Source organism: Rosa rugosa, chromosome 6, assembly GCF_958449725.1.
Source record: "Rosa rugosa chromosome 6, drRosRugo1.1, whole genome shotgun sequence".
In the NCBI taxonomy this organism is placed as follows: Eukaryota; Viridiplantae; Streptophyta; class Magnoliopsida; order Rosales; family Rosaceae; genus Rosa; species Rosa rugosa.
The window spans coordinates 15,765,597-15,825,067 of record NC_084825.1 but is presented as its reverse complement, the minus strand read 5'-3'; the positions used below and the strand labels follow the sequence as shown (position 1 = coordinate 15,825,067).

General features: G+C 39.2%; 5 protein-coding genes and 2 long non-coding RNA genes across 11 annotated transcripts; 4 read left to right on the top strand and 3 right to left on the bottom strand.

Moving 5' to 3' along the window:
* The first annotated feature begins 617 nt into the window (after nt 1-617).
* LOC133718316 (chlorophyll(ide) b reductase NOL, chloroplastic) lies at nt 618-7,789 on the top strand. Its single transcript, XM_062145128.1, has 13 exons — nt 618-918; nt 1,317-1,385; nt 2,518-2,579; nt 2,765-2,851; nt 3,594-3,661; nt 3,769-3,817; nt 3,901-3,986; nt 5,516-5,573; nt 6,223-6,273; nt 6,974-7,024; nt 7,106-7,147; nt 7,375-7,485; nt 7,613-7,789. The coding sequence occupies exons 1-13, from the start codon at nt 669-671 to the stop codon at nt 7,658-7,660; spliced, it is 1,032 nt and encodes a 343-aa protein (XP_062001112.1). The 5' UTR covers nt 618-668; the 3' UTR covers nt 7,661-7,789.
* A 1,326-nt stretch (nt 7,790-9,115) lies between these two features.
* Nucleotides 9,116-13,998, top strand: LOC133717563 (probable inactive leucine-rich repeat receptor-like protein kinase At3g03770). Its single transcript, XM_062144286.1, has 7 exons — nt 9,116-10,720; nt 10,917-11,047; nt 11,907-12,147; nt 12,499-12,704; nt 12,791-12,840; nt 13,333-13,444; nt 13,557-13,998. Exons 1-7 carry the CDS (start codon nt 9,367-9,369, stop codon nt 13,803-13,805), a joined length of 2,343 nt encoding a protein of 780 aa, XP_062000270.1. The 5' UTR covers nt 9,116-9,366; the 3' UTR covers nt 13,806-13,998.
* An 842-nt stretch (nt 13,999-14,840) lies between these two features.
* LOC133716286 (uncharacterized) lies at nt 14,841-20,420 on the bottom strand. The gene is made up of 3 exons (XM_062142992.1): nt 18,700-20,420; nt 17,605-18,543; nt 14,841-15,030 (listed from the first exon to the last, which is right to left on the bottom strand). The coding sequence occupies exons 1-3, from the start codon at nt 20,418-20,420 to the stop codon at nt 14,841-14,843; spliced, it is 2,850 nt and encodes a 949-aa protein (XP_061998976.1).
* A 6,465-nt stretch (nt 20,421-26,885) lies between these two features.
* Nucleotides 26,886-35,666, top strand: LOC133718880 (UDP-glycosyltransferase 87A1-like). Its single transcript, XM_062145760.1, has 2 exons — nt 26,886-27,440; nt 34,375-35,666. Exons 1-2 carry the CDS (start codon nt 26,948-26,950, stop codon nt 35,256-35,258), a joined length of 1,377 nt encoding a protein of 458 aa, XP_062001744.1. The 5' UTR covers nt 26,886-26,947; the 3' UTR covers nt 35,259-35,666.
* On the bottom strand, nt 28,190-31,908 carry LOC133718881 (uncharacterized). Of its 5 annotated transcripts, none has more exons than XR_009850637.1 (7): nt 31,232-31,908; nt 31,040-31,146; nt 30,669-30,761; nt 30,244-30,339; nt 29,791-29,895; nt 29,265-29,328; nt 28,190-29,089 (listed from the first exon to the last, which is right to left on the bottom strand). It is a non-coding gene; the product is annotated as an uncharacterized LOC133718881 (long non-coding RNA). The 5 variants fall into 5 exon arrangements; XR_009850638.1 differs by having other exon boundaries at nt 31,040-31,137; XR_009850640.1 differs by having other exon boundaries at nt 31,040-31,105.
* Nucleotides 35,667-43,610: 7,944 nt separating the features above from the next.
* LOC133713381 (uncharacterized) lies at nt 43,611-45,461 on the bottom strand. The gene is made up of 4 exons (XR_009847981.1): nt 45,448-45,461; nt 45,178-45,297; nt 44,858-45,096; nt 43,611-44,768 (listed from the first exon to the last, which is right to left on the bottom strand). It is a non-coding gene; the product is annotated as an uncharacterized LOC133713381 (long non-coding RNA).
* A 6,604-nt stretch (nt 45,462-52,065) lies between these two features.
* Nucleotides 52,066-53,001, top strand: LOC133714374 (uncharacterized). Its single transcript, XM_062140473.1, has 2 exons — nt 52,066-52,299; nt 52,389-53,001. Exons 1-2 carry the CDS (start codon nt 52,071-52,073, stop codon nt 52,604-52,606), a joined length of 447 nt encoding a protein of 148 aa, XP_061996457.1. The 5' UTR covers nt 52,066-52,070; the 3' UTR covers nt 52,607-53,001.
* Nucleotides 53,002-59,471: the final 6,470 nt, after the last annotated feature.

Genomic DNA, 59,471 nt, shown 5'->3' with positions numbered 1-59,471 from the left:
GTGGCTTGCGACGTCGCGGCTCGTGGCGGTGTGGGTCTCAGGCGGTAGGATCGCTACGGCGCGGATCGAGGCGGTGCCGGTCATGGCGGCGTGCGACGGAGGGCGCTTCGCTTGACTGTTGTGAACGGTGGGAGAGCAGATGGTTTGGGTGGACTGGACCGGACCAACTGAATGGGCCTTGGGTGAACTTTCTGTGGTGGCTGCCCTAGTTGGGCTTTGAGTTTTGGCCTTAGTGCATTAATTATGTATTAGCTTAGTCTTTTACAATAAATTTCCTGTTTAGGAAACTAATGCACGTTATGTGCACTCTATGTATGTCTAGCGCCTCTGGAGTAGTACCAAAGGAGGATCTCCGCTATGTCTACGTCCATGACATGTCTAATGAGTGGGTCTATTCTATGTATCACTGTGGGTACTACCACTATCTTCTTGTCTGTCTGTACATGACAGCAGAAGGGTATGTAACGGCTTATTCTGGCTTTAGATGAATATATCTATCAGTAGTTCAGCACCTGGATTTGGGTTTGGTTCAAAAAAAAAAAAAAAAGAATTCAAATAAAAAGAAAAAAAGAATAGATTATTTGATAAAAATAAACTAATAATACTATTGGCTTGGAGTTGAAGGGCAGCTGGTTAGTTTTATCCGGACTTTGGTGTTGGTGTCAGCAATGGCCGTCAACGTTTCCACCTCTTCCCCAGCTCTCTTCTCATCCAAATCCGACCATTCCTTGTGTTTTCGTCGGTCCGACCCACACCCCAATTTCCCAAAATTCGACCGTTGCAGTTTTCCTCGACATAACCCTCCAAGACTGAGCAGCTATGCTACGAATGCTTCATTACTAAGAGCCAAAGCCTCTCAGAATACAAGAGAGCCCATGCTTCCTCCTTACAATGTGCTCATCACCGGTTCAACCAAAGGTCTCTTCCTTCATTTTTTTACTGACACAATATTCTTGCTTTCAATATTTCTGGAAACTTGGGTTGCACTGGATGAGTATGGTTGCAATGTGTTCTTCCACCAAATTTCCTGTTTTGAGTTCTGCCCTTTTATTCTTTTGCTTGTCTTGCCAAGCTGCCCACGTTCAAATATATGGAACGAGGTCCAAGGAAATTCTACTGTATGGTTGTAAACAGCAACCAACATTTCATTTGGTGAACTAGCTGTCTTGCACCCAGCACCCCTTGATAAATGATTTTATATATTAAAGACTTGTATAGTACTAATCAATTCAGGTCAATCTACATATATATTATTTGTTTTGAAATATATTTTCTACTTCTAATATGCCTTCAGTTTCCCCGTTATCCTTAATCAGGTATTGGTTTTGCTCTAGCCAAAGAGTTCCTCAGAGCAGGAGATAACGTTGTGATTTGCTCTAGATCAGGTTCGTTCTGATTTAATGTAACTATTCTGAAATCCCCTTCACATATGTGGTTTCATTGATTCAGTGTTAAAGTTCTTGCGGTTAGCTGTGACATAACATATCTTATTGATTTTGCTAGTTTTACTCACTTTTGCCTGTCCCTGTATTTTCATATTTAAGTCTTTTGCGCTTTTAATAAAAATGTCGTGTGAGAGTTTAGAGTGCTGACACTTTTCCTTGAAGACAAAATGTATCACATATCATGATGATCTGATTGTATTATGATAACTTCTTTAGAGAGGGATCCATAATCAAAATAGGTAGCACGATCTGCATTAATCATTTTCAGGTCATATGGTCAATTGTAAGCAATTTAAAGTCTTTAATTCATTGAAATATCTTTACTGATTCCTGCCAATAATCCAAGCCGAGAATAACTTGAAATATGCAGAGTACACAAACCATTTCAGCAATATCCTCATTAGATCGAACCTGTCAGTCAAAGGGATCATAGTCATTTGATGCTCCAGGTTTATTCTTTGGACTGTGCATGTGCAACAAGAGACACTTGTTTTCCCTATATAAGTGGTTCACACTAGGAGCAGAATTTTGTACGTTGAATCTCTGATGACCCTTTGAAACCACATCAAATTTTAAGTGAACGTGCACAAGTAATATTGCAAAACAAAAAAAAAAGTCAATAGAGGCCAGGGGTTTGGGTCAGTTCTGGAGTTGCTACATTTATAATTGGGAATATTTTAATGATTATTAACTTAATTAGGAAATTTTGCTATACTTATATCAAGCAATTCAAGAAAGATTTATTTTATTTGTTTTCACTTCTTCTTTTCATTTTTTTTCTTCAACTTATTGAAGTTTCTTCTAGTATTTATTTTCCTTGATAGAAATTGTAAATTCACTAGCTAGTTGACTAATTGACTTTGTTTATGAGTATCATTGATAAAATAATGATCTTCATCATCTTATATGTTAAAATTCATTCTGAAGTTTAAAACCGATTGGAAAGGAGACGTGATTTGAGAATTTATTTCAAGCTTACTATTGAAGTACCAAGTGGTTGGTTCTTTTAATTGCTTAGTTGCTTACCTTTTGATGTCTTTTTTTATTTTATTTTATTTTTTTGTCTCCATAGCTGAACGAGTTGAATCTGCTGTTCAGAGCCTTAGAGAAGATTTTGGCGAGCAGCGTGTGTGGGTGTGTCCTTTGAGACTTTTATGTTTTATGTTTTGATTTTTTTCTTTATTATTATTGTTTGCAGGTGCACTTGTGTGTGTGTGTGTTTTTGGCAGTTTTTGCTTGTAATTTCAGGCATGGGGTTTATATTTTTGCTACTACTTCACGGCACTGGTTCTAACTAATTTTCAATTCTTTCTTTACAGGGTACTAAATGTGATGTTAGGGAAGGGAAAGATGTGAAGGACTTAGTGGCCTTTGCACAAAAGAACCTGAAATACATTGATATATGGGTACTGATGTTTGATCCTTGTTTTTTATTTTTATTTTTTATTATTATTATTATTCCTTTTATGTCACCCCTCTATGCATTGTTTTGTATTAGTTATATACTTATGCTTAAGAATTGTCACTACATTCAAGACTGGTTAAGTGCTCTTGCTGATTATCTGAACTCATTATTCTAAGTGAATGTTAGCTTGATAGGTTTTTTTGTTTGAAGTTTTTTTCTCATATACAAATTCTTTAAAGATATGTTTCTGATTATGCAATCCTTGTAACAAAATATGTCTTACTGAGTAATGTCCAGTTAGCCCAAGTACTATGTTTGACTACTATGAGTTCTTTTGAAGAATTGAATACAATTGTATTAATAGTACCTCTGGTATTAATAATACATTTGCTTCCAAAAATTCCAACCTTATATTAAGAACTACCCTCAATGTATTCCTCTGCATTCTAAAAGTTGCATCACAACTAGATAGTGAGAAAGTGTAGGATACTTTGGGATGTTATTTTGTGGAATAATTTGATGCTAGGCTTTTCATTTTTCTGCCATAGTCATTAAAACTTCTCCAACAAATACGTGTACTTTCTTTATGCATAAATTTTCTTTCTCATTCATTCACTTTCAATTCATGTAGCAGTTAATGTTGTCAACTTCTTGATGGTTTCTTTCATTTTGCTTCATTAAAAAAGATTATTTTATTTGAAGAAGATTTAATTCTATCTTGTCCTATGGTGAGATTGATGCAGATTAATAATGCAGGATCAAATGCTTATAGTTATAAACCCCTGGCAGAGGCTTCAGATGAAGATCTTATGTGAGTTTTCTGGTCCTCCTTATTGTTGTCTTTCAAGTTCATTACCGTTTTTCTATCTACCATATTTGTAATACATTGGGTTCATGATTTTGAAACAATATGTGCAGTGAAGTTGTCACCACAAATACACTTGGTTTGATGATATGTTGCCGTGAGGTAGAAAGTTCTCTTCCTTTGTAAGTGGCCTGTACTAAGCTGATTCTCATGCAGAATTGTTGTCTTGCACTCTTGGTCTTTAGGCAATAAAGATGATGTTGGACCAGCCTCGAGGTGGTCATGTTTTCAACATCGATGGAGCTGGTTCTGATGGAAGACCAACCCCAAGGTGCTACATCAGTTTCCCTTAGCTTTTTATATCTACTGTTGGATAGAATTCTTAGGTCTATATGATCATCAACAACCATATTCTTGTTTGAGTGGGAACAGTTATTGATTTTGGAGGTTTTCCTGGTAAATGGCTGAATACAAGTGGGCAACACTGAATTTACGTTAATGGAATCCTTAAAGATCTTGCAACCCTGGATCTTGTCACTAGAATATCTAATAAAGTGGTATCTGTCACCATATATGTAAAACTGATAGAGGAAGGCACAAAACTACAATTTGGTTTACCTTAGTTTTTAATTATCACTATGGAGAAACTAAATACTCCTGTGTATTCATTTGCCTCCAAAATTACTCACATAGTGCCCCTGGCTTTTGTGTCAAGTTTCAGTTTTTATCCTCATAATCACCTTGTTGACAGCATTGTCAGCTGCATACTGGTACCATCACACAGAACATGTTGCCTTCCTTTACTTGGATTTGGTCTTTTTTGGCACTGCGATACCAACCAGCCATGTGCACTGCCACATCTGATGATACCGCTAGAATAAGTCTCCTTTAATACTTCTATGCATCATGTTCAAAGTTCACTGGTAGTGTGGTTCAAGTAGGATGCTGATATTATTACATGATATTGTAAGCTGTCATAGGTTCAACCAGTGGCAGACCCAGAATTTTATTTATACGGGGGCGTAATGAAAAATAGATCGAAAAATTTAAACAAGAAAATTAGAGACAATTCGTTGTTTAGCACAACTTGTAAACATTGAATGTCATACAATAATAATCAAACTAAAAATTGAGAGAAAATCTATTGCCAATTTACAAGTTAGGAGGTTAAAGAAAGAAACAATTGTAAAAAACTAAAAATAGAGAGAAAATCTAATCTGTGTCGGTGACTCGTTGTGCAGCAACACGCCAACAGAAGTAAGCCAAGTAGAAACAAAGTTATTTCGTAGAAGAGTTTTTTGCTTTCACAAGTTTTTTATCTTCTAGTGCTTCCTCTCAACTCTCAACCAAACCAATTTTGTTAAACTTTTTCTTCTGTTTGCAATTTTCTTCTATTTTTTCTTTATATTTTGGACTCTTGGTGCCCGCCCTCTTCTACTGTTGCTTACCCTTGTTTAAATTTTTAATCAAACATTGATTAAACATGGAGATCAGTGGTGACTGTCTTCTATTGTTAGTTACATGGAGTTCATCATTTTCTATTATTAATAAAAGCACTTAGTCCAAAACAATAGAGTTTTACACTTTGGTTTGGCTGCCTTTTGACCGACACATTAGACTTAGTGGGGGCTTATATATTAATTATAGACTAAACGTTTATCAGCTGAATCAATTAACTAATACTAGAAGAACAAGTGAGTGGGCGCATCAGCCCCCACTTGTCCCAAGCTGGGTCCGCCAGTGGGTTCAACTACATTCTCTTAATTCTTAGGTACATGCGTGTGATATGAATCTGTTAAGATGCACTTTCTGGGTCATTGTTTTGTGATAGCTCATTCTGTGTTTTGTATAATTCCATAGGTTTGCTGCATATGGAGCAACAAAGCGTAGTGTGGTGCATTTGACAAAATCATTACAGGTACACCTTGTTGATTATTACTCGTTGTTAACTTGAGGGCACATGTTCTATTTAAGGTTTAATGATGTTCACTTTTCTTTCGTAAGTATATCAATACAATTTCCAAAAGGATCATACCAGAACTCACACCACCTTAATCACAAAATTGCAGCAACTATGTTCCCTTAATTTTTTCACTTCATGTTTTCCAATTTTATCAACTGTACGTGCGCGTCACTCAGAATCCCCAAAAGAGCATAAGATTGTAAGATGAGAAGGAGGTATAATGGGATTTCCCAAATTAATTTATGCCCAAAAGAACAAGTCTATACTCAGTAGCCTTAAGTCCTGGATTAATCATTTCTTGTTATGAGCTAAACACCTATAGAGAAAGGTTTTACAACAGAATTTTAAAGGGTAAAAATGAATGAAAATTTATGAATACTGTAACAATGTGCATTTCAAGTTGTGAGATATAGTGAAGAGAGGATGGGGTTTGAGCAAAATACTCTCTGTTTAAGATGCTCCGATTTCTCCCTCTATTTGTTTCTCTTGTTCCTTTTCTGATTTATGTGGAAGCAGAATGAACCCTCCTTTTTACAGTTTCTCTCCCCAGATAGGAATTGTGGTTTCTTTCAAATAATAATATGCAACTCAAAGTCTTTTGCAGGCAGAATTACAGATGCAAGATGTCAAGCAAGTCATAGTGCATAACTTGTCGGTACGCAATTACATGCTCAATGGAATTTTTTCTGTCCTTTTATTTCTCTTCTCTGAAAAAAGAAATAGAAAAAAGAGAAGCAATTTTCCGCACACTTATATGACAAATTGTGAGATATAATGTTTGCCATGTTGGTATTAGCTATCACGTTGATGCTTTGCTACTACTACCCTGCAAATATATGGTCCACCCCATTTTTTTGGCAAGTTTCTCTGTATGTATAAATGTGTGCATATACTTTTGAGGTATCAGATTGTTGGGCACTGCCCAATGTCTTCCAATGATCTGAACCTTAATTTAGTAGGATAGCATTAACTGAATCAGAAGCTATGTAGATAGCTATGGCCATATAAATTGTTTGAACACAGCGTTCCTTATAAACACTGATATAATAATGTCTGGTAAAATGGTAAAACTATTTACAATTTGGTTAATTCTTGGACGATGATCATTGAAAAAGACCTGACATATAACATTTGGAAATATTAGACAATTTCGTAGAATCGTCTGACTTGAGAAGGATATACTTGCTAAGAATGGTGCCTGTAGATATATAAATATATCCATGTACAGTATCACCTCATCTTGCCTCTATGATAGTTCAGTAGTTCTTCTAGAGAAATGTCATGCTACTTTGTTTGGTTATGAATTATGAGTAGTATTTCATTCTTTCACTTAAGTCAGTGTTGTTGCATTGCAGCCAGGGATGGTTACAACTGATCTTCTCATGTCTGGTGCAACTACGAAGCAGGTTATATACTCCTCATAGAATATTTTCCTTAAATATCTTCTGCACAGTTTGTGATTAAATAATATAACTTGTGGTTTGCAGGCAAAGTTTTTCATCAATGTTCTGGCAGAACCAGCTGAAGTGGTAAGAATTTGTTCATCATCCAAGAGTATAATTATGTATGAGTCTCTCTATTGCTTCTGTTTTCCCTCAAGATGGTTTGTGATCATTCACAAACTATTTGGTCTTTTCTGGTCATAAAATTATGAAGGCTACCATCTTGTCGTGTCTTAAATTCAAAATCTCCCTATTTTGTGGATTGAGTCTCATGTTTATTTGGTCTTACTTGTGGTTGGCCATGGATGTCATAGGTTGCCGAGTATCTTGTTCCAAATATAAGATCCATCCCTACCAAGGGATCAATGAAGCCCACTTACATCCGTTTCCTAACAGGGATGAAAGCCTACTCCCAGATATTCTCAGTTAAGTAAACCAAAGAAATAGCCAAATTTATAATAAATATGATCATGGACATAAGATCTCATGGTTCTAGTAATTTTCTTTAACAATACCTCGTCACCATCCTAATTTGTTTCAATTGATCCACAGAGATTTGCTTTTGGTGCAAGAAGGAACAGATATTTGCTCGAAGATTAAATATTACAGTGTAATTTTTTATCTGATCCTTTCCATCTGATTTTGTAGTGTAAATTACAGAGTTTTGTGTAATATAATTTCAAACTTGTGAGGAATATATCTAGTTTGGTGTATATTGCTTTACTGGTACGATTGTGGAGCCGTATGTCGCCCTTTTTTTTTTTTTTTTTTTTTTTTTCTAGGAGCTCAGAGAAAGTGGATGGAGATCCACATCCTTAAACGCCCAATAATGGTTCAATTATTAAAACACCTTTACATATGTTACCCTTCCACTAAGAAATTTTCTTTATGTATTTGTTACTTTGAAGGAATTGCTAGCGGGACTCAATTTGCAAATCCTATTCCGGGGTTCCGTTTAGAGTTTAGGTCTCCATTAATAATGGTTCCCTCTTGCCGTCCCTGAACGGAACCCGATCGGAATACAGTGTCTTCAGGTGAGCAGTAGACGAATTGACACGGTTGTCATCCAGGCTGGTCTGGTGCAAATCCAATAGCAGAAGCCATCCACAGAATAATGAATGTAGTGCAGGCTCACAAGTGACCCGTGACCAACAAATATTTGTTTGCTAGCTTTCTAGAGGAATGGAATGGCCATGCATGTTTAGTTTTCCTCTAAGAAAATGATTGATTTGGAGCTATGTTATTACCTGGGGCATCTTTTCTCTCCACTACTGTAGGCACTAGGCAAGTGATCTTGTTAAGCTTCACGTTATATTATAACAAACAAGTACGTAGTGTTATTTTTATAACATCTATGCTCCCGTGAACCTCTTAGAGCGCATCAGGTATTACAAGTTGTCTCTTTTTTATTTTATTTTTTGGTCTGAAAATCCCTGAATATGACAATATACAATGACCCTATGTTTTTTTCCTGTGGAAGTTCATTGAGAATATACATGGCCCAAATATTGTACAAGTTTTCCTTTGGGACCATGTGTTCAGTTTTTTAGTTTGAAAATCCCTGAAGATGACGATATAAAATTACCCTATGTTTTTTTTTTTTTTTCTGTGGAACTTCATTGAGAATATACACGCTCAAATATTGTACAAATTTTCCTTTGGGAGTGTGTTACAGTTTCTTATATAAAAGACAAATGCATGTCTCTGACACTAGTGTATATTTCTTTTATGTGTGCACTTTATTCTTTGTCACTTACAAAATTGGCATTAATATTTGCTGCATAATCTACTTGTCCTTGCCCCTTGAAAACTTCAATGTGCCGTTAATTTCTGAAAGTACTTGTGAGGTCATTATCAACCGACTGGATGAGATGGAGTGGAAACCTTACTTTGCAGCCACCTATGAGTTATGACTGTGAGTTGTAACTGCATGGGATAAAGAGAGAGTAACAAATCAAATTAAAGAGATAGCTAGCTAGGTTGGTGGTAATCAGCGTAATTAGCACATTTTTAAGTAGTTGAGTTCAGAACTTTAATTATTGAAGAGAGAAGAGAGAAGAGAGAAGAGAGATGACCAAGAAAAAGACAATAAAACAAAACAAATTATTGAGGGAAATATTACAAAGGAATCAAGTGATGCAGTTAAAGATGACATCTTAGGAATTATCAGTCATTCATTCAGTTCCCAAAAATTATGCTGCTGGGTTTAAGGCAAGAAGAACAGGGAATAGTACCATAGCAGCAATAGAGCCCTCAACTTCTTGTTGGCTGAAGCTTCAACTCTGGTTGGAGGTTTTGGGTCATTAATGGCAAAACCTGTTTACCCTTCACATCTTCTCTTCTTCCTGTTGGTGGTTTTACTTTGTTTCCATCACTCACAGCAATCCCAGTCCCAGTCCCAACAATGGCAGAGCCTTGTGGAAATCCAGAAGCTTCTTAACTACCCCTCAGCTTTACGTAGCTTCAAGTACACCAGAAGAGGCAGAGGCCTGTGCAGCATTGAACCAACCCCATCTTTGACTCTAGCCTGTTATCAAGGCAACATAACCCAGCTTCACATCACTGGCAACAATGAGTTTCCTCCTCTGCCTAGTGATTTCTCATCTCACTCTTTCTTTGCAAGTATTGCTCAGTTACCAAGCTTGAAAGTTGTTTCTTTGACTTGTCTTGGTTTATGGGGTCCTATCCCTCCAAGTATTGCTCAGTTATCTTCTCTTGAGATACTCAATGTCAGCACAAACTACTTGAGTGGAACCATCCCTCTTCAAATTTCATCCCTCAGAAACCTTCAGACACTCATACTTGACCACAACAAGTTCACCGGTCAAGTCCCAGCTTGGTTAAGCTCACTGCCAGTCTTGTCGGTTTTGAGTTTCAAGAACAACTGGCTTAATGGGTCTCTTCCGTATTCTTTCTCATCTTTGCAGACACTCAGAGTTGTCTCTCTCTCCCACAACTACTTGTCTGGGGAAGTCCCTGATCTTACCAACCTGACAAACTTGCAAGTTCTTGATTTGGAAGACAACTATTTCGGGCCACATTTTCCGAGTTTGCCTAACAAGTTAGTCACACTTGTGCTGAGGAAGAACAAGTTTCGCTTGGGAATCCAGACCACATTACACTCCTCCTCCTGGTTTCAGCTTCAAAAGCTGGACATCTCATTGAATGGATTTGTAGGACCATTTAGGCCATCATTGTTGTCTCTGCCTTCCATTAATTATCTCGACATTGGTGGCAACAAGTTCACTGGAGTACTCTTCAAGAACATGTCTTGCAATGCTGAGCTTGCTTTTGTCAATTTATCCTCAAATCTCTTGACAGGGGAGTTGCCCGATTGTGTTAAAAAGACCAGGATTTCTCTGTATACTCAGAATTGCTTAGCAAATGAAGATCAGGATCAGCAACCTTCTAACTTGTGCCACAATGAAGCTCTGGCTGTGCAAATACCGCCGAGTAAGGAAGAGCATAAGAGACATTATGCTAAGCATGTAATTGCATCAAGTGCAGTGGGGGGTATTGTTGGTGCAATTGCACTTGTTGGTCTAATTTTCGTGGCGGTTAAGAGGTCTAACGGCAACCAAACTACTAAAAATCCTCGGACAAGGTTCATTACCGACACTGCCTCAGCAGTGAACACAGCTAAGCTCCTCTCAGATGCAAGTAAGTTCAATTCTCTTTGCTTTACTTCATATGCATGTCAGAGGTCGTAGCTTATCTTCTGAATTTGGAGTTATGAAAGAAAAATATATACTAAACTTTTCTATATGATGTCAATTTCAAATTTGAGTAGCATCAATGCTCTGAGATTTCAGGAGATGTTCAACCCATTTTTGATAATAGAGTCTCTTCTTTGCAGAATACATATCAGAAACAATGAAGATGGGCGCTAGCCTTCCTGCTTATAGAACTTTTTCTTTGGAGGAGCTCAAGGAAGCTACCAATAACTTTGATGATTCGACACTACTAGGTGAAGGTTCAGATGGACAGGTATGCATTCTCTATGTGACAAATACTTTGTGAAAGACATTCTTTGAATTCAATGCTCTCTACCTAAATGAGTCCATCTGTCTTCAACTTCAAGTTGAAATGCACAAAAATTCTTTTCTTATCGAAGAATCTCAAAAGAGATTCTTTCTTTTAGTCCATTGATGATGTAGTTACATACTTCAAGGTTAAACACAACTTGGGAAAAAATACATTTCAACAAGCGGAATGCAACCACTTAGGAACAGCTTGGACGATACCACATTTTTTGCTTAGCCATTGATGCTGGATGATCAATGTATATAGGTTTTGATTTCCATGCAATGTTATGGTTCTGGGACTTAATTGAAGAAATACATGGTGGAAACAACTGTTATATAGTCTTGCCAGGAATGATTGACGAAGTACAGTCCTAGATTACAGTTTAGCAACATACAGGTCATGTATCTGACAGGAGAACATTACCGTATGTCTTTTCCATACGTGTACATAGCAGTCCCTTTAGTACGTGTCCATTTACCATATCTAGACAGATATGCTTCCAGTTTTAGAAATTTATATTATCAATTATTTGAAGCCTATCATATTCTTCTCTATAATCCTCTTTGAATTTATCATAAATTTTACCTGTTATGATCGAGAAGATTCACTAAAGGCTAGGCAGCCAGTCATTGATTGATGTTGTATTCCTGGATTTCCTTTCATTTCTCTCCACAACAATCATGAAGGTCCTCATGTGAATATTGAATAGTTGATTGAAAGCAATGTGCTTCTCATTCTTCACTACAATTCATAAAGGTTCTTCCATTCCAACTGGCACTGCCTCCTAATCATTTGTGTTTTTCTTCAACAATGATGTCAGGTTTATAGAGGAGAACTCCCTGATGGAACACTTGTGGCTATAAGAGGTACAAAAATGAGAAAGAGGCATAATCCGCAGGTCTATACGCACCTTATTGAGCTGTTTTCAAAACTGAGACATAGCCATTTGGTTAGCGCTCTTGGACATTGCTTGGAGTTCCATCCAGATGATTCAAGTGTCAGTAGACTATTTCTTATATCTGAGTTTGTTCCTAATGGAACGCTACGAGGCTGCATCTCTGGTAAAGTAGCCCTAATTATCATTTACATAATTTATTCACTTCTAATAACAAATGGTACTTCATAGTTATTTTATGGAGACATAAAGAATATGTTCTTACTTTTTCTATGCTTAATGCATGCATCATATGCCAAATTACATTTCATTCAATAATCTTTCATATTCTTTCGGCAAAAATACTTCTAGGTGAAACCTTCTTAACTTTTCAACATGACTGTGTTATACAATATAGTTAGAGGGAGAGTCATCTGTTGTGTTAATATTCTTGCTAAACTGTTTTCTTCTTCTTTAATTAATAACTGTTTTAGAATTTTCAGGACTTGCATATTTTCCCTAACACTTGGTTTTGCAGAATCACGTCCAGGACGAAAGCTTACATGGGCACAAAGAATAGTAGCTGCAATAGGAGTTGCAAAGGGAATTCAGTTTCTGCATACAGGGATTGTTCCTGGTGTGAAATCAATTAATCTGAATATTAAAAATGTCTTGATGGATCATGATCTTCATGTAAAAATAAGCAATTATAGCCTCGCTCTTTTAGCTGAAAACAGGGGAGTGGTAAGGCATAAAAAGCTCATATGTTTTAGTGAATGTTTCCAATTGACCTTGTTCTCCAAGTTAACTGCTGTTTTGTACGCCTTCAGGTGGGCACTTCAGCTGCTTCTCCCTCACCAAAAGGAAGCTTTCAGGCAAGGTAGTAACAGTTTTTTGCCAATATTATACTTGAGTCGCATTAGTTTGTTTCGTCAAATATTTACCACTTTCTACAAATTACTAAATTTACGGGCGTCAACTGCCATAATTAGTTGCTGTTTCCTCAGGAATCCAAATCTCAATTTAAGTTCCTTCAAAGCCTTTTTGTTAACCAGATATAATTCTCTAAGTTTGAGTTACTGATCATCATTAAGAACAATGCACTATTTTATTTCTCATAGTTGATATTACTACCTTCTAGCATCATTTTGTCATTTCTGGTTTTCCACTCCATTTCAGCTACATTATTTGGCTTTGTTAAATCAGACACTGGCAGTGGAAAATGCCAACAATCTCAGACATTTGGCCTGTATTTTCTTATGAACTGTTTCAATATTGATTCACAATACTCTTAAAAGCTCTCTGACGTCTACTTTGTGCTGATTTCAAAAGCAACGTCTGAGCTGGTTTTTCACTTTTCTATGTGTTGCAGGGTGAAACATGAATGCAAGAACGATGTTTATGACTTTGGAGTAATCTTGCTAGAAATCATTTTGGGGAGGCCCATCATGTTCCAGAATGAAGTTGGTGTCTTGAAAGACCTTGTGAGTGTTATCTATCAAATAAACTGGTTCCTTCTTTTGCTCAAACATTCGTATCCAAAATTTGCTTTTGATGTCCAACTAAGGCAGCAATTTTGTTTTGGGTTTTGCGTAGCTACGAGAAAGTTTAAACATTGACGACACAGCTCGAAGGAGCATTGTCGATCCATCAGTGCACAAGGAGTGCTCAGATGAATCACTGAAGACAATGATGGAGATATGTGTGAGGTGTCTGTCCAATGAGCCAACTGATAGGCCTTCAGTGGAAGACATTCTTTGGAATTTGCAGTTTGCAGCACAACTCCAGGATTCAGCATCCCTTCTAGACTCACCTGTCTCATCAAATCATTCCCAAGAAGTCTAAAGTATCTAGATAACTTGGCTAGACCTCCCTTCTATCCCGGCATGGATTACTTATTATATCTAAGCATTAGGTTTTTGCATGTGTTGTACCAATAGGATACAAGATAGATGTACAAGCTCCTATACAAGTCCATAATATTTGTTTCATATTACAGTTTTGTTTCGGTATTATATATTTATGTTTATTTAGTTTCCATCTCCCCAAAGTCCAGTGTCTGAATTCAGTCGTTGGGGTTAGCCGAAGTGGTAAGGGGGTTGCGAATTTGGTTAAAATTAGGTTAGATCAGGAGTTTTATTCCTGACTGATGTAAAAAAAGAAAAAATATCTACACACAAAAAAAATATTTAAAAATTCACATCGAAATTTTGTCCGAAATTTCTCTGAAATTTCTGTGTAATTTGTATGTCAATGACAATGAATTTTTTACTTCATACTTCATAGAAAAATATGAAATTTTGTTTTTTATTTTTATTTTTTTTGCAATCAAGTTGAACACAACAAAAAACCTTTTTTCTTTTATCTGCTACAACATGATTCTCTTTTTGCTTCGTCTCAAATGTTGTACGCTTCATACAATAAAACACAATATTGCGTAATTCCACAATATCCGATATATAGATTGCATGTGGGAAGAGATCGACAAACATACAATACCCATGTGATGAAGTACCAAAATTATTTCCAAAATTCATGTACTTAGGATTGTATGATACTAAATGGAAGTAGTTCAACCAGCCAGATCGAACCACATTGTAGTAGCTTTTATATTATTTTGTTGTACTTGTTCATTTTCATTCACGGTGTTTTGGTATTACGTACGTCCTCCGGGCCCCGCTCTGTTGTAATTTTCTAATTATTAGTGAAAAAGGGGTGATGGCCAAGCTCTTACTAGGTTCCAGCCATGAAAAAAAATTAAAATAAATAAATAAATAAATAAATCATATTCACATTATCAATACACAATACATTTATAATTACACATAGATTTTTTTTTTTGAATCCATCAATGTCAACTCTTTATTGAATAGAAAGAAATTACACAATACAAAAATCTGCTATTACAGCAGCTAGAAGAAACGCAGGAGCAGTAAAATAAAATTGAGCCTCACCGAGACCACAAGCTCGGGTAGCCAATTGATGTGCTACTCTATTTCCTTGACGACCAACATGCCACACCTGCATACCAGGCTGACCCTCCAGAAGGACCCCCACATCCTCATAAATCCTGCCCAGTGCAGAAGTATTGGCCGAGTTGCAGGCCCTAAGTTTTCGGTGCACCTCCATAGCATCAGTCTCCAAGATTGCTGGACCAAAGCCATAATTTCAAGCGAATTCCAAAGCATGTAGGCACCCCTCCGCATGTTCAGGAGAAATCAAACCACGCAAAGGACAAGATCCCCCTGCCAACATAGTACCCCATTCATCCCTGATCGCAAAACCCAATCCACCTGCGCTAGTTTGATGATGGAAGGCTCCGTCCACATTTATTTTCAGAAAACCTGCCGGTGGGCAACCCACCGAACTGCCCGTGAACTAGCAATGCGACTGTGGGGAGGCTTTAAGTTATGAAACCGAAACTCCTGTAAACGGGATATCAATCCCAAACACACATCACCGGCCTCCCTTCTCTTCTGATTCCATACCCTGTCATTTTGTTCCTTCCATACTCCCCAAAGCAAGAACAAAAATTCACTAAACTGAAGAGGAGAAAGAGCTTGGGCACACCGTTGTAGCCAACAAAGAACATCCCCATACGCTATCTGAGGATCATAGCAGACCTGTTGAAGGACAACATTGGCTTGAACGACCGATTTTGTGAACTGGCACTCCCTACAAAGATGGAGCGTCGTTTCATTATGAGCAGCACATAGCACACACTCCTGAGAGTCTAACAAAACTCTCCTCGTAGCCAAACTGCCTAAAGATGGCAGAATGTCAAGGCACACTCGCCACATATGTATCTTTGCTTTGTTCGGTATAGCCACCTTCCAAAACTTCTTCTAGAAAGCACTTCCCACCGGCAAAGGCAAGGGGCAAAAACTTGAAGAATGAGCAAAAGCGTAGCGATAAGCAGTCTTTACCGAGAACTTCCCATCCCGTGATAACTTCCAAACCAAACGGTCCACCACATTCCTACTGCTCAAAGGAATAGCCATAATTGCCGCTGCTTCCTCGTCCGAAAACAGTGATAGGAGCATAAAGTGCGACGATATTATTGAGTATATGCCCCATTTTAGACTTGTTTCTCCCTTAAGTTTCGTGTTTTGAGTCATCGAGTCAGTTTAAGAGTCTTGTACAGTGTTTGGCGTAAAATAGACGCAAAATGCGAAATTTATGAAAAAAAATCCTAACGGGATCAGGATTCCTTACCGTCGACGTTTTTGCGGTCTTTACATTAATTCCCTTTATTTTCTCTTAAAAAAAATCTGATATTCTCCACCTTTTTGTAGGAAATTTAAGACGTTTGACCAAGCAATGAAGAAGGGAAATAAAGGAGAAAGACGTTTCAGCTGGAAAATAAATAAATGAGAAAGACGTTTTCAGTTCGGGAATAAAGGAGAAAGACGTTTCAGCTGTTAAAAGACCCCATTATGAGAGGAGTTAAGGCCATAAAGGAGACGTTTTCAGTTGGAAAATTAAAGGAATTATGATGCAATCCCATCCGTCCAATGATGAAGGGTATGATCGACAAAAGCCAACCAATGCTCCCCTATAAATAGGCAACGTCCAGAACAGAATTAGCATCACTTCCTGGCCAAAAGCTATTCCAAGACTTTGCCCAATTCACTTCTCAAACCTCCAACACCTACAAGACCGTGACCACCATCCATCCATCAATCTACGAAGTTCTTAGGCGCTGAGTCAAGGACGCTCCACCACCATAGCAGAGACGAGTTCATCACCTTGTTGCCAAGCCGCTGAGGAAAGCTTCAAAGTGTAACTATGACTCTACTTACAATTTTTATTTCGGTTTTGTGTGTTTGGATTTGCGAGTTGTGTAATTGGAGACATGAAATTTTCAGAATATTTTTATTAATATTTTTGAGATTTTCAGTTTATTATTGAGTTAATTTCGAGAATTCTTTTATGATGCATGTTACAATCTTGTGCCCTTTTATGTGTTTAGGTAATTTTCAGAGTTAGGTTCATAAGTTTGCATGCTAGAATAATGGTGAGAGTTCTTGTATGTTTGCTTAATTTGCCAAGAGTAATTATTATTTGTTAAGGCGCTGAGTTAAACAAGTAGCAATTAGTTCTAACGAGTGGTAAAAATCATGCTTTAATGATTAAACGATTCTGGAAATTACGTGTTAAATTCTATGTGTAATGGTTAATTTGCACGTGTGAGTTGATTCGAGGGTTAGATAATACTACTAGTTAAGAGAATTACGCTGAGTGTTTTCGAAAATTAGTAGTATTAGGCTTGGTAAGGACTTTTCCGATCCAAACCTACATTAGAACGAATCAGATAAATGGATTGATCCGCTGAGGCTTTTCATTTGGGCTCTATGCATTCAAGATGGGCACAGTTTTGTAGCATGTTGAAATGAATTTCTGAGTGGTATTGGTCTAGGTTAGGGAAGTCGATCATTGTATATAGGTTTATTTGTTTCGTTTTTTTATTTTAAATAGATTAGGAACCAAATCTCAAAACCCCCATTTTATTCTTTTATTTGTTAGTTGACCTTTTTGTGTAGGTGTACCCTACAATCCCCAGACTGAACGATCCCTGCTTATCCTATACTGACAACTACATTTTGCAGGGTTAAATTGTGAGGCTATTTTAGCCGCATCAAACAGCCTGTTGATCAAGGGAGCATTCCACACCCCCATAGCCACCAATAAATCATCCACTTTAGCGACTTCTGCAATAGCCAACGCCGAAGGTGCCGGTCTACCACCTGGTAAAGACGATACCCAACAATCAGTAAAGATATTGATTGTAGTTCCATTACCGACTTGCCAAACACAGTTTTCTTGAAGCAGTTCTCTTGTGGAAAAGATACTCCTCCATGAGTACGAAGGAGTAGCATGCGGTAAAGCCTCCCAAAAAGAGCAGTCAGGATAGTATTTTGCTTTGTACAACCGAGCAATTAGAGACAAGGGATCAGTTAAAAGACGCCAAGCTTGCTTGGCCAACATAGCCGAGTTAAAATTGGACAGGCTTCGGAACCCTAACCCACCGTCTTCCTTCGGATTACACAAAACATTCCAAGTTTTCCAATGAATCTTCCGTTTATCCAATGCACTGCCCCACCAAAAACTTGCGCACATTTGTTCCAAATCATCACAGAAACTCTTAGTCAACTGAAAGACACTCATAGCGTACGTAGGAAGTGCCTGTGCTACTACACGTATCAAAATGTCTTTCCCTGCCCCACTCAACAGCTTCCCTTGCCAAGCAGACAACTTCTTCCACAACCTTTCCTTGATATAATGGAAGGTTGAAGTTTTCTTGCGTCCCACGTAAGTGGGTAACCCGAGATACCTCTCATGTGAGGCTACAACCTCCACACCCAAGGTACCCGAGATCTCCTCCTTCACCTCCTCAGATACATTCTTGCTAAAAACCACCGAACTTTTGGCAAAATTAACCAATTGCCCCGAAGCTCGCCTATAAATTGCCAGTACTTCCAAGAGCTCTTGACACGCCCCAAGAGAAGCTTGTGCATAGAGCATACTATCATCCGCAAATAACAAATGATTCACAGCGGGGGCATTAGGACACACCACAATCCTGGGTAACAAACCAGACGCTTGTTTCTACCTCAACAAGGCCGAAAAACCTTCTGCTCCAAGAAGAAAGAGATAGGGAGATAAGGGATCCCCCTGTCTCAAACCCCTAATAGGCCGTACAAGGCCCCGTGGCCTACCCCTCACCAAAAAAGAATACCGTACTGTACATACACACTGCATCACAACATCAATCCAACTCCTTGCAAAGCCAAAATGGATCATAACTTTTTCCAGAAAAACCCACTCCATTCTATCATAAGCCTTACTTAGATCAAGTTTCAGAGCCATGTACCCGACATCCCCATCCCTCTTATTATGGACAAAATGAGCCATCTCGTTGGCCACTAAAATGTTATCTATAATCAACCTCCCTGGAACAAAAGCACTCTGGAAAGGAGAAATCATCGACGGTAAGACTACCTTCAATCTATTAGCAATCACCTTCGAGCAGATCTTGTAAATGACATTACATAGGGCAATGGGTCTCAAGTCTGACATAGTCTCAGGATTGTCTACCTTTGGAATGAGGCAAATATGCGTGAAATTAATTTGCTTGAGAATCAACCCTGTATGGAGAAAATTTTGAACTGCTGCAACCACATCCTGACTAATAAGTTTCCAATAGTGTTGGAAAAAAAGTGGAGGCATACCATCTGGGCCCGGGGACTTGGTTGGGTACATCTGGAAAAGAGCAAACCTGATCTCCTCCCTAGTATACGGGGCACATAGATCCTCATTCATTTGGGAGGTGACCGATGGAACAATTGCCTCCAGGGTACGATCAAGGGCCTCAATGTCAATCTCCGACGCTGAAAACATCTTGGTAAAATAGCTAGTTATAACCTCCTCCAAGCCAGCATCATCCTCCCTCCAATTACCGTCCTCGTCATACAGCCCTTGAAGCATATTTTTGCGTTTCCTATTTTCCGTTCTTCGATGGAAGAATCCGGTATTCCGATCCCCCTCCTTAATCCAGGTGACTTTAGCCCTCTGCTTCCAGAACAGCTCCTCTTGAAATAGCAAGTTTTGGATCATGTCAGATATAGGCACCTCAAGTAATTCCTCCAGCCGGGATCGAATCCCCAACATCTGCAATTGTCTACCCTGAAAAACCTCCCTCTGCCATTTATCTAATTTGATCCGGGTAAGCATGATTTTCTTAGTGACACAAAACATCGGCGCCCCAGCCACATCTGTTCCCCAAGCATCCTTAACCATGCTATCACAGTCCGGATGTTGCAACCAAAAAGCCTCAAATTTAAATCTATGAGGCTTGGATCTTACAGGAAGACGAGTTGTACTAGCCCTCAACAGTAGAGGAACATGATCCGAATCAGATGGAGGCAAATGGAATAGTTTAGAATGACCAAAAACATCAAACCAGGAAGGGGTACACACGGCCCTATCCAACCTCAACAATGTCTCCGAATTCCACCACGTTGCCATTGCTCCATGAAACCCTAAATCTAGCAGATCACAGTATCCCAAAGCCTCTCGAAATCCCCTCATCTGACGTTCTGCTCTAAGAGGACCAGCTATATTTTCACCATTGTTTAAAATTTCGTTGAAATCCCCGATCACAACCCAAGGGAGAGAGTCAAGGTCGGAGAGTTCCCTTAGCAACTGCCAAGAGCGATCCCTTTCTCCTGTTCTAGCGTAACCGTAAAAGCCAGTAACCCTCCACGATGGTGTCCCAAAGTCACCAATGACAATCGCATCAACATGATGCGCAGATTTAGTCCCTATCTGTAAATGCACATCATCGGTCCAGAACAACCCCAAACCGCCAGACTGACCCTCACTAAACACTGCTTCAGCATGGGCGAAACCAAGAGCCCTACGCAGCCTGTCGAAATCTTCAACGCGGCTGATCTTCATTTCACACAAAAAAACAATCTGTGGCCTGTTTTGTGAACACAGATCCTTCAAAGCTCATGTTGTAGCATCATTACAGATCCCTCTGCAATTCCAACTGAGCATATCCACGTCCATGGATCTGCAAATTTGCTTTCTAACCCTAGAAAGTAACCCTAGCAGAGCGGCTAGGTCGTGTTTTTTTATAATTACACATAGATAAAAACACTAGTTTAGCAGCCTACTACATTACTAGTTAATTACTCATCCATATTAAATATCACAATTCTATTATAAATGTATAATTTTAGAGATGTTGCATTGTAAATAGGTTTTTTATAAGTTAGTTTACTCTATGTAAAATTTTCATTCAAAAATATCATTCTATAAATACAATTAATGTGATTTCTTTATTTTTAACCAAAATTTCCACCGAAATCGAAACTTTCTCCGAAATTTCCTTAAATCTGAAGTACCGAAATTGAAACTGAAACCGAAATTTGAATCCTTGCCAGCGACTTATGAGATCTTCGACGACTTCTTTGGGGACTTCCGGCGAGGTTTCATAAACTTTTATTGCCCCCCAATAAATGTTTATTAGGGGCAATAAACCTCTCCGGTGACCTATGAGATCTCCGACGACCTCTTTAGGGACCTCCGACGAGGTTTTCAGAGAAGTTTGGATTCCAGTGACGGATGACCTGATTCCGACGAAGTCTCCTATGGTTTCTCTCTCTATGTGACAAAGGAGTGAGGGAAAAATAGTCTAAAAAAAACTAAAAAAAAAAACTTAATTGGGTATTAGGGAACAACTTATTAGAGTCATTATAGGTAAGTGGAAAAAAAAAATAAGTGAGTGGTGTAAGGGGGGAAAAAGTCCCTAGAATTAGGGTAAATGGTCAAAACCCAAATTTAAAAGTCCACTTCCAGCTGGTCAAACAATTTGTTTGATCACTAAAAAAAGTATAGGAGACTAGGAGTCAAGGTCCACAATTATTTAACTTGATTCGAAAGTTTTAATACGTCAACAAACCTCATGTGTCTATGTTATTTATTTCCGATGTGGTTGTTGAATGTGTGTTACTCTATTCACGACTAATTTTGAAAATACTGAAATTAAGTATAATTTCTATAAATTATCTTCATCGTATAAATATTTATTGGGGGGCAATAAAAGTTTATGAAACCTCGCGTTTTATTCCACCCCAATAAACCTGTATTGCCCCCTAATGAAAGTTTATTAGGGGGAAGGGGAACTAGTCTCCTTAAAATTCAGACAAATAAAACTTTGATTGAAGAAGAAAATGAGGAGATTACATCAATTCAAAACCTTTTATTGGGGGGCAATAAATGTTGATAAATGTTTTATTCCCCCACCCCCACTCCCACACCAAAAAAAAAAAAAACCGTTTATTGCCCCCAAATTTGTGCATAGGAAAACAAGAGGAGAAGAAAATAGAAAACACCAACCAAGTGGCCCAAGCCCAATTGATGAACACTCTTTGATCCCAAAATGTAGCGTTTTACTCCAAATTCAGAAACCCCCCCAACCTGAAATGTGCTATGTTACTGTGATTAGAAGGTGCCGATACGGAGCTCCTCGACTATGTGTCCGGTCTCGAGCATGTCGCCGGTCCACTCATCAGCTTTGTATTGTCCCTCTTCTTCTACCTCCTCCTTTGGCTTCAACTGCTCGACGACTTCCGGCTACTGCTGCTGCTTATTGGCAGGCTCGGAGGCCTCAGATTGAGCCTCGATGACAGCGTAGAGAGAGAGAGAGAGAGAGAGAGAGAGAGAGATGAAAGAGTGGCAGTGGTTGTAGTTTATTAATCAGGTTGAGGACAAAATTGTCATTTTGCTTCAAATTGGGTTAGTGGAAATAAAAATCTGTTGCTGGGGTAAGTGAGTTAATTTTGGCTTATTTTAGTGCTTTGGGTCAAGGAGCCTTTAAATTTTCATAGAAATATTTGAACGATAGGAATTATAATTCCACCTATTTCCATAGATCGTGTTTTGTAGGTATTCACCGTTGCCAACTAGAGATCAACCACATACAGGAGAAGGGTTTCTCAACCCTCAAGCTTAGTGGCTGCGGATTATCTCGACTGCATGTCATACGGAGATACTATGCTCCCACAGAATCATTATATGAGCGCAATTGTTTCGCTCGGTAGAGAATTGGAGAATGCTGCATATTTAGTAGAAATTTAAAAACCGAATTTATTGTCTCCAAATTCCACCGTTTCTTCCTCCATTGAAATTGTGATTCCGTTGTTAATTATCCCAAACGGGTTAAATATAATTCTTCAAAACTAAATCCAGACTTTATCTCAAATTCCATCACTTTTTCTGCCAATCCAAACACAACCTAAGATAAGATTGCAGATGGTAATTAATAAACTAAACCAAGATTAAGCTTGAGCTCATCAAGAAAACAAGCCAAGCTCAAACACGCTAATAAAGCTTGACCAAATTATCTGAACACGCTCAGCCTTGGCTTGATTTGACTCGATCAAACTTCTTATATAGTGTCCTTCCACTAAAGGGTTTTTTATTTTATATTTATTTTAAGGGATTAGTTGCGGAATCGGTTTTGCAATTTGATTTTGACAATCCCACCATTTAAATTGGTCTAGTTTCAGCCGAATTAGAAATGTTCAAGTAACCAAACTACTGTAGGGTTAGGTGGGCTTTGTCCTCGGTCTATGCACTCCAATATGTCTTATTAGATCTAGTGAAGCGGCGACTTGTTGTCGTACTCAAATAGAACCAACCTCCAAGTGGAAGGATAAAGCAAAGTGTAGTCGGATTTATTTTGGTCAAAAGCATAAGAGGAAAGTTGGATTAATTATCTTAGGGTTTTGCGTTAGCATTATCTTTCGAGTATATAACTCATAATAATAAAGAAAATGGTGAAGCAAGTAAAGTACTACTCTTTCCTAATCGGTGCATGTTAGAGTAGTCCTTTAGAATTAATGCTCTAAGAATTGCTTCTTCTCAATTTGCTCAATGAAATGATACAAAAATTTGTAAGCAACTAACCACCATAGGTGGTCGAGTTGGTAAAAGTCTCCAGGTTTGGAACCCTCACATTGGGGCCGACACTGATTAGAGTTTAAATCTCAATCCATTTTTAGTGGCCAGGGGGAAGAAAGCATTTGACATGAACCTTGACACGGATTGGTCTTTAGACCTAACAAGTCTTTGAGGATACCATGTAAACTCGATCAAATAAAAAATTGCATGTAATCTCGATCAAATAAAAAATTGTAAGAAACATCAAGTCTTTGGAATCCAAAACTGCATGCTATTGCAAGGAGAATGTACATGACTTGTGTAATACCCTGGAAATTCGTTATTAATTTCATGAAATTTCCTGGAATTAATAAAGTGTTCATTTGTACGATTTCGTGGTTCGAGGGTGGAGCGAAAGTGTTTTGGACGAATAATTACTCAAAATGTTTTATTTTCGAGGGGTCAAGGGGTTGACTTTTTATTCGTTGAGTTTCTCCTAAAACTTCCTTCACAGAAGTCGTAGAGTGCGTCAATACGAGTTGGTGGATATGTGGAACACGGCAATCGGAGTTCGTATGAGAAAGTTATGGTCAGCGAAAGTTATTTTCATCTTCAGAAATTTTAGTATAAATAAGGAATTTCCGGAAATATTTCACAAAATCCGAAAATTTCCATTTCAGCCAATTTCCAGAAAATTCCAGAAATCTCCATTCTCTCTCTTCAGATATTTGACCTGACCTGGACCCGGAAACCTGACACGACTTTTCTGGCTGACTTCAGCATCCTCCGGCAACAACGCTTGCCCAGATCGACTCAAACTAACCTCGCCGTCCTCCCTATGGTAGTGGCTTGCTTCAATTCTCACCCATGGCGGTGCATCGAGACGGCGAAGCTAGGAACAGTCGGACCTGATCGGTTCTCCGACCTCCGGTGACGGCAATGCTTCAAACCGGTCTTGTTCTCCTCGTAGGATCATCCTCGTTCGATCCATGGTGATGGTTTTGATCGATTTGCACCGGAGAAGAGTCAACTCATGGTGAACAGTATTCTTTATATTGCGGCGCCGATGTAGGTCGAGTTGACACAAGTCCCAGGTATGAAAGTTGATCCTCGTAGTATAAACTCCATTTTGGACGGTTGGATTATTGTGGTTTTGAGTTTGGCCGGTGGTGCAGATGGTGCATGTGCCACTGCCTGCAGTGGCACTTGGCGGCGTGTCCGGCCAGGTCAGAGGCAGTTTCAGGTTTCAGCTATCATCTACTCGTCGATATAAGCATTTCGATATATGATATGTAATTTTTGGAGATCATATGAGCAAGTTAGGTTTTTTTTCCGTAATTTCGATTATCTAAGTTTTAGATCCTTCAGGATCCGACCGTTGGATCGACATGTCGTTTTGACATATTGATCCTAGGAATGTCCCAGAGACCTTGGGAGGTCTCGTAGGAAGTTTCGTCTTGTTGGACGTAGTCTTTGGTTTTTAGTTCGCATGTGTCGAACTTTAAATGCTTGTGTACGTTGTGTCGTATTGAGTGTGACGAAGTTGTTGAGAGGAGTTTGATGGTTGAGCTTTATCTCGTGTGGCGTGTGAAGACGCAGCTAGATTTAGAGATGAGTAAATCTCACGAGGTTCATTTATGAACGGAATTACTTTATTATTCGGAATTAATTGTTTAATTGTTAAATCATTTTCAGAAATAAATATATTTTTTTTACATTATATGAACTTGATCGTCTACGGTTCATAGGTAAGTAAAATGAAGTTTTATTATAAAAATGATTTTTCACGGGCTTTGTATTTATGAACTATAGTTGGTATTAGTGGCATCCCTGAGCAGCGGACTATGTACATATATATATACAGACGCGTTCCAAAGAGGACGTCCGTCAGGGTGCGACGGCGCTGCTGCAGCTCGGCTCAGGGTGCGACGGAGCGGCGGAGCTTGCCGGACGGACGCCACGGGTCAGACGGACGGGTCTGCAATCGGTGGAGTCGCCGGCGACGTGGTTGCAGCCTTGCCCAGAAACCTGCAGTTGCAGGTGAGCTCGCTGCCCAGAAACCTGCAACTCCGACCTCGAACGCTGCCCAGAACCGTCCGCCAAGCCTCCGGCCTCCGTCCGCCAAGCCCCGAGCCACCGTCGCAGCCTGGAACGCCGCCGCTGCGTCGCCGTCCACACTTTAGCCAAGTGCGGACGTCCGCTTCAGAACCCGCCTGTATTGGCCTTCCTGCACGCGCCTTGCGCGTGAGATTAATTTTTATTTTATTTATCATTATCATTTTATATTATCTATCTTCACCTTTTTTTTCCAAACCCATGTTTATAGTGACGTTTATGAAGGAACCCGGATGGCTAGGGAGACGGACCTCTCTGGAATAAGACAAATCATACAACCTTTAGAAGCAGCTGACACATTGGTTACGAGAACTGACGAAGAGGTTTCTGCTCCTTGTCTGTTTGAATTTTCATTTGTAGTATATTTTAGCTTCACTGTACTTTATAGTTAAAAACGGAGTCCCTTTCTTTTTTTGCTTGAACTGAATTCAGTTTTCTCAGTCTTGTTGGTTTGTTTTAATAGCTACTTGAAGCATTGGATTCTTATGTTGTTGTCGAAAGAGAAGGTCAAATTATTGCATGTGCTTTGCTTTTTTTATTTTTTATTTTTTCCTGTAATTATAATGTTCATTACTGAGCATATTGCAAGCAGGTGATTATAATAACATTAGCTGCAGAATTTGTGAATAAGAGGAAGTAAAGTTCAAAGGGACCAAGTATTTCAAGTACACGTAATTTCACTCATCCAAAATTTGATTTGCTTCAACACATATCTTGTTGAATTCAACACGTGAAGAATTCATCTAGATACCAAAAGAACTATTGAAAAGTCTTGTAAGATCAAAAGAAATTAATCATTCTTAATAACACTTGATGTAAACATTGGGTTGATCGAGTTCTACTATTAGCCTGTTGCTTCTCTCTAAACCCCAAAGGTGGCGGACTTGAGCAATGTGTTTAGTCTTGGGCTTCCAGGGTAGATAATTACTTTTTAACTAAACCTATTTGGTATTGCATGGGGTTTGAATCTGCTCAAGCGTGACTTAATCAGCATCACAAGTGATTTTATGGGCAGAGGTAACTACGATAAGTAGAAGCTATGATTTTGTACTCTGAGATTTTCCAAAACTTTAGCCACGCTTTGCATCCCCAGTGTTTGAATTTCATGTATGAACTATTATTGATTACTTTGCTACTTGGTATGCCATTGTCTAGCTAACAATTCTCTTCATCTCTCGCCAATTAAGGTGCTTGTTCCCCCAGTCCACTTCTTGATTTCCCCAGTTTCATGACGAGCTCGCTCAGTTAATCAACAGTAGCACTAGTTAGGACTGTTAGGTGGTTACCCTTCAAAAAAAAAAAAGGACTGTTAGGTGGCTTCATCAACGCAATAGTAGCTATCCCAGTATAAATAAGAAGGCCATGACAACAGAACCTGAAAGCTTCAGCAAGCCTTCAACCTTCTCTGGTATCTATCAAAAATGGGAACGGTGAAGCTCGAGCCAATCTCTCCTTGCCACCTGGTGGCGCTGCCGTACCCCGGCCGAGGCCACATCAACCCCATGATGAACCTCTGCAAGCTTCTCGCTTCTAAAAAACACGACCTCCTCATCACCTTCGTCGTCACCGAAGAGTGGCACGGCTTCATCGGATCCGACCCGAAACCCGACAACATCCGGTTTGCCACGGTGCCCAACGTCATACCCTCCGAACTCGAACGGGCCAAGGATTTTCCGGGATTCGTGGAGGCCGTGAGCACCAAGCTGCAAGAGCCGTTCGAGCTGCTTCTTGACCGGCTCGAGACGCCGGTGAGCGTTATAGTTGCAGATCCGTATGTGGTTTGGGCCGTGAGCGTTGGGAATAAGAGGAATATTCCGGTGGCTTCGCTTTGGCCGATGTCGGCGTCCATGTTCTCGACGTTACATCACTTCGAGCTGCTCAAAGAAAATGGCCACTTCCCTGCTGATGTGTCAGGTAAAAATTAGTGAAAGTAATTGCATGGTATTGTGAAAAAAAGTTAATTATGCTGATTTTAGAGCATATTTAGCAAACTTTCTATTCTGACTCATTAGTTATTTTGAAAAGCATGTTTAGGTTTTTACCTATTTTAGTAGTTGTAAGTGACTCTCCATTATAACTTTTAACTATCTCGCTCCTAAATATAGAAAGTGAATTGAGACTCTGTATAATTTAAAACATTCATTTTGACTTATATTATGTAATTTATAAATACATTTAAATGATTTAATCTTCATTTAAAAAATAATATAAATCCAAAACTAGCTAAAATAGAGAGCACTGATGCAGACGTATTTCTAAAGTGGCTAGTCAAAATGATTTTTAGCTATTTTGGCTAAAATTTGACTAAAAAATGACTAGCGTTGCTGAAGATGCTCTTAGTATTTGATTTTTTATTTTTATTTTTTTCTTAACGAAATATTTTTATTTTCTCATAAAGATAATTATTATATTTTCTATTTTACTTTTTATTTTTTTTTAGAAGGAAATACAAGATGAAAGAGAGGACATTAACCAAAACCTCTCTCATACAAAAGAAACAAAACAGATGGAGCAAGGATGCACCATAGGCGCGCCAATGAAGATGTGTGACGTACTAAACCCACACACTGTGAATAACCATGAGAAACAAACCCAACAGGAAATAATTGACTCTTGGAGACACCAATTTGGACTTGCCAATTACAAGTAGTCAAAGGTTGGAAAACAAAATGATACACTTATTTATAAGGGTCCTTGACCCAAAGCACCAAAATGAGCCAAAATTATCTCACTTACCCCACCAACAGATTTTTATTCCCACTTACCCAATTTAAAATAAAATGACAACTTTGCCCTCGACCTAATTAATGAATTACATCCATGCCATCGATCTCTCTATCCTCTCTCTCTCATCCTCCCCCGATCTGCATTCTCTCTCTCTCTCTCTCTCTCTCTCTCTCTCTCTCTCTCTCTCTCTCTCTCTCTCTCTCTCTCTCTCTCTCTCTCTCTCTCTCTCTCTCTCTCTCTCTCTCTCTCTCTCCGCCATTGTTAATTCCCTCATACCTCAATCTCTCCTCATTTCACCCCCCGATCTTCGACACCGATCCAAATCTCAATTCTTCGATTTCCATTCACTACTACAGAAAATAGGTTTAAGGACGTTTGAAAAACGTCATAAAAAACTTTAGATGACACGCAAAAAAAACGTCATCTATCAAGGAGTCATAGTAAGTCATCTATTAGGACGTTGAAAAAACGTCCTTAAATATCTACAAGGACACTGGAAAAGTGTCCTTGTTTCTATAAATAAACGTCGTCTAATGTTTATAAGGACACTAGAAAAGCGTCTTTATAACTTAAAAAAGCGTTATCAAATATCTATAAGGACACTAAAAAAACGTCCTTGTATCTTTTTCATGAAACAAAAAAAAAATTAAAATATGCAAATTTACTTACACCATTACTAACCAAACTTATATATAAACATCCAATATACAATATCAAATGAGCACAGATTTATTTTCCCAAGTGCACTAAACTATAAGTTACAATCTAATCTAACTACAACTTTACAAGCATTGCCACATCACATTCATTAAGAGCATCCATGAGTTTGTCTTGAACTGCAATATCAATCAAATAGTAAGGAAGAATTATAACAAGCGCAAATATAAGCCTTACAAAAAAAAAGTGCAAATATAAGCCTTTTCATTTAAGTCTCAATTAAAACCAATATTCTCACTCTCAAATGGACTGGAGAAAACAAAAAACAAATTGAACACTAGTGAATTTAAGTACCTTTTCAATCCGAATAGATTTTGCTTCATGTAAATTTTATGGCAAGCATTTGAGAATGCCAAACCTGTGTTCGACAAAATCAATTCTTAACAAACAAATAAGTGATAACTTAACAAGATTATGATAATGAATGACATGATTATGAATAAAACATTCATCTATAGCCTTCATAATGAATGTTTTATTTATTCAAAACAAAAACTCAGTTTGACAATCATTAAGTGAAGGACAAGTGATTATGGTGCGCCTACATATATCACAAATACTAAATCTAAACAAAACATAAAGTTACATAAGTGACTAACTCTCAGCAAATGCTCAATCCAGTTTTATAACTTCAACCAATCCAATAATCTATCAAGTTAATTTATGTTTGGGACCTTCCTTGTCCTCAATTGCTTTCTCAATTAAGCAAAGGCTACTTCCACTTGAAAACTTGATCTATAGAAATACATGCTAAAAGATGACTAACTTTAAAGTGGTAAGACCATATCACAGAATGAACAAAGGAAGACAAATGATTTACCTTTCTGTAGTAGTGTCAAGTTGAAAACAAATTTGAAGTTTCTTACTTATACTGGAATTGGAGAAACAGACTGAATACAGAAGTTAAAAATAGAGCGATCAGAGGCTGCAAAACAAAAGTTAAACAATTAGAATGAAATATACAAACTAGAAACTTAGATCTCAAATTGAGAAACAAACAAATATTGTTGCACCAAGTACAAGTTAGAAACTGAAATCCCAACTGAGAAACAAACCAGTATTGCTACACTAAGTACAAGCTAGAAACTGCAATCCTAATTGAGAAACAAACCAATATTGTTGCAGTACGTATAAGCTAGAAGCTAGGCTGTGGGTCATGCAAAGTAGGAAAAATGTCATGCAAAGTAGGAAAAATGAGGCTGCTGGTCATGCAAAGTAGGAAAAATGAGGCATAATAGCCTCTACGAATCATACAAGATAGAAGCAAACTTACCAGTAACATTTTCTTATAGTAGAGGATAGCTGGGATGCGCGAGCAGGGTTGTAACAATGTAAAGTACATCATAGCAGTAACAGCACCTTGTGCACCCTAAATGCCACAAACAAACTCAAGAGTTAAATGACCTAAATTTTCAAGTTTAATGCAATATGCAAAACCAAAACATGAAGATGATGACAGCTGCCAAGGTACCAATTGCAACTAAACATGCATATTTAAATTAGAAAGTTGTATGAGCAGCAATACCTCTTAAGTGTTGTAGAAATGATAATGATTTTACTAATTGAAACTCTAAGAACCTTGTGCTTAGAAGAAATATGAATGAAAGGATCAATAAAGACCTATACTTTAAGTGACAGTGCAGGAAAAATATGTGAATAAAAGTTTGGCCTTATTCCCATGACTCACCCCCTTCTCACCTTCAATCATATACACTTGATCCCTCTGTTGCCAAGGCCGAACCCATCTCTCCACCATGTACTACTCTTCTTGATCCTCTCTGCAGCCCTCCACTGACCACAGTAAGTATAAATTGACCACTTTTAAATTAAAATCACCAAGTATCAAAGGGAAAAACATAAACTAAACCAAAAAGAGATACATCAGTATAACTAAAATCAATATAACTAACAACAATTTAAGAGCCTAAATTCGGAAACATTTCAGAAACAAAAAAAACAACATACTCAAGAAAGAAAACACTCACGTACACTTGTTCGAATACTAAGAAAAGCATAAATTGGCAAAATGAGAGATCTTGGCTAACTTGCAGAAGATAAAAGGACTTTACCTCTTCCATAGCTCCTGGACCTTCTTATGAACTCTGAAACTTCTTCGTTTAAGTTTGAAGCCAAAACTGAAAAAGGAGAATCTTCCAAGTCTTTCTCTCTAAAGATACTAATCAGAGTTTTAATTTCAACAGCAATTCCAAATAACACAGATGCAAGCCTGTCTTGAATCTAAATTTGAATTAAATACTTACCCGTTTGAGTTAAAGCCAGCCTCTGGAAAATCAACCTCTGTAATTGATCTCTAAACTCAGAACCACTTCAGAAACGAGCCATTGCTCATGAAAAGTCCATGAAAAAAAATCAAGCCAATCAAATTGAGTACTAAAGAAATAAGTCAATAAATAAAAACCTAGAGTATTTACAATAAATAAAAACCTAGAAGCGAATCAAGCCTGGTAGATATCATCCTAATTGAAAGTTAGGGTTTTTGATTTTTTTCCCCAATTGAAGCTTGGGTAAAGATGAGATCGGTAAAGCGAATCAAGCCTGGTAGATATTATCCTAATTGAAAGTTAGGGTTTTTGATTTTTTTCCCCAATTGAAGCTTGGGTAAAGATGAGATCGGTAAAGCGAATCAAGCCTGGTAGATATTATCCTAATTGAAAGTTAGGGTTTTTGATTTTTTCCCCAATTGAAGCTTGGGTAAAGATGAGAGAGAGAGAGAGAGAGAGTGAGAGAGAGGCTATCTCCGAGTGTTCTTTGAAACCTTAACTGACCCATTAGAGATAGATTAAGATCTACTGATCTGAAATCATCAACAAGAAAGAAATTTACACAAAAACCAATTCAAAACATAAACTCCACCTGAATTTTCATCTTTGATTGACTAAGGATTCCACTCCTCAGCTATTCGACTCCGTATTTTGGATGGCAGGGAAGAAGATTAGGGCTTTGCTGAGTGATGAGAGAACAATGATGGTCGATGCACCGAGGTGGAAAGAGTAGAAAATTGCTTATTGAAAGGACCAAGTGAAAATTTGATAATGAAACTGAGGGAAGGTGAAAGAGAAGGGTTTGCATCTGAGAGGGAACACGAAAATGGCCAGAGCAATTTTGGGGGAAATAGAACGCGCATGGATTGGATCAAATGTCTAGCACGGGACTTTTCTATTTTTTAAATGAAAGTTTTTTGGGTATTGCGTGATTCGAACCCCAAACCTCTGAGGAGGTGTAGACGCGTTTGCCCTTGCGCAACATCTCCTGTTTTTTCTTTTTGAAGTGCTAGCATGCTGTTGACGTCGTAACATATATACAAGGACATCGAGTAAAAAAAAACGTCATTAAAAAAATTAGTGGGTGTCCCCAAAATGGTTTTCTGTAGTAGTGATTAGATCTGAACAACCAAGAACTGCAGAAAGTATCACCCGGTGGTCGGCGACGTCGAAGCCGACTGAGATGACGAGTTCCAAGGCCAGAGGGGCTGCAAGTATCTCTCCGTGGTCGGCGACGATGATTTTCTGTCACACCAACTCTCTCCGATCATTGCCATTAAGAAATTCAAACAGTCCTTCCTCTCCGGCAACCCCGAGGCCGCAATGAAAGTCGAGGCTCGTCGGAGAAGCCTGCAATCATCACAATTGCAGCACCGACTCGGATGTCATCAGATTACCATAGAGGGAGGAGACTTCGCCACCGGAGCCGGGCCGCTCTCTCTCCCGTCCAAAATCCAATTCTGGCTCCTCCAAATTCCGATTCTGGTTTTGGACTTCGACGTGCAACACGGACTGCGACTCCGACAGCTATATCTCTCTCACTTGTTTTTATCTTTCTTTCGCTGTGTTTTTGTATGTGTATTGTTGAATCGTTCATTTTTGGTTGATCGGAAAAGATTGGAGATGAACGGAAGAAGATAAATCGAGTACTGCGACTTCTCCACTAGACGAAGCTCACAAACATATGCAGGTGGGGGCCGTGGGTGGAAGACAGTATAATATAAATGGCATCGAGTTTTTTATGACACACGGCATGTTGCCCTTTTTCTCATTGTTGGATATCTTTTTTTCTTCTATTGCGACTCAGCTCAGGGAGCTTTGGGTTTTTCTGAGGTTAGAAGTTTGATGTTTTTGAGAATTAATATAAATGGCATCGAGTTTTTTGCTCTTGAAAGAAAAAAAAGATGTCTATTGCTCCCCAATAGACGTTTATTGGGGGGCAATAAATATTTTGAATTGATGTAATCTCCTCGTTTTTTTTCTTTAATCAAAGTTTTATTTGTGTAGTTTTAGGAAGATTAATTACCATTTCGGTAATCTAAACGTCTATTGGGGGGCAATAGACGTCTATTGGGGGGCAATACATGGCTGATAATCGTCTATTGGGGGGCAATACATGGCTGATAGTCGTCTATTGCCCCTCTATTAGGGGGCAATAGATGTCTATTGGGGGCAAAAAAACTTTCCGGTGAGATTTTCAGCAAATTCCGGTGGGCGGCAGCCGGTGATCGGAATCCGGCGACTGGTGACAGGATTCCGGCGAAAGTTGGCCGGATTCCGGCAAAAGTTGACCGGATTCCGGCGGCCGGTGATGGGCTCCGGCGAAGTCTCCTATGGTTTCTCTCTCTTCCATTTTCTCTATCTCTCTCTCTAAGTAACAAAGGAGTGAGGGGTAAAATGGTATTAAAAAAAAATTAAAAACAAAAAAAAAAATCTTAATGGGGTATTAGGGAAGTATCCCTTAGAGTGTATTGGGTAAGAGAGAATTAAAAAAACTTAATGGGGTAAGTGGGAAAAAAATCCCTAGAAATGAGGTAAATGGACAAAACCCCTATTTATAAATTGGGCTTATATCAATTGAGGTTACATGATTCACTTTCAGAAAAATAATAGAAAAAAGAAAAACTTATATAGAAAAATTATTGCATTCTATGACCCATTTGATCGAAAAAGTAAGATATATCATGGTTTAAGGATATCCTTATCAATTCAGGAAACTTTCTCTTCTCTCATTGTATCAATTGATTTCATTAATAAAGTTTGTCACACTTTCACCAATTAAAAAAAAAAAAAATTTGAAAACTTGAAATTTAGAGTTTTTATTTTTCTTCATATATCATGAGTTGTAATCAACTATGTATCGATTTCTTTCATTAAAATTTAGTCGAATCCAGGATTCTATATATGTAATGGTTAGATTAATTGTGGCTAGTAGGACTGTAGGACTGATGTTAACTGGATGCAATTTTGTACTTTTTATAGAAGTATCTGGTAGACAAATATGTTTATATATCACAAGCCGGCCAAATTGCATATGCTGCTACGGTAGCTTAAAACCTTTCCTTATACCAATTGATTGTTACTGGAATTTTTCTTATGTTCCTCTGTGCCAAATTATATAGTCCGCGGAGATGGAGTAATAGATTACATCCCCGGAATCTCCACCACCCACGTGGCAGATCTTCCCACTCTATTCCACGGCGACGGTCAACAAGTCCTCAACAGAGCCCTTGAAGCTGTTTCCAGCACATACAAAGCACAATACCTCTTATCAACTTCATTCTACGAGCTTGAGCCCCATGCCTTTGACACATTGAGAGCCAAACTGTCTTCGCCGGTCTACCCTATTGGCCCAAGCATCCCACACTTCGAGCTTTCAAAAACTGCTCATCACAATGACCTAACCTATCTGCACTGGCTAGACTCCCAACCTAAAAGTTCTGTCATGTACATATCACTGGGGAGTTTCTTGTCTGTTTCGAATTCCCATATGGATGAAATCATTGCCGGGGTGAAAAACAGCGGTGTTAGGTTCTTGTGGGTGGCCCGTGGTGATGCTTCTAAGCTCAATGATGGCGTTGGTGACATGGGTTTGGTGGTGCCTTGGTGTGACCAATTGAGGGTGTTGTGTCACTCTTCCATTGGAGGGTGTTGGTCGCATTGTGGTTGGAACTCAACTCTAGAAGCTGTTTATACCGGTCTTCCGGTTCTTACTTTCCCTATAGTTTGGGACCAAATCCCAAACGGGAAGCAAATTGTTGAGGATTGGAGGATCGGGTATAGAGTGAAGAAGAAGAAAGTTGGAGATGGAGACATAGTGACCAGAGAGGGGATTGCAGAACTTGTGCGGAGGTTTATGGATGTCGAAAGCAATGAGGGGAACGAGGTGAGGAAAAGAGCAAAACAACTTCAAGAGACTTGTCAAGGAGCAATTGCAAAGGGTGGTTCTTCTGACTCCAACCTTGATGCTTTTATTAAGAATATTTCACAAGGTTATAGCCCTTAATTAAGCTCATGATTGTTGTATTTCTTTCCTACTGCTAGCTCCATGTTTTCCGGCCATAAAGTTCAATCTTAGTTTGGACTTTGGACAACGTTGGTGGTATTCTAAAGTGTCTTCATCTCCGGGTGTGGGGCTGAGCCTCCCAGTTAGGCTGGGTTCCAAACCCCTTAAAAAAAAAAAAAAACAAAACAAAGTGTCTTCATCCCTTTCTCAATAGTAATGTTGAAAATGTGGCCCAAACTCTGATTACTTGTCTGAGTTGTAATAGAGTTAGTCTTACCGATATCTACAAGGATATTTTAATCATTGTATGATTCAGTTATCTTGCAAGACGCAGATTCTTTACTTGTAATCTGTTATATAAAGAAGCCCCAATTATCAATGAAAGTACAACTCATCCTCATAATTCTCTCTGACGTTCTCTCTACATCCCTTTTTCGTAAAGCACGTTATCAGCACGAAGCCCTAACCCTGAAACAAATACCCAAAACCCTAAATTGAAATACAAAACCTTGAAACCCTATCTTCCTCCACTGCATATCTTGTAGTCCTCGATCCCAGGAGCTCGGAACAGCCGGCGGCATCCCAAGAACAGGCCGAAAAAGCAACGAACAGGCCCTGGAAGCATAAAAAAATTCTCCACCGGTTCGCCGCCTTCCAGACTTCTTCTTGCCACCGAACTTGGCCACCAATAGCGCCTCGACCCTAGGATTCAGGAACCGGACGCAGAAACTCAAGAATCGGTCTAGAAGTTACTGAACTGGTCGCCTAGGTCATTGAACTGCAAGCAGAAAAACCAGACAAAAGCTATTTAGGGCAGTTCCCGCCAGCACCGGCCAACCACCAACCACCAACCACCAACCACCAACCACCAACCACCAACCACCAACCACCAACCAGAAGCATCTTTTTCCGGCCAAAAGTTCAGGCAACCCCTGTTTGTCCTTTTCAAGGTAATTTTTCTTTAAAGTTCCCGATTTTATGTACTTTTCTTTAAGATTTCTATTCTTTTCTTTTCTTCGGGGACTTGCAACCTCCCTTCTTCTACCCCCCCTTTCTTCTTTCATGGGGAGACCTAAGCCGAACTGTGGGGGTTCGTGCTATCTCCAAGCTTGGAGCTTGTTGAGACCTCCAAACTTAGAGTGTGTTGAGAATATACAATCGATCACAAATACATCATTGCTTCAATCTAATCCAATACCTCCTGGAATCGAATTTCTTAGGAGCGATTACGCTCAGAAATTCCTAATTTCCTGGGAATGACTACGCTCAGAAATTTTTATTGTTTTCGTGGTAACCTTTATGTTCCGAAACTAACCATTTTTCTTAATCTCTTTCAGGATGAGTAACCTGAACAAACTGGACTTTGCTCCATTGGGAACAAGTGGCTCTGGATATCACAAGTGGGTTCGTGATGTCCGCCAACATTTCAAGGCCCAAGGAATCTTAATTACGATTCTTGAGCCTAGTTAAGACATGTTAACTGTTGAGCAAGCTCAAGTTTTGGAAGCAAACAGAGTAGCCCTGGAGGCAAATAAGGCGAAAACTGTCATCCTAATGACTCGACATATGGATGATTCGCTCCAATACGAATATCTAAATGAAGAAAGCCCCAAAAAGGTTGTGGGTCTCACTCGAAGAACGCTTTGGCAATGTCTGTGACTCCCCGCCTCCTGACTTAGAATTAAGATGACATAATCTCTGCTTCTGTGATTTCAAGATAGTTCTTGACTATAACTCGGAAGCACTTCGCATTAAATCCTTAATGGAATTCTATGGAAAAGAGATCACAGATGCGATGCTGATTGAGAGAACTCTCTCTACCTTCCCTATCTCTACTTTGATGGTTGCTAAGAACTATCAAATCGATGTTACTGCAGAACGGATCACAAGGTTTCATGAGCTCATTGGAGTCATGAATGTCTCTGAAAAGCATGACAACATCCTTGTGAAGATCTAAATTCGAGACCTGTGGGAACAGAAACTATTCCGGAGTCTAATTATAGTCGCGCCCCAAAGAGAGGGCGCCAAGAGCGAAAACTTAATCCAATGGATACTTTTGGACGTTATGGTCCATGTAATAGCTCTACTTGGAAAGGTAACTGCCAAAATAGGCGGACATGGAATCGAAGAGGTCAACATGGGAAGAGAGAGGCCATGTTGGTGGCACCACCAGTACTAAGTGCCACCTAATGATGCTCTCAAAGCACCTCAATTATGGGAGCCTGAGCATAGAGATGTATGTTCTCAATGTGGAGCATCCAGTGATTGGGCACACATTTGTAGAACTCGTGAAAATATTATCACCATCTACAAAGCATATTGTGAAGCAAGAGAAGCTCACTATGTGGAACAAGAAGATCAAGAAAGTGATCTCGAACTAAGGGTTGAAGACTCCAAATCAGGCCAAGATCAAGAGACTGTCGATTTTGAATAAAGTCTTTATTTTTTAAGAGATATAATAGGCAATTGCCATATATTTTGTAAATGTCATTGGTTAAGTTTTTCTTCAACTAGGCTCATTCAAAGTAAGTACGATGTCTAGGAAGGTTTTAAGATAAGTGGTACTTAAGCGTGTTTTGCTCCACCGACATCTCTCTACTCACCTGGTTATTACACTCATTTTTATGCGCGTAATTACGTTCTAAACACTAGAATTAAGCTAATCTCCAAAGTAATTATTATGTAATTAATTTATTTTTATTTTTATTGTAGAAAATAAGCGGTATTACGGAAATCGAGAAAAAAATTGTGCGAAATTGTGTAAATCGGAGTTTTCGATAAATGGACAAGATGGACGATGAAGTCAAACAAGGTCAATATCAAGGAGAATGCGGAACCTACTATACAAAATGTCGTGCGCATAATTAGACCTTAGTTTAATTAAGCTTTGGTCTGCTGCCATCACGTGGAATTCAAACAATAGCTAATGGGCTTTATCACTTTTTGACACATGGCAGAGAGTTGAGTTGATTATTATGAAGACCAGCCAGAACTTTATCTTTCTCTCTCTGGGCGAATCGGAGCCACCCATTCTATCTCTCTCGCACAGTAGCCATATATATTCAATCACACCCCATTACTCCAACATCAACCTCAATTCGGCCGCACCACCTACTCCCTCCTCTTTTCTCTCTAACACCGAAACCACCCACCCCATATCTCATCTTTTCCTCCTTCTCACCAATTTCTTCTCCTCATCAAGATCCACACACCTCCTCACTAAGATCCACCCTCACCAAAATTTCTCATTCTCATCTTTTCTTCTCCTCACCAAGATCCACTTCACCTCACTAAGATTCCATCTTCTCATCAATTCCACAAATTTCAAAGGGGAAGCCCAAGCATCAAGAACTTCATCACCATTAAATTTGGGTAAAAGTGGGCAGCCATAAATCAAGGCTAGCCATAATTGCTTTATAGCAATTTGTGGCTTGTTCTTGTTACTCCTACTTCTCTTCACTTTGTTCCTCTTTAAATTATGTATATTGATGTTTGTTTAATGATGGGTAGTGAGTAGTTTTGTTGTTGGGGGTTAGGTTTGTGTGCCCTAGTCCAAATCTTGTGTAAAAGATGCTTATTTTAATGTAATGATGCAATTTTCATATGATGGATGCTTATATATATTTTTGTTGGGTTAAAGTCCATGTCTAGGAACCTAGTCACTCTAAGGTGTGTATTTTGAGCATGTCTCGGATGGAGTTAGAGGCTTGACCCCCTCTAATTGCTAAGCTAGAAACCTTAAATTTCGTATTCGAGGGGTTATAAGCATGGTGATTTACACCCGTTGCGTGAATGCGCGGGCGGGTCGCTTAGTAGTCTAATTCCTCGATCTTTAGGCCTCTTGATGTGAATTAGAGACTCTTGAACCGACTCTAATTCATGCCAAGTGAGTTCCTACGACCCTTGAACCGGAGTAGGAATACCATGTGTTCATACCTACACTAGCAAGCTAGTTCTCTACATCACCAAGCATAAGTAACACCCTCTTTGGGACATCCACAAGCCATGGTGAGGCCCAACTGAGACTTGCATCTTGTAGCCCTATGTTCAAGCTACGCGGCGGTATCCGGAAGTCGCAAATCCGCCATCGGGAAGCCACGTTCCCGCCCTTGCCAAGATGCCTCCACAACATGGCTTTCTACATGCTTTTCTAGACTAGAATAGTAGCTTTGCTTGTCCCACATCGAAGAACAAGTAGAGGAGATGGCTTCCTTGACTTATAAAAGGAATGCCTCCTCCCACAATTCATTCATTCATTCACTCCATTACAACACACTTTGTAATCATGTTAGGCCGCAAGGCTCGGCACACACTAGTATAAGCTTTCAAGTGGACGTAGTCTCCCGCTCATGCGGAGGCGAACCACTATACATCTCGTGTCAACTCTCTCTCTCTCTCTCTATCTCTCTTACTTATAGTTAACTAGAGTCCCCACGGATCCTAACATTAACATTTGGCGCTGTCTGTGGGAAGCCGACACACAAAGGCTTCGTCACTTACCACAAGCTTTGGACGATCAACGCTCGTTCAACATCAAATCGGGGCCGGTCAACGCCCGGCGGGGTTGGTCAACGCCCGGCGGGGGTGGTCAACGCCCATCAGGGTCCGGTCAACGCCGAGCTCGCATGGTCAACGCTGATCGTCATCGGTCAGCGCCCATGTCAATGGTCAACGACCATTTCAAAAAAAAAAAAAAAAAAAAAAAAAAAATTTGCCGCCAAACTTCTCTGGACACCCAGAAAATCTCTCTGGGCACCCAGAACCATTTTCAAAGTCTTCAGCGGTAGGTTTTTTCCCGCCCAACTTCCATCTTCAACGTCTTCAGCGGTCGTCCGGTCAGCGTGCTGCCTACCTGCAACTGCTCCGCCAGGCTTCGCATGCACGCTGCACTTCGCAGCTCCCCTCCGCTCCGCTGACCACGTCCCCTCCGCCAGCTGCAACTTCACCGCCCGACCCCCAATCGCTCCGCCCAACTCGCAGCTCCGGTCCGCTGCACTCCAGGGCTCCGCCGGACTTCTCAGCTGGACGAGCTCCACTCCGCCGGCCAAGCGCTCTGCCGTCCATCTTCATCAGCGGCAGACCTCTCTCCGCCACACTTTGCGCTTCCGCCGAACAGACCTCTTCTGCCGCTGGCTCCCTCCAGCCCATCGCTCCGGTCACTTAAAACTCAGCTCCGCCTGACTTGGCTCCACTCCGCCTGCAGCCGCGCGCCCAACTTGGCTTCGCTCCGCCGAAATCAAAGTGCCGCTCTGCCGGACTTCGAACTCGGTCCGCTGTAGACACAGCTCCGCTCCGCTACGGAAAACCTCCGCTGAGCTTCACTTCTTTTCCTCCGGGCTCCACTCCGCCGTGCATGTGCTGGCCGACCCCGCATCGCACCGCTGCAGCTTTTCCTCATAAGGCTCATTTGAATTGAGGGGTGAGGATAGGAGCAAAAACAGAAACTTTCAGCCACAGTACACATGTTGTTTATGTTTGGGATGTAAAAGATTGGCTGCGTGGTCAATTCGATCACTTAGGGTGCGTGGTCAGCGTTGACCCGGTCAACGCTGAACTCAACAGCTCCAAGTCAACGCTGCACTCCCACTCTTTGGTACCTCCTCCGCTGCATTCCCTGGGCGGTATACCTACTGTATGCAAGGAAAATCACTTTTTACCTTCAATCATTCCACCTCCACTACGAGTCGATGCACGTCCTCGACACCCCGCATCCGCCAGATAAGTAACTTCATCTTATCTTTTTCGCTCTTTGAATTTTGAGCTGATGCCATGCCAATACCATGCTTTTACTACTTCTAAGCATGCTTATAGAATATCACACTTGATATATCTATACATGTCTCTATAACCCTTAAGCATGCCTACACATTGTTATTAGCAATTTTCCTACAAGTTCATGCTACACACATACATGCTTCAATTTCACTTTCATGTGACATTCATCTAGAACCTTGTGACACTTATAGCTCAATTAAACATGCTTGGATAAACGCTTGCGAAACGGTTACGACTCGTTTAGGTATCAAAGCATGGTCGCGACTCGCTTGGGCTACGCCCCGCACGCTCATACAACGCCTACACCTAACTTGCTCAAACACCTAACTCACTACACTTATCCAACATGCTTTAATTACGCTCTTGGTTCACAATGCTTCTTACATGTGGTCTAGCCTCCGGGCACTACACTTTTTCACGTGTTCTTACATATGGTCTAGCCTCCGGGCTCTACGTGTCTATGGTCTACGACCTACCGCCATGCGGCAGGGCGACGCCCCATTCTCTCATGCACTTACGAATTTTTGTCTTTTGTGATACAGGATAGCGAGTCCCTTCTTGCTTGCGGAGCTCGGGGACTTGTAGGGGCTGTGCGCCTCTCGGATGTTACTTATGCTTGATGACTTCATGATTTGAACTCCCCAACCAAGAAGCTACTCTTACTCGGGGAATTCGGGGACTTGTTCATACCTACACTAGCAAGCTAGTTCTCTACATCACCAAGCATAAGTAACACCCTCTTTAGGACATCCACAAGCCATGGTGAGGCCCAACCGAGACTTGCATCTTGTAGCCCTATGTTCAAGCTACGCGGCGGTATCCGGAAGTCGCAAATCCGCCATCGGGAAGCCACGTTCCCGCCCTTGCCAAGATGCCTCCACAACATGGCTTTCTACATGCTTTTCTAGACTAGAATAGTAGCTTTGCTTGTCCCACATCGAAGAACAAGTAGAGGAGATGGCTTCCTTGACTTATAAAAGGAATGCCTCCTCCCACAATTCATTCATTCATTCACTCCATTACAACACACTTTGTAATCATGTTAGGCCGCAAGGCTCGGCACACACTAGTATAAGCTTTCAAGTGGACGTAGTCTCCCGCTCATGCGGAGGCGAACCACTATACATCTCGTGTCAACTCTCTCTCTCTCTCTCTATCTCTCTTACTTATAGTTAACTAGAGTCCCCACGGATCCTAACATTAACACCATGAAAGGGAATTTTGGTCCTTGAGCCTTGAACCGCCTTGGATACGACTACCGCCAAAGTAGGAAATTTGCATCTACATTAGATTAGCTTCCGACACATGAGATTTGGGTGAAGGAACCTCCCTAGCACCCTACATTCTCATTATATTGTTCACACTTTTCTAGTTTAATTTCCTTGCATTTTATTACTTTTTGTTAACACTAAAACAGAAATGATAATTTGCGAGGAACAAATTTGTCGCTGAAAACTGAGATTTCCTCGCTGTAGTGTTTTCGCGAGGAAAATATTTTTGTCACCAGTTCCTCGCAGTAGGGTGGTCAAGAAAAGTTTCCGCGAGAAAAATAGTATTTCCTCGCCAATCCCTTTTCGCGATGAATATATTTTTTTCTCGCCTTTATTCTTTAGCTACAATTTTTTTCCTCGCCTAAACTCATATTTTTTTCTCACTAAAATTTTTTGAAGGCCAGAAAATAGTCGTTAAATATATTTCCCGATAAAATAAATTTCATTGCTAAAGTATTATTTCCTCGCTAATGATATGTAAATAATTTAGAAATTATAAATAATAAAAAATTTGAAAAAATATTCGTCGCCAAAAGTACTCAATGACGAGGAAATTTACATTTGTCGATATAGGTTATATGGTGTATTCCTCGCCAAATGTACTCAATGACGAGAAAATTTACATTTGTCGATATAGGTTATATGGTGTATTCCTCGCCAAAGGTACTCAATGACGAGGAACTTTACATTTGTCGACATAGGTTATAAGGTTTATAGTGAGGAAATTTACTTTTGTCGTTGTAGGTTGTATTTGCTATAGCGAGGAAATTTACTTTTGTCGTTGTAAGTTGTATAGTCTATAGCGAGGAAATTTATCTTTTGTCGTTGTAGGTTGTATAGTCTATAGCGAAGAATTTTACTTTTGTTGTTGTAGGTTGTATAGTCTATAGCGAGGAAATTTACTTTTGTCGTTGTAGGTTGTATAGTCTATAGCGAGAAAATTTACTTTCATCGCGGTAGATACTATATTCTATAGCGAGGAAATTTACTTTTTGTCGTTGTAAGTTGTATAACCTATAGCGATGAAATTTACTTTCATCGTTGTACATATTATAATCTTTAACGAGGAAATTTATTTTTGTCGTCATAAGTTGTGTATTGTATAGCGATGAAATTTATTTTCGTCGTTATACATTCTATAGCCTATAGCGAGGAAATTCTTTTTCGTTACAATTGATTGCTTATTACGAGGAAAATGTTGACAATACATATGGTTTTGTCACCGATTGTTCTCTACCATATTACATGAAAATATTTAAAACAAATTGAAATAATCAAACCAATAATAAATCTCATAATAATAAAACCAAAGTAACAATCAAAGTGTTTCCTAACATAAGGAGTAACAAAAATAGTCTAAAACCAATAACAAAATCAAGATGATCTAAAAAATTATTTCTCCATGTTTAAGTTCTCTAATAAAGATACTAACTTGATGGATGTTGCCTGGAAAAGTTAGCCATGAACTCCTCAAACTTTTTGGCTTGCTCCTCCAATCTTTGGATCACCTCATTTTGTGCATCAATATTTTGTTGTTGAGTCCCTACAAGGTGTTGGGTCTCTTAAAGCTGTTCTTGCAACTCTTTGTTCTTTTCAGACATTTCATTTATCGACAAATGAGAGACCCTTGATGGTGGAGGTCTAGGGCCAAAACCACAACCCTTGATGTAGCCTGATTTGACTCCGAGGACTTTTGCACAAATTTCATCATCTGTCATTGTTCGAGTTCCATCAGGTTGAGTTGTCTCAGTTCGCATCTTAATCATTTCATCCTACAATAAAAAATATATACAGTTAGATATGATATGCAATTTCTCAATTACAACCTGATCAATTTCTCGTTAACAAGTTACTTACCCACTTTGCTTTTGCTCCCAAGTCCCAACCTTTTTTAGTGCTTTTGTACTCTGTTTCAAAGCGATCAATTGCATCGTGCATCTGTCCAGTCTGTGCTGCCTATTGCATTCAAACATATTCTTTTAACATCTACAAATATATATTGAAGCTATAAATTTATTAACAAAATTTATAAATATCTTACAATTTGCTCTTGGTGAGACATAAATGACTTTGACCCAGCTTTGTGGTGATGTGTCAACTTTGACCTATTTATAGCATTCTTCTCTGAACGAATCTGAAAATTATTATGAAATATCCAACAGTTAGTTGGAATCTGAATAAAAACGAAAACTAAGATAACAAAAAAGTGAACTGTGTTGAAAAATAGTTAAAAAAATAAACAATATTGTACCTGAAACTTTTCACTAGAAAAACGAACACAGAGAAACTCCCATTCTTCCTGAGTCTTGACATCATCGTGTTTGTTTTCAATTGCTTCCTCGATTGTTGAAAATTTCTCAAAATGTTTCTTCAACTTATAACGAAAATTACAAAATACAGTCTGACATGTTGTAATTACATATCTCTCGACCCAAGGGAGAGACATGTCAATGTCAAACTTGTTCTGCATATATATAATTTCATGTCAAACAAAATATTTAATTAAAGTAATCAATGTAAACTTACATTTTAGAAAAACAAACCATCACTCACCGTTATTCTTTTAACCAACTTATCCACTTCAATTTTTGGAATCTTCTTCTATTTTTCCACATTTAGTGGGGCATGGTTTCGAACTGTGAAACCAATTTCATTGGCCAACATTTCAGAATATGGGCCTGTAGGCCTACCATTTTGTTCGGTCAGAGTGACATGTATTTTAGCATTCAATTGAGAAAGCACCTTATCTGCATTCACTCCTCTTGTCTTTCCCCGCACCTTTTTTGTTGGACCTTTAACATAATTCTTAATTAATGTACACAAATATATTTAGTTCTCAAAATATAACAATATATATATAATATTGTATATACCTGTAGGAGGGTCTTGATTACTGGCTGACATCACATTATCATTTTGCTCTTCAGTTGTAACATTTATCAATAGCTGATCATTAGCAGTTTGATGCTGAAGACGTGAACTAATTCTGACCCCTGTCATTATACATATAATTTAGGTATACCCTTCTAATTTGCAATTCATGAAAACAAAATTACATTCCGCTCTCTTTTCCCTATACTTCTTAGTACATAAATAATTAAAGTGATAAAAATTGAATTCAAGAAGACTGCAATACTACTTACCAGTAGTAGTTCGTTATGTAGTACGTGGTACCAATAGCAGAATTGAGTCCATCTTCTACATAATTTTCGCATGATTGATTAGTAGTTTGCACACGAGAGCGTTTACTCATTGCACTACCTGTTATTACACACACATGTTAAATTAATCAATATGAGTCAAATAAATAAGTTAAATCTAACTTTCTGTAAATATTGTTGTAGCAAAACAAAAATTGAAGAATTACCTGAAGTAGAACGGGATCCATTTGGGCATGGCTGATCAGTAGTTTGCACATGAGAGCGTTTACTCGGTGCATTACCTGTTGTTATACATACATGTTAAATTAAATTATTAATCAATCAATCAGCTAAATGAATTATAAACTTATAAAAAAACAAAATACAATACGTACCAGTAGTAGGGTTTTGGATGTTAGACACATTGGAACGGCGCATCTTGTGACTACTATTATAAAAAATGCAAAATCAAGAAATAACAAACTTCTCTGTCAAAAAAGAAAAAAAAAAATCTATAACGATAGATAAGAAAGCAGTAGCCAAAGAGGCATTAATAAACCTCAAATAAATATAAATAGAATAATTACCACTACAATTTGTCATTATAAATCTCAATCCCAAAACGTCACACATTATAATAAGGTTTAGTCCATAAAAAAAAATGAATAACAAAAAATGAATATTAAGCTATATGATACTCTGCCACTTCTGAAGGAATTGTGTCCTAAAACAATCATTTTGATGTAATTATTATTGTAATTATTATTATTCAAAAGGGCAAGTTTATTGTTCATTGCTTATATTTAATATTTGATTGAACAAGGTCCAAGGAATATGAGTTAAAGAGAAAGTAATCTAAAGAGTTAGATGTGTGAGACCTTTACTCTTTCACACTCTTATCCTAAAAGGTTCCTAGTCATAGGATTATCACTTGGACATTGATAATCCGGAAAGACTAGCACATACTATGTATGCTCAATATGGAGGATGATATGTCTCTTGTCATTTGTGTAGAGACACTAATACAAGTATGTGGGTGCTCTTAACTTAAAGAGTACACTGAACGCGATCATTAGAGTTCTTGTATGGAGTCATACTTACATGTCAAACTTGAACTCTAAATTGCAATAATACAAATTAGTCCTTTGACCTGAGACACCATAGTTGTCTTATGAGTGAATGGATTATCTCTTGATGATGCAATAACATTGTGTCCCTTAATGGATATAATAGATGCATTCATTGGTATAATCAATTCGGTCATGGAGACATGTGAGTGTACAATAAGGAATCTCTATCCTTAAGTAAATAAGGTGTATGTTCAAAGATGTGATTCAATGAGTCTTTGGCCAAAGCATTGAATGAGATTAAAAAGGGGTTTTTAATCACATTCTAAGAATCACATAAGAATGAAAATCACATTAGGGGATTGACATATCAATTCCATACCCCGATGATGTGATTTAGAACATAGTGTTAGAGAAGGACCGTATTGTATTGTAATTCCAATTGAATAGGTTCTTTGTCATTCTACATTAACTAGGGTAGTCATGATATGTTGCAAGACGTCACTCATGACTTGTGAAGTCCCCGAGGATTAATAAACATTTATAATCCTAATAACAAGGGAGAATCAAAAATGGAGTTTTTGATTCGTAAACAAAATAGAATGGTTTCTATAAACTTCACTGCCTTGTTAATTAGAACCTAAGAGATCGCACACCATATAAGTGGATCCTTGAGATTGTATATGAAGAAGATTAAACAAGAGTTTGTCACGCCCCGGATTTTGAATGATAAATTCAAATCCGAAACCTGAATAATTACAATTACAAAAAACCAAATCTCGAAACCTCGAGTTCATTATTACAATTCACTCTCACAATATATTATAAAGCTCAAATGAGCATAACACACCTCACAACTTACAATTGTTGTAAAACTCTAACAATTGCTCTAACCGCACGATCACCGTCCTGGTTCTCCTGTCCTGTAGGATTACCCGCTACACAATTTGAATAGTGTACCGGGAGTTGCAACAACACAAAACCCGGTAAGCTTTTTACAGCCAGTATGAGTAAACAAGAAAGAACTGTTGATTTATTAGATTTCAAGACTACCACAAACCCACGTTACTTTCTCACTCTCATATATATATATAGACACTTATGAGTTACTCTCAATTTAGCTCATAAGATCACTCACTCTCATATATATATGTAGACACTTATGAGTTACTCTCAATTTAGCTCATAAGATCACTCACTCTCATATATACATATAGACACTTATGAGTTACTCTCAAATTCGCTCATAAGATTTCCCAACATTTGGTAGACAGACTCATATATATATATAGACCCTTATGAGTTACTCTCAATTTCCCTCATAAGGTTACCATATATATATTGACACTTATGAGTTACTCTCAATTTCACTCATAAGTTCACTCCACATTTGGCAGACAGACTAGAGCTCTAACTGAACGTAACCACTCGTCCGGCCACAGACGTGATTACGATTTAATACTATTAATAACCACCAGCCCGGTACGAGAGCGTGATTCACTAATAGATGCCATGGTCACCTCGTGACCTAGTGATCTCCACAGATCACAACAATTTATTGTTCCTCAACAATAAAACTCAACACCTCTCACAATATATTGTTTCTCAACAATAAACTCAATACCTCTCACAATATATTGTTTCTCAACAATAAACTCAACACAACTCCAACAATACATATTATTTCACGTAATAATATATATACAGACATTCACACAGGAATGTCTAATACACCAACAATAGTTCATATGATTGCAAAATAAAGCAATTAAATATATTGGGTTCGTAATATGAATCACGTGAGGTTTACTCACCTCTAATCCAGCTGCGTCTTCTTAACAGCTCCATTAACAATCTCACGAATCGTCCGCCAAATAAATCCATCGATCACCTAATCCAATAATGATCTTAACTTAGCCAACAACTCAAAAGCACACATATACGGAAATCCAACGGTCGGATTCTAATTTAATGATGATCCAACGGTCAGATCGAATTTATACGATGATCCAACGGTCGGATCCTCACGGATCGCCCTTAGGATCATCCTCCAAAATTATCACGAAGATCCAACGGTCAGATCTTCCTGAATCGCCTTTACTAACATCTCCACAAAATTATATGAAAATCCGACGGTCAGATTCTCACGAATCGCCTTCCGAATCACTATTTCTCAATTATACGAAGATCCAACGGTCGGATCTTCGCCCGTGACCTCACAAGGTCACCGGGACAGTCATACGATCAACATATCCAAAATTGAAGCAAAACCGATGGTCAGATCTTCACAGATCGTAAACCGAAGATAAACGTAAAAACGTTAAATAGTAACGTCAAAACGTAAATCCACTATTTATCAACTTTTTCTAACATGACCATGTTATATATCAAAACGCTCGTATGGATGCATAGATCATCGCCTAGATAATGAAAACTCGAAATATGGTCTGATGCGCCGCCACAAGCGGTGGTCAGTGGGCGGTCAACGGCGGTCAACGGCGGTCAACGCGGCGGTCAACCACCTCAGATGGCAAAGTGACCAACTACAAACTGGTTCAAAATGAAAGGGTGGTCGACTTTCATACCTGGAGCTAAGCCTGGTTCGGCCTAGATCGTCCTAGATCAAGCGTTGAAGTTGGATTAATCTCGTGCGTCTGATCAGATTCCAGATTGAATCAGGGACGTCGAAATCTTCAACTCGTGATCTTTCACTCCACACTCCAAATCGTCAAGCAAGGCCTATATGGGGATGATCAGGGGGAGGAGGAGATCACGAAAATGGGGAGGATCGGCCCGTGCAACGCCGGCACGGCCAAGATCCGGTCGGGTCGAATGCTAGGCTCTGGGGGGCTTCGATCCACGTCTGGGGGCAGCTGCGGTGCAAGGGGAGGCCACCAGGCGGCTGGGCGTGGCACGGCGAGTCCGGAGAGGGCCGGGTCGTGGCCGGAGGACGCCGGAGGAGGGAGATGGGTCCGGGTCGGGTCAGTCGGGTCGGCTGCGTAGGGAGGAGAGAGAACGGAGGAAACCGGGGGCCAAAATGCAAAATTTGCATTTTTTCGTCCTTAATGAATAAATCTGATATTTTTCCTATTTATAGAAAATTCCCAATTTTCAAATATTCATAACTTAATCATACGAACTCCGAATATTGCGTTCCACATGTCCACGAACTCGTATCGACGAGCTCTACAACTTTCATGAAGGAAGTTTTCCCAAATTTTGAACGTATAAAAAGTCAACTTTGTTGACCCCCTAAAAACGTTCGTTTTCGAAAATAAAATCGTTCGAACTAATTCCACAACTTCTCCAAGCTTCGTACTCGCTCCTACTATCGTGAAATCATTTCTAAAAATCCATGGAATTTAATTTGGATTTTCCGGGGTATTACAGTCTACCCTCCTTAAAGAAATTTCGTCCCGAAATTTGAGCGTAAGTCAATTCCTCTCGATTAAGGTTGACCTAACCATAGAATCTCCATCTCTTCCAAATCTGTAGTAATCTACAGAGCCACAATCCTTTGTATAAAAATACATTCCTATGGCCACTAAATCCTTTCATCACAAACGTAAACTCACACAACAACTGCTCAACAACACTCCACATCACATACACAAAATCGTCACATGGATCATCTCATAGATCCTCACATAGATCTTCACATAGATCATCACATAGATCTTCACATAGATCATCACTCTGTACTGGCATACAAGCACAGTAAACACTCTCACAAAGTGTTTCGCTACTCAATTAGCATCACGGTAAATCTCCATAGTAAAACTTAAGATGCATCACTCAAAACAAATCATCCCCAAAAGCACGCCAATAAATTATGTCATCCAATGATGATGACTTGGGCTTGCTCAATCCTTGGGTTAAGCACTAGGGCTGGCCAATTGGGCCGAAGAAACCGAACCATCCAAATTTCGAACCGGCCCAAACCACTTTGGGTTTAACATTTGGGCCTACTATTCGGGCCGAACAATTGGGCTTACTATTTGGGCCTACCAATCGGCCCACCAACTTCCAGCTCGGCTACGGTATGAAATTGTACATACCGTATATACGTATACATATCGTACAGACCGTATATATGTATGCATACCGTACAACTGTATATACGTATGCATACCGTACAGACCGTATATACGTATGTATACCGTACATACTGTATATACGTCCGTATATCAAGCATATACGAGATCCAAAAATATTTGTAAGAGGTAAGGTTCGAACTCCCGACCTCAAACACGAAGGTTTTGCTCCCAACCACTGAAGCAAGAGCTGCCTTCATTAATATATGCTCACGTGTTATATTTATTATGTCATAAGCGACATAAATAAAATAACGGGGGAGGCAAGGTTCGAAACCTTAACCTGCTGCACAAGGGCTTTGCCCACCAACCACTGGAGCACAAGCTGTGCTTAATATAATGTGTACAAATGTTTTACTTATTATGTCATAAGCGAACATAATAAAAATAAACGAGAGGCAAGGTTCGAACCTCTGACCTCTTGTACATGAGCCTTGCTCTTCAACCACTAGAGCACCAGCTGCTCTCGTTACTATCCATGCAACTTCTTTTATTTATTCTATCATAAGCGATAGAATAACAACAAACTGTCGGTACACTCCACGTGCCACGACACGTCTCTTCCGTGATTTACGGAAAGCAAATCACTTTCGGCTAAAGCTGTCTGCCACAGCGTCTCGAGGTTCGGCCTGTCCCCTTACACGCTCAACACGCGCCAACAGCTTTTCCGGGTTTCGGGGCGACTTTAATCCAACGCGTGGATTCAAATTCTGAGATCGTTCATCCAACGGTGGAGATCTGCTCACCTTGTTCTATAAATAGGTGCATTCTGGAGAAAAACTGTTCACTCCAAAAGAAAAGAAATTTTTCTTCCGAGCTCAAGTCTTTCTCTCTCAACTCTTCAGCCTTTCTCTTCTCAAATCCTTTCTTCATCAATTTCAATCCTTCTCTTCTGATCTTCTCTCCCATCTAGTTGATTCAATCCCATCTTTCCTCTGAACTTTCAGATCTTCAATATTTTCCTCCAAATCTTCAATCCTTCTTTCTCAGATCTTTTCTTCCATTTGAAGATTCGATCTCATCTTTCCTCTGAGAATCTCAGATCTCCAATCACCAGTTCAACAACTCCAATCCTTCTAACAAAATCTCCCTCAAACACTAAACCATGTATTCCTCGATTTCCACATCCTCTCACCCCATGACCCAAGAGCCACGAACTCTGCAACTAATGGAGCTCCAAACCCCGCAACAAATGGAACCACAACAACAGCAACCAACAGAGGAGGGAGGAAACACCCAAGCAGCTGGAAGTAGTGCCAACATGGATTTCTGGCGAAGCCGTACCAGGTGGATTCCTACTCCAGAACAAATAAGAATCCTCAAGGATCTTTACTATGTCAAGGGATTTAAGTGCCCAACTACAGAGCAGATTCACGAGATCTGTCTCCAGCTGAACCAGTATGGGCATGTTGAGGGTAAGAACATTTACTTTTGGTTCCAGAACGTCAGGGCTCGAGAGAAGCAGATGAATAGGTGTAATCAGGCTGCTCCAGTGCCCATGAGAACTAGTTCTCTTGGTACTGGTAGATCCATTGATCTCAATTTTGGGTCCACTGGTTCTACTGGTGCTGGTGGATCCATCGACATCAATTTTGGGCCAGCTGGTGGATCCATTGACATCAATTTTGGGTCCACTAGTTCTACTGATGATGGTAGATCCATTGATCTCAACTTTGGTTCCACCTATTCTACTGGTAATGAAGGATTTCTTGATTTAAATTCTGTTTCATATTCTTCCTCACACTTCAACACTAATACTAGTACAACTCTTTTGGCACAACAGGAGGACAAACATCCCTGCAACAACGAGGAGGAGATCACCAGGAGGTTCAAACTCTTCCTCTGTTCCCTGTGCACGGCGAGGACGTCTTTGGTAACCTGAAGGCTACTTCCGAGGAAGGTAGCGCTTTTGGTTACTATTCTGGTGGCTCAGGCGGTTACCACAGTGGCTCAAACGTTTCTCTTGAGCTCAGCCTCAACCCATCCGGAGCTGCTGACTAGGCTTAGTATAGCATAGTCCTCGTTTCCCTTTTTGTAATATAAAATCAATAAGATTGTGTGCATGTTTTCTTTTTCTTTTTTTGTTTAACCACAACAACACCAAGGATCGAACCTTGGTCACTTAATACTCTTTTCAAAACCATCGAGACTCTGCTGCACACATCTTTCAAAATGATTTATCACAAACAATCATTCAAAACCTAGCAATCAATTAAGTCACACAGAGGTCAAGCTAGTATCCTCTGAGTCAAACCAAACACAATAATTTCGTCGCTAGAATTAGGGATTAATAAAGCTAAACACTTCCTGAGTTAGCTAGGAAAAACCCACATCTTTAGAGTCACACTTACAACTCTAAAAAAAATCTCGATCACTCCATCTATCAATTGCTTCAACAAGCAATATGTACCATCTTAGCATCCACTAATCGATACTGGTACCACACTCAGTATCTCACCCACGAATCACCTCACTGCTCATTTGGTGGTAAGTCAACATCTAGTGGGTCAAAATTCTGTGATTATAGCACTTCACACTAACCACGTCATAATCCATAATCTGTCCTCACAACAGTATCTGGCCTCATAAATTAGTTATACAACCCTAGCACTCCTAGAGTTGAAAACAACGTTATTACCTAAGCTCATACATCAACACAATGTCTCTTCACAGTCAATCCTATCACGAGGTCATATCAATCTTTCCATAAGTCAACCATACACAAAATCCATCATAGTAACAACGAATTATGCATTACTACTCAACAATAGTCAGTGAACCAGCACTCCACAATAATTTCCAATACCATCCGCAGATCTCAAACCACACCCCGACATTTAGCTAATATATAGTAGCTATCCTAAACACCAAACAACTGTGCATGAATGAATGCTCCATTATAACACAATTCCATCACTAAGCAACCAATAACTGCTAAGTATTCTTCAACTCAAAACATCTGCATATCCAACTAATGGAAAGTATCACAACTACTAGTCAAATACTCGTAACGACTTTAGATACAAGCATTGGTCAAACACCATGACCCCAACAACCAACGACTACAATGCACATAAGGATACTGTTTTTCGTGAAAACCATCCTCAATAACTCCACCAGAGTTTAATCCAAAGGTTCCCATTCCTCAAAGGTGATAACTCAAAGAAGCTACACAAGCTCCACCACTTCACTTACAAAGTCAACCTATGCCATGATCACTTGACATACTACCCTTATTAAAGGTAACATAAGTATCTCCCAAATTACATCACTACACTCGAACACCAATATAGTCTTGAGAATTCTGTCTCATAATCTCTCACACTCCTATCATCTTGAGTTGGTGAGATCAATTCTCTTTTCAACTATTCCTAGGGTCTCAATCTCTTTCACCATTTCAACCCAAGAATAACATCCATCACATCAACTACAGGTAGACTAGGCAACTCAACCTCTAATGCCTCCACCTCATCCTCAACTGTCTCCATAGAAAGGTCCTGTCCCTACATCAGACTCGACCTCTACCTCACCGACTCATCAGAGTTAAATCCAGAGGTTCCTATTCCTCGAAGATCACAACTCGCGGAAACTAAACTTATTCTAATACGAACTTAGTAGACAACTCTACCGTCCTACGGACTTACACGTTGTCTAGACCCCATACTAAGACATACCCAATGATTTTACCAGTACCGAAGAGTATATGATGGGGATCCGCTGCAGACGGGCCATCACTCGGGAGGTACTGATTATCACCAAATATGTACCTTACGCTCTGATACCAAACTGTCACGCCCCGGATTTTGAATGATAAATTCAAATCCGAAACCTGAATAATTACAATTACAAAAAACCAAATCTCGAAACCTCGAGTTCATTATTACAATTCACTCTCACAATATATTATAAAGCTCAAATGAGCATAACACACCTCACAACTTACAATTGTTGTAAAACTCTAACAATTGCTCTAACCGCACGATCACCGTCCTGGTTCTCCTGTCCTGTAGGATTACCCGCTACACAATTTGAATAGTGTACCGGGAGTTGCAACAACACAAAACCCGGTAAGCTTTTTACAGCCAGTATGAGTAAACAAGAAAGAACTGTTGATTTATTAGATTTCAAGACTACCACAAACCCACGTTACTTTCTCACTCTCATATATATATATAGACACTTATGAGTTACTCTCAATTTAGCTCATAAGATCACTCACTCTCATATATATATGTAGACACTTATGAGTTACTCTCAATTTAGCTCATAAGATCACTCACTCTCATATATACATATAGACACTTATGAGTTACTCTCAAATTCGCTCATAAGATTTCCCAACATTTGGTAGACAGACTCATATATATATATAGACCCTTATGAGTTACTCTCAATTTCCCTCATAAGGTTACCATATATATATTGACACTTATGAGTTACTCTCAATTTCACTCATAAGTTCACTCCACATTTGGCAGACAGACTAGAGCTCTAACTGAACGTAACCACTCGTCCGGCCACAGACGTGATTACGATTTAATACTATTAATAACCACCAGCCCGGTACGAGAGCGTGATTCACTAATAGATGCCATGGTCACCTCGTGACCTAGTGATCTCCACAGATCACAACAATTTATTGTTCCTCAACAATAAAACTCAACACCTCTCACAATATATTGTTTCTCAACAATAAACTCAATACCTCTCACAATATATTGTTTCTCAACAATAAACTCAACACAACTCCAACAATACATATTATTTCACGTAATAATATATATACAGACATTCACACAGGAATGTCTAATACACCAACAATAGTTCATATGATTGCAAAATAAAGCAATTAAATATATTGGGTTCGTAATATGAATCACGTGAGGTTTACTCACCTCTAATCCAGCTGCGTCTTCTTAACAGCTCCATTAACAATCTCACGAATCGTCCGCCAAATAAATCCATCGATCACCTAATCCAATAATGATCTTAACTTAGCCAACAACTCAAAAGCACACATATACGGAAATCCAACGGTCGGATTCTAATTTAATGATGATCCAACGGTCAGATCGAATTTATACGATGATCCAACGGTCGGATCCTCACGGATCGCCCTTAGGATCATCCTCCAAAATTATCACGAAGATCCAACGGTCAGATCTTCCTGAATCGCCTTTACTAACATCTCCACAAAATTATATGAAAATCCGACGGTCAGATTCTCACGAATCGCCTTCCGAATCACTATTTCTCAATTATACGAAGATCCAACGGTCGGATCTTCGCCCGTGACCTCACAAGGTCACCGGGACAGTCATACGATCAACATATCCAAAATTGAAGCAAAACCGATGGTCAGATCTTCACAGATCGTAAACCGAAGATAAACGTAAAAACGTTAAATAGTAACGTCAAAACGTAAATCCACTATTTATCAACTTTTTCTAACATGACCATGTTATATATCAAAACGCTCGTATGGATGCATAGATCATCGCCTAGATAATGAAAACTCGAAATATGGTCTGATGCGCCGCCACAAGCGGTGGTCAGTGGGCGGTCAACGGCGGTCAACGGCGGTCAACGCGGCGGTCAACCACCTCAGATGGCAAAGTGACCAACTACAAACTGGTTCAAAATGAAAGGGTGGTCGACTTTCATACCTGGAGCTAAGCCTGGTTCGGCCTAGATCGTCCTAGATCAAGCGTTGAAGTTGGATTAATCTCGTGCGTCTGATCAGATTCCAGATTGAATCAGGGACGTCGAAATCTTCAACTCGTGATCTTTCACTCCACACTCCAAATCGTCAAGCAAGGCCTATATGGGGATGATCAGGGGGAGGAGGAGATCACGAAAATGGGGAGGATCGGCCCGTGCAACGCCGGCACGGCCAAGATCCGGTCGGGTCGAATGCTAGGCTCTGGGGGGCTTCGATCCACGTCTGGGGGCAGCTGCGGTGCAAGGGGAGGCCACCAGGCGGCTGGGCGTGGCACGGCGAGTCCGGAGAGGGCCGGGTCGTGGCCGGAGGACGCCGGAGGAGGGAGATGGGTCCGGGTCGGGTCAGTCGGGTCGGCTGCGTAGGGAGGAGAGAGAACGGAGGAAACCGGGGGCCAAAATGCAAAATTTGCATTTTTTCGTCCTTAATGAATAAATCTGATATTTTTCCTATTTATAGAAAATTCCCAATTTTCAAATATTCATAACTTAATCATACGAACTCCGAATATTGCGTTCCACATGTCCACGAACTCGTATCGACGAGCTCTACAACTTTCATGAAGGAAGTTTTCCCAAATTTTGAACGTATAAAAAGTCAACTTTGTTGACCCCCTAAAAACGTTCGTTTTCGAAAATAAAATCGTTCGAACTAATTCCACAACTTCTCCAAGCTTCGTACTCGCTCCTACTATCGTGAAATCATTTCTAAAAATCCATGGAATTTAATTTGGATTTTCCGGGGTATTACAGAGTTGGTTATGACCAAATAATTAATTAGATTTATTATTTGGACATAATTAGGTTTTTCGGGTAAAACCGAACCTATTGGGCCTAAACGATTGTCGGGCTTTTCGTGTGGACTTGGGCTTCACTAAATGAGATTTAAATGAAAGCCCGAGACACATTTTTAGTGCCCAATAACAAGTATGGACCAGCCAAAATATTGCCTTTATGAAAGTCAATATTTTCTTTTAGTAATTGGAGTTATTTCCTATTATATAAAAGTGAAAGCATGGACAAAGAGAATAAGTGTGTGTCTCCACACTATTATTTTCAGATTTGAGAGAGAGAGAGAGAAAGAGTTCTTTCTTGGTCCATTACAAAATTAAAGGAAAGAAGAACACTTGCATAATTTCTTCTTTTCTTTCATCTTTCTTCATCTCTTGATTCACTTGGTGAAGATCCTTAGAGGCCATATCCTTTTGTGGCTTTTCTTGTTACATCAAAGAGAAGATTACAAGCACAAGAAGGAGTACAAGAAGGAGTTCTTAATCCAAGGTGCTTCAAGGTGGAGGAAACACACACAAGGAGAGATCAAGGAGAGGAACTTTGGTGGTTCACTTGGATCGGATTAAAATCACGCTCCAAGGGTGAGTAGAACATAAACTCCCTCTTTGTTCTTCCTTACTATGCATGCTATGTTTATATACATATCACAATAAGCCAAGATCATGGGTTAAAGGAATGGATTTTATGTTTAGTTAGTAGTTTAATGGTTAAACTAATTCCGCACTAATTAAAAAGTTTTGAAATCCATCCATTCCTTCAACTTCCACTTCCAGGAAAACTTGCAGGTTACACAGTGAGAAATTACTAATATCAAGAATCTCCAATGGAACTGATAGAAGTTCAAGTACAATGAGTCAGGGGGACCAAGACATTACCCTTGGCTTAGACAAAGAAAAAAATGAAGAGCATTAACAATATTTGTGATCAAGCAGAACAAAAACGTAATGTTAGGCCAAAAACAAAGATGCTAAAACAATCACAGATGTACTGACAGTATAAACAATCACAGTATAATGTTATTTCAATCCAATTTCTCCTCCCGAAATTTCACCAATCAAACAATGAAAAATGAAACTAAGAACAACAACAAAGGAAAATTGAGAAAATATTCACAACCAACAATTAATCATATCTGAGAATGAAGAAACATTTGAACATGATTCAATTAATCATATCTGAGGAGGAAATATTCGGTCGAGACAAGAATATCTCATTGAGGTAGAAATATCTGGTCGAGGCAGGAAAATCTTGTCGAGGAGGAAATATTCTGTCGGGACAAGAATATCTCATTGAGGTAGAAATATCCGGTCGAGGCAGGAAAATCTGGTAGAGGTGGAAATATCTGGTTGAGACAGAAATATCTAGTTCAGAAGGAAATATTCAATCGACACAGGAATATCTGGTCGAGACAAAAATATTCAATTTGTCTCCTGAAGTTGTATGACTTATATATTGCATTGAAATTGTTGAGGTTCACTCTAAAGCAACCACGAAGTGGAAAATGAATTTAGAGAAACCAACCGCTCGATAGAGAGGTTGTAATATTTTATGGTGGTTGTAAAAAATCCAGCCAATTTGGTTCTCGTTTCAAATTCGATCAACTATGTCAAACTTAGTTACTCTTATAAACCTATATTTATATATGATACACTCCAAAGAGCAACCTCTATCAATTCAAAGAAAATGGAAAAACCGACCGTTGGATGGGATTATTACAATAAATTATGAGTGTGGTAAAAAATTTAGCCAATTTCACCATATTTTCGAATCCGATCGAATTGGTCAACCGTCGTCACTTGTATGTCTTCTTGGTTGACCGATGTCTTGACGACCGCGAAACGTGCTTATTTTTTCACATCACGTCTGTAAATATCCCATCGATGGATGTGCGTGTACATAAGATAAAAATTTCAATTTTAATTACAAAGACGTTGGCCTATATCAATTTGCCTCCTAAAGTTGTATGAGACTTGTATATTGCATTTAAATTGTTGAGGTTCATTATAAAGCAACCCTGAAGTGGAGAATGAATTTAGAGAAACCAACCGCTCGATGGAGAGATTGTAATATTTTATGGTGGTTATAAAAAATCTAGCCAATTTGGTTCTCGTTTCGAATTCAATCAACTAGGTCAAACTTAGTTACTCTTATAAACCTATATTTATATATCATACACTCCAAAGAGCAACCCCTATCAATTCAAAGAAAATGGAAAAACCAACCGTTGGATGAGATTATTACAATAAATTATGAATGTGGTAAAAAATTTAGCCAATTTCACCATATTTTCGAATCTGATCGAATTGGTCAACCGTCGTCATGATATGTAGAATATATATGCACATAATCTATATAG

Excerpts from the sequence above, each read along its gene's own strand:
- LOC133718316 (XM_062145128.1), top strand. The coding sequence starts at position 669 with ATGGCCGTCAACGTTTCCACCTCTTCCCCAGCTCTCTTCTCATCCAAA. Across the intron at positions 3,818-3,900 it reads TGATGATATGTTGCCGTGAG|GCAATAAAGATGATGTTGGA; the intron begins GTAGAAAGTTCT and ends CTTGGTCTTTAG. Across the intron at positions 7,025-7,105 it reads CTGGTGCAACTACGAAGCAG|GCAAAGTTTTTCATCAATGT; the intron begins GTTATATACTCC and ends TGTGGTTTGCAG.
- LOC133717563 (XM_062144286.1), top strand. The coding sequence starts at position 9,367 with ATGGCAAAACCTGTTTACCCTTCACATCTTCTCTTCTTCCTGTTGGTG. Across the intron at positions 11,048-11,906 it reads GTGAAGGTTCAGATGGACAG|GTTTATAGAGGAGAACTCCC; the intron begins GTATGCATTCTC and ends CAATGATGTCAG. Across the intron at positions 12,148-12,498 it reads GCTACGAGGCTGCATCTCTG|AATCACGTCCAGGACGAAAG; the intron begins GTAAAGTAGCCC and ends TTGGTTTTGCAG.
- LOC133716286 (XM_062142992.1), bottom strand. The coding sequence starts at position 20,420 with ATGAAGATCAGCCGCGTTGAAGATTTCGACAGGCTGCGTAGGGCTCTT. Across the intron at positions 18,544-18,699 it reads CAGTGTGTATGTACAGTACG|GATTGTGGTGTGTCCTAATG; the intron begins GTATTCTTTTTT and ends TTTGTTACCCAG. Across the intron at positions 15,031-17,604 it reads GCTCCCTTGATCAACAGGCT|GATTTATGAGGATGTGGGGG; the intron begins GTTTGATGCGGC and ends TGCACTGGGCAG.
- LOC133718880 (XM_062145760.1), top strand. The coding sequence starts at position 26,948 with ATGGGAACGGTGAAGCTCGAGCCAATCTCTCCTTGCCACCTGGTGGCG. Across the intron at positions 27,441-34,374 it reads CTTCCCTGCTGATGTGTCAG|TCCGCGGAGATGGAGTAATA; the intron begins GTAAAAATTAGT and ends CAAATTATATAG.
- LOC133714374 (XM_062140473.1), top strand. The coding sequence starts at position 52,071 with ATGAATAGGTGTAATCAGGCTGCTCCAGTGCCCATGAGAACTAGTTCT. Across the intron at positions 52,300-52,388 it reads TGGTTCCACCTATTCTACTG|GAGGACAAACATCCCTGCAA; the intron begins GTAATGAAGGAT and ends TTGGCACAACAG.